The 72,089-nt window shown below is 39.3% G+C and overlaps 2 long non-coding RNA genes across 2 annotated transcripts; one reads left to right on the top strand and one right to left on the bottom strand.

The window, feature by feature from the left end:
* Window positions 1–28,242: 28,242 nt before the first annotated feature.
* LOC137189067 (uncharacterized) lies at window positions 28,243–33,161 on the bottom strand. Its single transcript, XR_010929583.1, has 2 exons — window positions 32,757–33,161; window positions 28,243–29,049 (listed from the first exon to the last, which is right to left on the bottom strand). It is a non-coding gene; the product is annotated as an uncharacterized lncRNA (long non-coding RNA).
* Window positions 33,162–43,256: 10,095 nt separating this feature from the next.
* On the top strand, window positions 43,257–46,508 carry LOC137189073 (uncharacterized). Its single transcript, XR_010929584.1, has 3 exons — window positions 43,257–45,289; window positions 45,432–45,488; window positions 45,933–46,508. It is a non-coding gene; the product is annotated as an uncharacterized lncRNA (long non-coding RNA).
* Window positions 46,509–72,089: the final 25,581 nt, after the last annotated feature.

Genomic DNA, 72,089 nt, shown 5'->3' on the forward strand with positions numbered 1-72,089 from the left:
AGACAAAAACAGAAGAATTATACAACAAGAAAAACAAACTTTTCATCAACTATTTACTGAGAGTTTAAAACTCCTCTCAGTCTGCTGCTGCTTCCTGGAACGTAGAGATTCTTATTATATCATATATATATTATTATATACAAGATCTGTTGTGGTGTTGGATGTGTTGAGTCCTCCCGAACAAATACAATAATAATAATAATAATAATAATAATAATAATAATAAAGTTACCAAGTGATTTTCATGGTTAAAACATTTAAATACTATAATTAGACAGTAAAAATAATTAAAATTAAACAGAATAAAAAACCCGTAGCAGTAGTAAGGTTAGTCGTGCTAGTAGTAGTTATACTACTAATACTACTACTAGTACTACTACTAGTATTACTACTAGTACTTCTACTGGTACTACTATTCAATTCAATTCAATTGAATTTTATTTAAAGTGCAGAATCACCATGCAGCACGGTCCCAACACACTTTACAGTTTAAAGAGAAACATACAGCAATCAATTTACAATAATAAAAAAAATTGAAAGTGAATCAACCACATTAAAAACATCAATGTTAAATACTACTAGTAATACTACTAGTACTACTACTAGTACTACTACTAGTAAGGTTTTCAGTGTCGTGTATCTATATTGTTTATGTCTCAGGGACATAACTGGAACAGTGATGTATTTGATTGTATATTAATAATGAACTGAGAATAAAAATAATCCCAGAAACTGCAGATTCAATAAATAAATCAATAAATATCAGCTCCTGTTAAACATTATGATGATTTTCAGTGAGGTGTCAGACGGCTGTCAGTCATAATTAAGTTTTAAGACGTGTTGCAGTTCTGCAGTTGGATGGAAAATACAGCATCTCACTGAATGATCTGATGAGCATCTCATGTATGTGTATGTACAGACACATACAGTACAGCTACCAGTTCAACTTTATACACTGCAGTAAAATATCTGCATGTGCAAAACAGCAGGAATATCAGTCATTAAGCTGCAGGTTTTTAATGCAGTGTCCTTCTTTGTCTCTGTGAATATTTATATCAATAATAGTTATTATGTGAAAATGGATGATAGACTGTTGTTGAGGAAGAAAATTACATCTATAAAATGTTGTGAAACTTTCAGAAAGAAGCTGCAGATCATCACAACATGAACTAATTCATATAATAAATAAACTAATTCATCAGTTTATGCCTGAATGTTGTTGCTGATTGAATATAATAAAGAGACACTGTTGTTCTTAATCAACACTTTTAAGCCTTAATACAACTTACCTACAAAATGTCATCAAATTAAATATATCAGTTGTTCATTTATTTTCATAACTAAATATGATTTTGTTTTTATGTTTTCAGTATCATGAAATATAGTTCCCATACCTGTGTGTTGCTAGGCAACATCTAGATAAACATTAAGAAGTTAACCAGGCTGAGTGAGGAGCTTTAAAATCCTGACAGATTTTTACTGATATCATCGTCGCATCCTGTGACACATTATTATTATTAAAACTATTCTATTTTTTTAATGTTACCTGCTTGTTATTGTCCTTTACATACAGTTTAATACTGGTGCATTCATGCAAACAAACACTAACAACAAATTTAATCCTCACCCTCCAGCCAATCAGAGCCAAGAATTTTCAGTAAATAAGAATTTTGGACACAACTTGTTGCCGTAGTTGAAGTTGTTAATGATGAGACTGTGATCTGTGAGTTGGAGTTATGAACTTTTTGTCCTCATTTGTGCAGGAGAAGAAAAAACTTACTGTATATAAAATCAGAACAGTTAATCACAAAGAGATCTAAAAAACAAACATGAGATTTGACAATCTGATCTGTGAAACATTACTGTAATAACAGTTTGAGCTTTTCAGGCTGCAGTCAGATTATTTTTTAATCCCGTCTTCAGTCGTGGTCTGGACGTGTGGGAAGATAGATTTGTGCTCTGCGCTCAGTCTGTGTTTGAAGTTTGAAGAGACTTTCTTTTATGTAAAACACTTGCAGAGATTCATTTCTGGTTTCTGCTTTTTGTTAAAATATTTTCCCTCTTTTTTTGTTCAGTTTGACAAGTAAAACAGTCAAAACAGAAGATCCCTGTTGAGAATAATCTTGTTTTTGTGTTAAAGAAGGAATGATTCCTCTATAAAAACTTAAAAAAGTAAACTTAATTAACCTAATAGACAGTTTGCAGGGCCAAGAAGCATGTTTAAGTCATCTTGTGCAGATGTAATCTCTACAAGATACAGATTTTGTTGGCACAATATATGAATGTTGTTCCCAAAACACAATATCTACCAACATGTTCTCACAAGATGGAAAAAAAACCCCCAAACATCCTTGAGAGTGGGCTCTGTAGAAAACTATTAAATGTGGTTGAGGATTTGTCAAAGTCAGGGAAGCACTTGTACCTTTTTTGTTGTTCCAGTTCAAACATGAACTTTAATCCAGTTAACAGACTGGTGGAGTTCATTAACTCCAGTCCTCATTCACTTCTCTGAACTCGTCCCGGCCGGAGGTCAAAGGGATTTATGAGCTGAGAGGTCTGCATTGTTTTGGTCTGTAAACTCTGAGCAGGAAGGAGGAAGTAGAGACGATGGATTACGCTGCTTCATCCATCTGTCTGTCTGTCTCTTGTTCCAACAGTTTGTCCAGAATCAAACATTTTTACAGAAATCGGACGGAAATTCAGCAGAGATTCATTTGGTCAAAGTTCCACTCGTCCAACATCTCAGTTCAGGATTCATCATTAATGACTGAATTCCCATCAGCCTTGGGTGCACTTTCCATTGCATCATATCATGCCAAAGGGCAACACACACTGATGGCGTGTGAAGTATATTTGAGTCAATACGGTGCACTGAAGCAGTTTAATTACAGCTTAGACTGAAGAAAGTTTAGTAAATGTTGAGATGAAGCTGAAAAGCTGAGTGTTAAAACCTAAAACAGCATTTTGTTTCTCATCTCTCTTCATCTGTAGCATCATGAATACACCAACACTCTCACCAACCCCTGTTTTTTTATTTTACACCTCTGGAAAGTTGTCTTGGTGAGAACCGTTTGATCTTTCATCACAATGATCCTGAAGTAAACAGCAGACTTTTTGCTGTTCATGCTGCAATAAAACCAGGAAGTAGCAGGAATCTGTCTGATTGGCTACGCGGCGTGTCACAGTGCAGAGGTTGATCCAGGTTTCTCCTCTGCGTTGGCACCACAGTGGTCTCATTAAAGTAAATGAGGAGGCTGCATTTTTCAATACAGTGCTCATGTTGGTCCAAACATGACTTGTCCTAAAATGACCACTTCATTTAAGGGAACCTGTGGTTTCCAGTTTGGTTGAATGGGGACTCTGTGGTTCGATTCCTTTGTGCAGATCTGAACACAGTAACCACAGAAATCCTTTTTAGAGGAAGTGGTCACAATAAACAAACTCTGGAGCGGGTTCATTTGTGGTGGGAACATGATCCGACCTCCAACTGACCGACTACGAGGCTGCGAGTTTGAGCTGAACGGCTGCTGTGTGGCTCAGGAACGCTTTGCATGCTGGGAGTGAAATCAACAGTTGCTGGCAGCAGCTGGCCGCAGAATGAACGGAGGCCTGGACTAACAACTGAGTGTGTTGTCTTCTTGACATGTTGACAGATGTCTTTAGTAGATTTCTGCTTGTGTTTACGTTCTCGCTCCCGCCTCAGACACATCCGACCAATAAGCAGAGAGAACGTTCTCACCTGGTTTTAGTGATACGGACTGCAGGTTTTAAAACGCCTGAAGATTTACGTCTGTTTGATTTATCATCCGCCCCTCTATTAGTAAGAACATAAACATAGAAAAGTTCTTTTTTTCCATTTTAGAGCCATCTAACACTTCAGCCTCACAGGGCAGCTGGTGTCACTTTAAGATCTTTAATCTTGTCTGAGTGTTTTAAGTGCTTTTAGGTTGTTTTTTTTTCTCTGGAAATGATTTATGGAGTAGAAACAGAAAAGCAGTGTGTGTGTGTGCCTCTCAGCAGAATCAGACCAGCGAACGCCGGTTAGTTAAAAACCTTCAGCAGCGTGAAGGGTTCGGATCAGAGCCACTCGTGATCTGTTCATCCGTCTCTCAGGTCAGACTGCTGCTGCTCTCAGAGCCTCCGAGGCTGAAACAGGCTGAGAGGGGAAAGGATTTGATGAGGGAGAGGAACAGGTGGGCCGTCTCTGAACACACACACACACACACACACACACACACACACACACACACACACACTACACAGTAAACTGTAGTAGGAGGGTTCAAAAAGGCAAACAGTGATAGAGGCTGCTTTTCAAACTTAGAAAACTGTGAATCAAACAGCTGATTTTCTAGTTTCTGTATAAAAGTGCATCTGTTTCTATAGTTTTACAGAAGAGCAGCGACGTGGGAGTCGAGGATTCAGGATTCTGGAGATAAAAGTTGTTTTTTTTTTATGACTTAGAGACGACTGACACTCGGAGAACTCACTCACCTCAAAACAAGCAGCAAAGCTCAACTCTAACATCACTTTTTTTTTTTAAGTTTTCTATTAAAAATGGACTTCAACTACAGTTTTCAGTTCATACAGTGGTGACAAACCACCTGCTAGTTGACAGATGAAATGGTGACTGAGAGGTGGAGGGGCGGGTGGACTCTGGTGACAGGTGGGCTCAGGAGTGGGGTGAGTGGGGGTAGAGGATGTCGAAAAAGGGTCGTTGGTATCAAGATGCTGAGAGGGTTGGTGGAGGCGGTGAGGAGGTCCCACGCCACAGCTTGACCCTCGACGGGACGATGGTCAAGGCCACAACTCCAGAGCTCAGCCACCAGCAGCCTTCAGTCCTTCAGCCTCTGAGTCTCTGAGGACTCTTGAAAGCTTCTTCTCAGAAACCAAGAAAGAGGCCTTTATGACCAGAGTTCTGAAGAGGACATATTCTGCTGGGCTGCTCTGGCTCTGCTGTGATATATTTGCATGATTTCCAGTTAAAAACTCCTTATTTATCTTCTACTGGTCCTTCATGCAGCCCCTCAGTTCAGCCTCTGTCTGAAACAGGCTCCGTAAACAAACTATAGTAGCAGGATTTCACTTCTTTTTTTTTTGAAATATGAGAATAGACAATGTGAACATCAGCTACAAAGATTAACAGAACAAACAGACGTTGATGGACATGCACCACAAGATGATGTCATCTCATCAGGAATGTAAAATAACTTTATGAATGAAGCGTTCAGGCAGCTGAAACCTGGGTTTTGTCTTACAGGAAGCATTTTTACATACATACAACACAAGTTTTGGAACTTTGATCATGTTTAACATCCGAACATCAGAACAAGATATAAATAACAGAAAACCAGTAAAAGCTGAATACACACTGAGCAGCAAAAGTAATTACAGGTTGGTGTGGTTTGGAAAAAGAAGATTCTAGTTTCCAGGATCTGTGAGGAACAGGATTTGTGAATTCTGCAGATGCAACTGCAGAAAAAAAAAAAAAACCTCTTCCTAAACATCCTACACTTCTGCCTTTCTCAGACTTCACTACAGATTACATCACACACCATCCTATATTTTCATTGAAGAGACAAAGCAGTGCTTCCTCTCATCATATTATACCAATATTCCCAGTAGCACCAAATTTCCTGCTGTGCTCCCGTTTTGTGATTTCTCCTGGGAAACTCCCACATGTATATATATGTGTATATATATTTGTATATGTATATATATAATGTTGCTGCTGTGACATTCATTAGTTTAGCTTATTTAAGTATCATTTAAATATATTCAGACTGTCTGTTCGTGACTTGTACGACGGGTCTGAACTAAATTTTGTTTGTAGGTCAGAGAAAATCACTCGTCCGTGTCTCTTAAGATGGAATGTGTTCGTACGAGTGCTTCTTCATGAGGCCCAGTATATGGTACACCTGGGCCAACAAGTCCTCCAAATTAACTGATATGTAGTTTGACCATGTGACTCCAAAACAACACGTAGAAGCATTTTCTTATCTGGCGCCGCCATCGGCAGTAATCGGTAATCAATAAAGATATTTTATGATGTGGTTCAGGTCTGGTTAGGTTTAGGGAAAGATGATGGTTCGGGTTAAAATGATCACTTTGTTAAGATTAGAGAAACATGTGGTGTGTGTTAAAGTTACTACTTCCTTAAAGTTAGGCCACCTTCGTCGTCATGGCTACAATAATAACCATGTGGGTTAAGGTTCAGGTAAGGAGTTCAGGTCCTGACTCACGGTTGGAAACAGGAAATGAACAGCGGTCTTGGGTTAAAAGCCTCCATCCATCCCATATACCCTATATATACGTCATCAGAACTGTAATTACTACACACAATTACTCACAATTACCACGGCTGCTAGATGGCGTCTGTCTCTCAAACGTAACAACAGATCATTTTTGGACGACTGACATCATGACCTGTGTGTTGTTTTTCTAGGGAGGAAGGTCTCCTATCAGCCTGTAGATGATGTAAATTAAAAACAAGAAACTGCTGTGAAAATGGCCAGAAGAAGAAGAAGAAGAAGAAGAAGAAGAAGAAGAAGAAGAAGGGAAGATTGATGGAGAGCAGCCACATCAGAGAGGTTCGAGCCAGCTGATTGGAGCTCATCACTCTCTCTCTATGTGTGTGTGTGTGTGTGTGTGTGTGTGTCTCATTAATTCCCTTTAATTCTCCCTCTCAGATAAAGACTCTCTCCTCAGTGAGCTGAATAAATTGCGTCGTCTCTCTCGACTCACCGTGAGGACGGCTGAGCTCTGAATGAAGCACTGAGCCTCGATAACGCGCTTCCCGCCCTGATTATTGTTTCCTTCCTTTTGGCAGGAAGGTGAGGTTGAAAGGTTTTTTCCCCGAGAAGATTTCATTTTCTCTGTAGATATTCATGGGAAAATAATGAGATATCTTTGTGTGTGTTCGGGTTTTTCGTTAATGAAACGGCAGCCAGATCCTTGGTGGGGGGGGGGGGGGGGGGGGGGCGAGGGGGGGGGACTCGAAGAAAAGAAACACGACTCGATCTTTGTTATTATCGAGGTAGCGCTGTACTCACTCCTTTTCTTTCAGGATTAATGTGGAAATGTAATACAGATGATTTGTTTGACATTAACCTTCATTATTCATGCAACACGCAGCATTTTAACATCGTTTCTTTATTCCCGACACGCTGATCTTCTTGGTTCCACGTATAAAAAAAAAGATCCACCTTATAACACCCTCATGAATTATTAAAGCGGTTGTTTCCTCACATGGCTTTTTGTTTGAACTGTGAACAAGTAATCCCCTCGAACTGGAAATACATTTTAATATGGCAAATTAAGCACTTATGTTCCTCATAATCCCCTTAAATTTCTCTTCAGTAGTTAGATGACACTTCTCCGCCCTCGTTCTTCACATGTGGCACATCCTGTTCTTAGTTATATCACCTTTGATTTGAGTTAAATACTGAACTCCTCAAGAACTTACTTTTATATTTGCCCGATTAAATCAGATGGAAATATTTTATAGTGATCCTGCAACGTGCCTTTTTTGACCAAATAGTCTCAAGTTAAAGGAAAGGTTGTGGAAAACAGGAAATGGGTCTACTCTCCATACTGACCCTGAAGATGTGACGATACGGCAAGAGATGAAGGACAAAATCCAAAGTTCATCTGAAGCTAAAATGAGGCTTCAGCAGTCTTAGAAAAACAAAGCTCATTATAACGAGAGCAAGTATCTAATTTAAATGAAATAAAGTATCTTGTTTTAACCATAGACTGTATAAAAACATGGACGTAGTTACCGTGACGTCACTCGTTGGTTTCTGAAGAGCGGTTTTGTAGCTCAAAGTGAGCCGCTCCAGCCGTCGCCATCTTGGCAGTGCGTGACGCTGTCTAACTCCCAGCCAATCAAAAATGGGCAAAGAGGCGGGCCGAATGGCTGAAACAAGCCACCTAGCGGCTGGCGGACCTGTCACTCAAAGCAGCCATGTCCTTCATTATGCATAACTTTACGGCTTAATAAAATTTAAACGGGTGAGATATAAAAAAATTCACCCCCCATACAGTTGTCATGAAAGAGGAAATTAGCTACAGAGACCAAAACCGTTGTTTGTACCAGACTGTAAACATGTTTATTTCTGCTGTAAAGTTGGGCATTTTAACATGGGGGTCTATGGGGATTGACTCGCTTTTGGAGCCTCAAGTGGCCATTCAAGGAACTGCAGTTTTTGGCACTTCCTCATTGGCTTCATTTTACAGCCCCGGAGGTTGCCGCTTGGTTTTAACATGAAAATGATAAAGTGTTCCTATAATAGCAGGTGCTTTTCATTGTGACAAACATGTCTGGTTCATTGTCTGATACTGAGACGAAGAGCAGACAATATCCTTAAAGGTGCAGTGTGTAGAGATTAGTGTCATCTAGCAGAACGGACTTGGCAGAGATGGAGAGTAATATTCATAAGTATGTTTTAATGAGTGTATAATCCCATGAAAATAAGAATTGTTGTTTTATATCTACAGAGGGAGCGAGTCCTCTTCCACAGAGCCCACCATGTTTCTACAGTAGCCCACAGTGAACAAACCAAACACCGGCTCTAGAGAGGGCCTTTCGTGTTTTTTGCGTGTTTCGCAGCCACCGTAGGTTCTCCTCCATACTCCGAGGGGGAGGATGAGGGGGAGGACCAGGGAGAGGGTGAGGGGGGGGGATGAAGGGTGTTCAGTTAGTACCTGCAGCCTCGCCGCTAGATGCCACTAAATCTTACACACTGGTCCTTTAAGTGTCTGCATGCTGTGAAACAAATGCTTGAAATGTATCTAAGCTACTAGTAAATCCACCTTCTGGACATGAAGCGTCAATACATGTATATATGTAACCATAGTAACACACGTTTGCACCAGCATGTGAGTTACATGGATTTTCCCCAAACAATCAGAAAGTGAAAAGCGGGTAGAAGAGCGTTTTCAGCAGTTTGTCATTAACAGCGAGTGATCACACAGTAATTATCTCACCTGGAATATTATCATGAAGACTTTTTCTCCTGTTTCATAACATGAGGTCCAGTTGCAGATAATATCATAATTTCTTCATGAGCTCTTGAGCACATTTTTTTGTAATGTTGGGAGAAACACGCTGCTGTTCCCTCTTTTTGTTTCTGCAGCATGAAGTTCCTCACAGAGCTGCTGTGGAGGGAGACACTCTGGTAGTCGTGTATAAATATATTATCCAGCTTATCACTGCATGTATTAATTCCTCAAATTAATACATGAAACAAACAGAAATGTTGCTGCTCTATTAATGACATCATCTCGTTGTGTCTTCTTCTTCTGCAACAGTTTAATGACGCTGGTTCACAAGTTTTCAAGTGTGTCATAAAACAAGTCAGGAGCTGAAATAAACACAAACAGGCTTTTTCTTGCTGTAATCATTCCTCCTGTTCATACTGACCACTAGAAGATCTATCCTTCTGTGCAAAAATGTATTTTAAAGTTTATCTGAAGCTGATATGAAGCTTCTGCCACCAAATTAGTGAAATCAATTTAATATGTTTTTAGTGCCGTCGTCTCTCTTTTTGTTACGATCCTTCCTCTGCAGCTGAGCAGGAACACGCTGCCCATCAACACACAAACTGGGAATATTTTCACTAAAAAGACTGTAACTGTGGCGGATGTCCACTTTATTTGACTAAAAAGCGAGCAAAACCTGTTTCAATGTTCATATGTAAGACTTTAGAAACCGTGAACTCATCCTTTAATGTCCCTGATTGGAGAATTGCTGCCACCAGCTAATATTCACAGAACAGCAGCAGATGGAAACAATTCATTTGCTTTTGTTATTTTTTTTTTAATTTGGTTAAAATTTGAGCTACATTTTAATGACCTAACTACTCATGCATTCAGTATCAACATTTCTGAGATTAATAATTAACGTTTTCTCATTATGTTGACAGAAAACATAAGTCAGGCACCATTAATTTATCTCCAAAACATATTTGAGTGAGTGAGTTTACTGAGGAGAGTCAGTCTGTCGTATTACAGCAGAGCAGAGTCAAGTAAACACTGTTTGTTAGTAGGTCAGTTCATTGTTGGTTTGGATCCAAAAAAATATAGAAAATTGCCAGAATGATCCTATAAGGAAAACAGAGCAGTAATACATCTAAACTACCAGTTGTTTTATGGTAAAAATGGCTTTAAAAACATGAAAAATGTGTATTTTTACAGTTTCCTTTGTCAGTGCTTGTATGAAACACCCTCATGAAATTGTAAAAAGTCTTATTTAAACATCTTATTCATTAATTTCATGATCTTCTTTTCATATGATTCCTCTTCTGCATCATCAGAAACTCCTTTAATCTCCCCTCAGAGTGAAGAGCTCTTGTCATCTCCTCAGCTCGCTCATTAATGCCTTCCCTCGGCTCCTCCTGTCCCGTCTTTGACTCGACGCTCCGATAACGCCTGAACGCGCATCTTCATCTCTCTTCTGCTCGTGTTTGTTTACTCTCTCCTCTCTCCAGGCCTCTCCAGCAGACCCCTCCTCGGAGGCCGGCGGTTATCGCTCTCAGAGTGTCTCCTCCAGCTGCCGGAGCTCTCTCTCTCTGTGGACTCGACCGGAGAGCTCTTCATCTGCATCTAAAGAGGCCCTGAGGTTTTAACAGATGAAGGCGGGAAGCTGCAGGCGGCGGCCGCGGTCGAGGACAACCTGAGGGTCGATTCAAGACCAGAACTTATCTGGAGGCACTGGAACATTTACTTACTTCTTGTCTGGGAAATACAACCCAATCTCAACAGAAATCTGTGCTTATTTAAAGTTTTTTATTAGTTTCAGACTGTGCAACATCAACCAGCCTGTTCTTTAAAAACCACCTGAAACCAACTGAGATTAGAAAACGCTCCTGCGTGCACAAGGTCAAACCACTTATGTTGTTGTTTAATTTGAAGGGTTTGTTGAGCTTTTTAGCCTCTAACTTCATATCAAAGCATTTCCTCTTTATTTCTGTCAGTCCAGCGCTGCTCTGATGGATCCTTTTCATTGTTTGGGAAGATTTTTGTGAATGAAACGCAGCGGAACATGTCTCCTGATGAAAGATTTGAAACCAGAGACAAGTTTGTGATGTTAAGAGAGTTTGTTGAATCCAAAGAAAATAGTGAGAGAGAGATTTAGGAGAAGAATGTGAAAATCTTCTCATAAATCCTTAATCAATCTTTTTTTTTTAATTAATGAAACGACATCATTATGAAACAAATGAGGGGAAAAAAGGTTTAATGTACCTTACTGCGAATTAATCAACTAAAATTCAAATGAAATGAAACTGAAACCTCTGATGAGGTCGTGCTGCAACGACAGGCACGTTCACAGAGGAGCAACAACAAAATATTTTAAAATAAAAATGAAACAGAAAATAAACGAGCTTAATGTGACTGAACGTGTATTTATCAGCTAAAAGTAAATCAGAGTGAAATGAAATTAATTAAATTTAGACAGAAGAAGAGTTGTGAATGATATTGAGGTTCAAAGTCTCGAAATCCTAGTTAGCAAAACTGATATAAAACATGTTGTACTCTAAATATATCATATCAAAGTACCGTCATATGTTTAAATAAGGTTTATATCTACTGAGGCTTCAGGGAAAGTCACGATTCTGTTGGAAAAAGCTGACAGATTAGTATCAATGCGTGAACTACTGAAGGTTATTATTTTCCTGCAAGTTTTAAATTTAGACATAAAAAACATTTTATTTTCACTGACAGATCTGAACTGATAACTGAGTTCATAAAGTTTTACCAACAACAAAATTCAAGACAATTAGAAAAAAAAACTTTCATATATGTTTCTCCATTAATATGCTGATATTTACTCTCCTTGTCCTACTTTGTTTTGTTTGTTTGTTTGTTTGTTTTTTGCTGCTGTCAATTGTTCTTCATTTTTGGAGCCTTTCTTGTCTTTTTCTGCTACCAGATTTACTTCCTTTCTGTCTGAACAGACTGTGTCTCTGTCAGTGTCTGAGCTCTGAATGTTAGCAGCAGGTACAGCTAGCATCAGCAGCTAGCATCAGCAGCTAGCATCAGCAGCTAGCATCAACAGCTAGCATCAGCAGTTAGCATCAGCAGTTAGCATCAACAGCTAGCATCAGCAGTTAGCATCAACAGTTAGCATCAGCAGCTAGCATCAGCAGTTAGCATCAGCAGCTAGCATCAACAGCTAGCATCAGCAGTTAGCATCAGCAGTTAGCATCAACAGCTAGCATCAGCAGCTAGCATCAACAGCTAGCATCAGCAGTTAGCATCAGCAGCTAGCAGCATGACTGTATCTCATATTTTTACATATTAACATTTTGGTTTTCATCGCTGTCATCTTTTAATTGGTCAGAGTAACTTAAATCAGTAATAATAACATTCTACAGTATGTCGTTAAACTCAGAAAGCTATCTGACTAGAAATGGTAGATAAAAGTAAAAATCTGCTTCTCACTGACAAAAAAACTGACTTTAACTCAGTTACTGTTTGTATCGCAGTCATACATCATGATTTTGATAAAATAATCAATTTGGAGGTTTCAAAACTTAACATTGAGCAATATTTCCTGATCTTTTCAACTCCTTTTAACCATTGTCACAGAGCAGTGTGGTCACATGATAAAGGGGCAGATCCTGATTGGTCCTCTTGTCTACATTCTGATCAGTGATTGGTGCTTTGCAGTTGGAACCTTATAGGACTAAGTTAGAAAATAATTTCTCAGATAGAACCTTTTCTTTTCTCAAATTTTAGAGCCAATAATGCAGAAAAGAAAAAATAAACTCACACAGAATGTTAAAGGACACATTTTCTGCACATTTCCAGCTCTATATTAATATTCTGGGGCTCTACTGGAATATCTTTGCATGATTTCCAGTTAAAAACTCCTTATTTATCTTCTACTGGTCCTTTATGCAGCCCTTCAGTTCAGCCTCTGTCTGAAACAGGCCGTTTTAGCTCCTGTCTCTTTAAGGCCCGCCTCCTGATGAGCCCACTCTGTTCTGATTGGTCAACTTTCAGGAAGCTTCATCTCAGCCAAACATCAGCAAACTATAGTAGTTGGATTTTATGCCTTTTTCTCGTTTTTTACCTAAAATGTTAACTTCTCAAATACATATGTGCATGTTGGAGCTGAATCAGATCAGAATGAGAGTGGCCAACACATGGAAACAGCTTAGCAACCACCTTAGCAACCAAGGCTACAGAACAGACAGTCATTCTTTAACATGTGCGACGAGCAAAGTAGACAAAACCGTCACAAACGAAGCGTTCAACGCAGGTCGAAGCCCTGGTTTTTGACTTGCAGGGAGCACTTCTAAATACGTTGACCTCAAGTTTTGGACCTTTGACCATGTTTCCCACAGATATCTGACATCATAACAGGATATAAATAATGGAAAACCACAAAAGGCATGATATGTCCCCTTTATTAACTTGTCAAAGAATAGTTTCATCTGAATAACTAATTCAAGGCGACGATGTCCAACATCACATCATGAATCTGTTCTGCTTTACTGTCAGCTGTCCTTCACTCTGCTCCACGTCAGGACTTAAATATTACATACAGTGTCATGTACTGCAACAACCAGCAGGTATATTCTGTATATATTCTAACACCAAACTTGTGTCTCAGTTGCCCTGCTGTCACACCACCTCTCTCATAAATCTGAAGAAAGAGCAAAGCTTGAATTATCCAAACAGTTTCTCTCCGGGGGCGGTGCAGCAGTGCAGCACTAATCCATACTGACAGACAGGAAGTGCATGCAGTAATAAGCGGGACTCGTATCAAAAGACACTGCAGCACATTAAATCCATGCACCAGCCGCAGTCTTTTAATAATAAAAACCCTCCGGGAGTTGATGATTGTTTTATTGTTTCAAAATGTTAAATCTATTCATGATCCTCGGTGACAAGCAAAATGTTTCACAGCGAACAAAGCAGGGGACGGTAAAGTGCATTCTGAGGTTTAACTAGCCAGTCGAGTCTCAAGTGACCCGCTGCAAAAACCAATTCTTTCCCCCTGAATCTGTCGTCAGGCCCTTCGCTGACTGCTCAGCGACGGAGAGCAGCTGAGGAAGATGAGCTGAACTGTTTCTGACCGCCAATTGAACAATTATCAGCTGTGTGATGACAGCCGCCGTGTGAGCGCTATGCAAATATGTGTAAACACACACACACAAGTTTTAGAGCACCTCTGTTTTTCCAGTTTTTATTGAAATTTACACAGTTTCATGCCTCAATGTTCTCTGAAATTAAAACATAGAACAAATACACAGTTGGAGATTTAAAAAATTTTTTTTTTAAAGTTTCCCTCCAGACATGTATTAAGATATAAAAATATGTGTGTCTGATTTGTTTACCACATTAAAATCCTCAATATGACATCTTCTCCCTCATTAAAAATGACAGAATCTGTTAATATGCAAATATATTTCATTTCAGAAGTTTAACTGCTGGATACAAGATGTTTCCTCCTTCACTGTAAAGTTCATTCTCAGTGTTTGTGCTGAAGGCTTCAAGTTTCCACATCACACTTGTTTAAGTTGCATACTGGACCACGATCGGCTCCAAACTGAAGCAGATGAATGTGAAAACATCCTTCTAGTGTCAAACTCTGCAGCCTGGTCGCTAGAATAAAACGTTGGCGCTGTACGTCTCTGCAAACCACAGAAACGTTGGATATCTATGTTTCAACATGTGAAATACGTCGCATATTAACATTTCTAAAGTGATGTAGTTCACATGTGATCTATATGAGTTGATCTTTCCTATATAGGAGGAGGAGGAGCAGGTGGATGGTTGGAAATCAGCAGAGAACACGGCTCGAGACCACCTGGAAACCGAAACCAATGTCTGCTTCCCGTTTCAACAGACAGAAGCGAGTGTTTTTAGCGAGACGTCAGGACATTTGCAGCCGTTTTTCTGGCGAGAAAACCGGCTTTTTTTAGTGAGACATAACCCTAAACAAGTGGTCTTTGTGCCTAAACCTAACCAGACCTTAACCACAGTGTTGTCACACCATAAAACATCATTATTCAAAGGGTAGAAATGTTAATATGCTACGTTTGTAGAAATGTTGATATGATATGTAATTCACGTGTTGAAACCTATATATTCAATGTTTCTGTGGTTTGCAGAAACGTTCAATGCCGATGTTTTCTTCTGTCGACTCTGGTTGAACTCTGCACATACATCATTCTGCACAATGAAGCTCAAACATCCAACTGTAGGAACAAGAAGAGAAACAGGTTTTTGTGTGTGGACGGGGGACTTTAATCTTACTTTAACACATTCTTTCAACAATGGAAATCAAATATTGTTTGGAAAGTTCTTCCCAAAACTGTTTGGAAAGTTCCCACAAATGTGCTTTCACCTCTCTGTCCAGTTCATCCCAAACCAATCATTTACTTCCACTGCTGCGGAAAAGCTGTGAGATGTTAATCCATTACTTGACCCTCTATTTTTCAGTTTTTGGTAACCTAAACTTATTTTTTTTAACCCCTGACAGTTTACCTTTGTACCATTTAAAGTTATTCTCTGGACTTGAACAGTTTAAATTCCAATAAGAACTGGAAACATTGGGATATTCTCAAACATTTAACCAGTAGTGGACATGCGCACATGCATACCCATATATACAATATGTGCAATATCACTGAGTGCAAAAACTAGGTAGTAGGAGGCAGTGGTGCTGCAGAGGCAGTGGTGCAATAACTCCCAACATAACAGACCAGTTCAGTGTCATTTTCACAGATGATGTGTAGAACAGTGTGCAATCACACAGCTTTATAGAAGCCTAAAACTCTGCAGCCTCACATATCACTGCTGTGCAACACCACAGGGAACAACAAACAAACAAATAAACAAAAGCTCAGGTCTTACAGCTTCATTTACAGGTTTACAGTAGTTTATATAATCTCATATCTTTGTGCTTGTGAAGGGGTTCAGTCAAAGCCTGACCTCACTGGCTTTATGTCACTGCTACTCCCACTTCCAGCATTTAGCACCATTTTCTCCTAATTTTCCTCTTTTAAATTAATGGAACAGGCAACATAAAGTCCAATAACCTCTTTTATTTCTTTTTGGGAGCCTAGACTGCCAGCGACTGTGTCCTGAAACCGGCTTTCCTGTGATGGTGGGGAAGATTTTTTGTGCATTTAAAGACAAAGACCTCCTGCCTGAAGGACAGAAGTTCCACACTGCAGCTCTAATTAGCTGCTTAACTTGCCAGAAGATCCAGATGTCCCTGGATGAATCCCTGCCTCGACTACATGTTGTGTGCCTGAAACCAAACTGTAACCTCAGCCGCTCAGAGAGATGAGAGAGTCATCACATAGAAATATAACATCAAGCAGGTGCTACTTTTAATATTCTTTCTGTATGTGTGTTGTTGGTTAACTACATCAGTGATTCTCTGTCGCTCTACATGATTTGTTCAGTGAACTAACGCTGGTAAAAAAAAAAAAAAGAACAAACCTTTTTCTCAGGAGACTTTTTTTGGAGTTCGGTATGTTCATCTTCCAGGAGTTAACAGCCCTCGCCTTCTCCCGCCTACTCAGCTTTTATGTCACCAAACTAGCTGCCAGCTACAAACTGAAAACATTACAACCTTAAACACTGTTTTTCATTCATCTCATTTCATCCCCTAACAGAGGATATTCTTCCTGGGGCTCAATCACGCACCACACCACCAAATGTACAACAACTGAAAGACAAATAATAATAAAATGAACACATAGCTCCAATAATAGATCATTTTACAGGTGAGTAGTATCACCTGCAACGTCCGCAGACAGCAAGTGTCTGCGACATGTTAGCCGCTGTACGTTCACCAGGTCTGAGAGATACACGTCTCTCTTCCCTGTTCCCCTATTTTACATGGTGAGTTTATTTTTGCTGGACGAGCTCGCAACTCTGAAGCATCACAGTCACTTGTAAATGTAAAGAAACTGACTGTCTAAACACACAGGCCGTGTTGAGAAAGAGAAGGAGGGACGGTGTGTTTGAACCAAGCGGCAACCTCTGGGGCTGTAAAATGAAGCCAATGCTGAGGTGCAAAAAACTGCAGTTCCTTGAATGGCCACTTGAGGCTCCAAAAGTGAGTCAATCCCCATAGACCCCCATGTTAAAATGCCCAACTTTACAGCAGAAATAAGCATGTTTACAACTTGGTACAAAAAACGGTTTAGGTCTCTGTAGCTAATTTCCTCTTTCATGACAACTGGACGGGGGGTGAATTTTTTTATAACTCACCCTTTCGCTGCTTTGAGTGACGCTAGGGGGCTTGTTTCAGCCATTCGGCTCGCCTCTTTGCCCATTTTTGATTGGCTGGGAGTTAGGCAGCGTCACACACTGCCAAGATGGCGACGGCCGACTTTGAGCTTCAAAACCGCTCTTCAGAAACCAACGGGTGACGTCATGGTAACTATGGTTTGAACCTCCGTTTAGTCTCTTGCTCTACATGATCACATACTCTGTTTCAATGCAGCTGAATTCAATATACTGTTGTTCTTATTTACATATTTTATCTCTTTCTGTCGTCAGACATCAGAGGATGTGTGAAATTTGATCACAGTTCATAAATACTAAACACTAACCAGCAGTCATTAAACCGAAATGCCGCACTGCAGATAGTCGTTATTTAATGATCACATCATCATCATCTGACAAAACAAATAAAAATCCAGGTTGATGGCAGCAGCAGCAGCAGCTGTGCAGTGAGATCAGCTCGATTGATATTTAAAATGAGACATTAGTAAATGAGGCAGCAAAGGGTTGTCATATTCAAGTACAGCCTCAAGCATCTAAACGAGCTGCAAGATGTGTATTAAATATGCTGTAAAACAAGATAAAGCTACACGAGTGTGATTAATGTGAGTGTTTGTTACAACCTAACATTATATCTACAGCCAGGAGATGCTGTTACAGGAAAGATTTAAATTTATCCTTCCTGGATTACATGTTTCATTAATTCTTGGTACCGTAAATTTCAGACTGCAGTTTAGTAACAGAGATTGTTTTACTACAACTAAGTCATGTGACTGTAAACCTCTCTTACTTTGAGCCATGTATGTCACCAACATGTGTTCTATGAGCTATTCTTAATCTGAGTGTTGGATGTGTTCAACCGAATCACAGAACAGCAGTGGAAACATAATAAGACTAATGACACGACCACCTGTCGCTTTACATTTGATGGTATGAACGTGAAGCACTTCCTGTTACAAACTCTCTCAGTACTGTGTGACAACATTTAGTTTTTAACACTGCAGTTGGTGACTGACGTACAAATTTACATAACTATATTACCAGGACTGTGGTCCCATGTAAGCAGTGAGGAAGTGCATTGAACAAATCAATGATTGGATGTGCCAGAATGTTCTTCAATTAAAGATAAAACTGCAATAATTGTTTTTGGAGCGAAGGAAGAACGATTAAAAGTCAGCGCTCAGCTTCAATCTGAATATTAAAACTACAAACCGGGCCAGAAGTCTTAGTGCAGTCATGGACTCAGACCTGAATTTTAACAGCCACATTAAGACAATTACAAATCAGCCTACTATCACCTGAAGAATATATCAAGAATTAAAGGCCTCATGTCTCAGCGGGATTTGGAAAGTCTTGTCCATGTGTTTATCTTCAGTAGACTGGACCCTCTAAAGTTGATGAGACAGTCCTCACTGAGACCAGGAGAGAGGATCACATCCCTCCAGTTCTCAGGTCTCAGATCAGCAGGTTGGATCTTCTAAACTTTAGGTGCAAATACACTGAAAGCTGTCGCCAGTTATTGATTGTCGATTGGGAGGAAACAGCAGTCCTGTGATCTGAGAAATTATAGTAAATTCATAATAAATGTCATAATTTATCTCTTTTATTTAGTTTTATGTGGCCTACCAGTTAATACTTTGGTGGAAAAATGAAGCATAAATTGCTTCATCTTCACTAACTGCCAACACATACTGGCCTGTCCTGGACTCTTACTGGAAACCAGAAAAACTCCAAAGTTCAGTATGTTCAGAGGTCACAACTTGTTTCTGCTGCCTTCAAGTGGCCAAAAAAATCAGTTCTATGGAAAGATTACAGTCATGATTAAAATAAAAGAATAAATGTCGAGCTACGTTACATCCTCACAATGATCAATGTCATTAAAGGTAGAAAACACAGTTGTTTCCACCTGTAAAGGTTTTAGATATATTTTGTAAAAAGCATATTCAACTGATTGACCTTTGCCTCATCCTTATCCTCATCCTCATCCTCCAGCTCTTGTCTCAGTGTGACAGATTGATGACGGCCGTGTCACCAGACACACAGCTGTGATGTGAAGGCTTACTAGAGCTGCTTTTAAAGCTTGTCAACTGACACCTGAGTGTTTAACAGGCAGAGAGAGCAGCATTCAAACCAATGAGAAAGGTTTCCAGAGAAACATGTGTCTCCATGGTGATCTGAGGGCTCCAGCTAGTAAAGCTGAGAAGTCTGAACCACATGGCTGCATCTCTTCTTCTTGTACTCCCATGAGGGTGATTTTGATCTTTATGTGCAGGACAAAGATGCTGCAACACGTCTCAAGGAAGATGTTTACAGGACCTCCAGGACCTGAGCACGCTTCAGTTCAGCTGTGCAGCGTATAAAAACATACCGATGGACAAAGTCTATGGTTTCACAGAGGCACCCAGGCAGTAGTAAAACTAAAAGGAAGAGGGCAGTAAGGTGGGGTTTAAAATGGGAGCTGAGTGCTCTGTGTCAGCTTATGTAAGTGTACCAGCCTCTGGTGGACTCGGCTTAGTCAACCAGAGGGTGGACAGGAGGACGGGAGGAGGACGAGGTCGACCGGTGCAACCTTCTGCATGAGCGCTCTGCTACACAACGCATTTGGAAACTCTTTCAGGTGGAGAGTTCATATGTGTGTGTATGTATGTATGTGTGTATGTGTATGTGTGTGTGTGTGTGTGTGTGTGTAGGCTTGAAAGAAAAGTCATTTTACAAAAAAGTAGTCGAAATTCACTCTGTTTCTCGCCCAAAGTACTGGTCGCTTTAATAATTCAATGCCATATGGGATTCTGGGAACATGAAGCAGCAGATATGCTAGACAGAGAAGAGTCTATCTGCAGACCACAGACTACACAACACATCATCTTCACTACATGACCCCCTGCATGACTACATAACCTTAACCATCTCACTCCTCATACCTAAACCTAACCATTTTGTGTAATACTGTAGATGTGTCATATTGATGGACCTACTTAGCTGGACCTAGGGAAAGATCACTTGGAAAGTGGTCGTGGTCGTCTCCTGTAGCAGTCCAACCATCTATTTATCTAGACATTCACCAAACCCGTCACCTCTGAATAAGAACATTTGTATATATAGACATCATCAGTCTCTTGGCATCTATTTCAGATGTTGTGGAAGTTCTATAGAAGTCTATCAGACTAACCTTCATGTTGAAAAATGATGCTAACAGGCACGCAGTGCATTGAAAAGTTATGCCGAGGGGCGTTTGACCCCCCTGGGAATGAGAGTGGCCTGGCGGGATGGATGGAGGGTTTTTTTTTCCTTCAAAGCACTGAGCTCCATTTTCAGTGATGGAGAGCAAGATGAAAACAGAACAAAAAAGGCACTTACAAAACTGCTGTAGCTACAAGTCATGGACAGACAGCGTTTAGCTAACAGGGATTTTGAAGAGCAAAGACCAAACCAGCATCTCATGGGTCCAAAGTGACGTTTGCAGGTTTGTTAACATGCTGTTTAATGTGCTGAGCTGTTAATTATCTATCTAGCCTGCTAACTGATGTTAGCGGTGAACTTTTCCCTGGTGAATCTTTGTCTGGTGGCTCGTTCAACAAGCTAAGCTGCAGGACAAGACGTGTGTTCATGTTTGTAAGTTTAGATAAGAAGGAGACTTTAGCAGGAAAGCTAATGTGGGTTGTTGTTGTGTAGCAGGATGCAATCAGGCTCAGTGTGACCGTCTGCTCTGCTGATGGTAGAACAACAAGATCACTTTATGAAGATTTAATTTGATGTATTAAGCTACATAAGTGGAGAACTGATGGTATACTTGGCTTCTGTAACTCAATGCAAACTCTGAAAATACATGAAAGGTTTTGTGCGCTAAGAAAAAACCACAGCCCCCATTAAAAGAACTACAAGTTTAATTTCAGTTACTGGCTCACATATCATTGTCTTATTTTCTTTTAAACTCTTAAACACTAATATGAGCCTAAAAATCCAGTATATACAATGTAAGAAATGTTAAACTTTAGGACTCTTGTTGCGTTTTTCTCTAACGCCACCATCTGGCCAATATTCCACCTTTGCCAGTAAGTTACAGTAACACCGAATCTAACAGGCAGTTTGCAGATTGTAATTTTCTGAAGCTTTCTTTCCCTTTAATTCAACAACTGAACTGTGAGCTTTTCAAATCCAGTCTGTGCAGCACTAATCTCTCTCCACACTCCTTAAACACTCCAGATCAAGAGAAAAATTTATTTGCATGAAAATGTAGTGACTGTTAACCTCCTAAAGTGAGATTACTTTTTCATCACTAGTGGTGCTTTTTTTATATATAAAATAAATGGCAGACGAGATTTAATCCTGACACGTTGATATTTTTCATCACTGCAGATTATTTCTTCCTAATAAAAGCTAGCAGAAGTAGACATAACTCATCATCAAGTATCCTCAAGATACATATTTTTCATTTTAATATATATTAAAATGAGGCTATAATTTGTTTTTTTTTTTTTAGATAAACACATCCATCACATTTAAGTACTGTAAGAGGGCACAAGAAAGAAAACAACAAAAGAAGAGCGTGAACTCACCTCACACTCTGTGCTGCAGTTTTCTGTAGTTTCTCTCCCGTCATTTTTTATTTTATTCTGAAAGTGTTGACCTCTGATATAAGAAAGCAGAACAAGGACTGGCTTGTTGCATGCTTCACCTTGAGAAGAAGAAGAAGAAGAAGAAAAATCTGAGGAAGGTATGAAATATGTGACAGCAGAGAAAACTCGCAGCACAGTAACGAGCTCTGCAATGATTTTTCTTTTTTTTTTTTTTTTTGCCCTGACAACATCGATTCGAAGTTTTAAAGATCAAAAGCTGGAGTCACTCTGTGGGTTCTCTCTTCATTGAGGCCTCAAGTGTTTCCAGGAGAAAGAAAAGTTCTGCAGAAATTTGTAGAAGGTAAAATCATACAGTAAACTACAGAAAAAGAAGAATGGCAATCTGTTTTCTAAAAGCTCCAAATAAACGAGGCTGTTTTGTTGTTTTCAGACTCAGTTGAATTCAGACAAACTGAGAAAACATTCTTTTTCAAATTCCAGCAGATTGAGGCAATTCATCACTGACTTAACACTGTATTTGTGGGGAAATTATGACAAAGCTGGAGGTGCTGCTATCAGCGGTTTAGCTTAAACTGCTTCTAAAGATGAGACAGCAGTGCTGAACGGAGAACGATGTGTTTACTGACACAAGAAATAAAACGAGGATAATAAGCAGATCCTTAATAAGAACGCTTTCAAACCTGCAGATGGTTTGCTGCGGTCTGTATCAGTGGACGATACAGAAAGACAAAGATAAACCAAATTAGTTTTATCATGCTGATGTCATCACATTTCATGGCAGGACTCGATACATGATGAAGATCAAACCATTATCAGTGCTTGAAAGAATCAATCACAGTTCCCACAAAAACACTGTGTCCAAAAATGTCTCTTGTCTTGTCTCTTAGTTGCACAACAGACACTCTTATTTCTTGATTTTCGTCTGTCACGTCTGGACATTTGTGATTACATTCATTTACTTTTTCTGTGGTCTATCAAACTTGTTGCTTAAATGTCAATAAAAAACATATCACATCCCTCTGGTGCAACATCCACAGGCCTGTAAGCACCACATAAAAGAAGCTGTGATGCAGGCACTGAACAGTAGTAAGCAGGGGTGTAACGATACACACACAAAATTCACAGTTCTGTATGTATCTAAATTTTGGGGTCATGGTTTGGTGCGTTATCTGTACAGCAGGAAAAACAGAAAGATTAGAAAATAATATTTTGGTCCTTTTATTTTGAAAAAATGTAACCATCCAACGATGGCTCATTGAACAAAACTATTACTGACACAGTTTAGTTGTGCTGCAGCAGAAAAGGAAAACAACCTTTCTATTTCTTGCAGAGAGTCAGAACACCTGCTGACAGCTGTTTTATGATGATTTATGGTCACTCAGAGGCTTTTACAACGTGCTGTCTGACCACACTGGAAGTCAAATGTGTTTATAGTCGTCCAAACGGCTTCACAGATGACTGTCACAGAGAGGGACGTGGTATTGTTTAAATACAAGTATCACTGCACATATTCTAATAATAGTGTTGCACTCCGACGGAAACAGCTACATGGTAACCAGGCTAGCTTGGCTAAGCTGGCTAGCATACATCCATGGTATGCTATAGCTAAGTGGTAACCTGTCAAAACGTTCCAGGTGGAACTTGCGCTCTAGAATTATTGTTCTGTATGTCGGAGTAAGTGGATTATTAATGTATTTTGACTGTAATTGTTTGGGGCATTGAACTGAGGAAAGTCGCTCACTGAACCAAACATCCTGTACCAAATGGTTCGGGACAAATACATGTACTGTTAAGCTCCAGTAGTAAGTGAGCACAAGGTTGAGTTTGTAGCCGACTGTATGACACACACATGACCTCAGAGTGATTTAATGTGAACTGGCAGATCAGTGAAGCCTCTCTGGCAGGAAGCCCTCACCTGTGCAGCAGCAGCAGAAGCAGAGAAAAACACACCGCACACACACACTTCTCAGTCCAGAATCAGCCGGGTGGTGTGTATGCAGCGGGACAGAGAGGACAGAGTTAGACCGAACACATCTCTACATGTGGATCACCGTCCCTCCCTCTGCTCCACCGCAGGCCGTTATCCTCTGAGAGGAGCTCATTTGAACGAACCAGATGAAGACAAACAGAAGGAGGAGAGGAAGCAGTCATGATTCTCGTTAATCCTGCTGCGATGCCTGGCGCTCGCTCAGGTCTGCAGATCGCTCGCCAGAGCAGCACAACGGACGGTTCTAAAGAAATATTTTAATTTTGTGTAACTTTATAATTCCCTCAACTATTAATATTTGCAAAACAGAAGTGTACACACATTAATTAGCATTTTCTCTTTTTGAATTTTGGAAATCTCGGTTCAAATTTGTGCTACATTTGGATGGAAACCTGACATGACCTGAAGTGTTATCTACCATGAATGTGTTCTTGCATGTACGTGATTGGTCAGTGCAGCCTCGTGCTCTTGTGGAGTGCAATGATACATCGTACTTTAGACTTTCATTACGTCATTACTACACTTTTACTGCCTCTAGCTGTTCAAATAACGTCAGTCTTTGGAAATTTCCTTGCAGGTGGTCCACTTTATTTGTTTTTTTTGTTATTCTCTCTTCCTCTCGCTCAGTTGACAGACGTCATTCACAGCAGAAACTGTTGACTGCTAAATTACATCTATTCAGAAACACTAATTGCTATGGTTGGTTGCCATGGAGCCCCAGTGACCTCATGACTGCAGCGGTCGAGTCAGCGAGAGAGACAGAGAGTGATGCTCATTACGGTTGTGATTTGGACAAGGGCATACGAGTATTTACACTTAGAAAGAAAGAAACACTGAGAAATACAAGAAGCCCTCCAGATCCTCTGCTGCTCTCCTCCTGTTGCATTTGAATTTATTTGATTCTCGATTCTCATCTCGATCTCGTTTCCCTCCCTCCTCGTGTTTTCCGGCTCTTCATTTCCTCTCCTCTCACAGCTGGACGTGCCTCTTCAGTCTTGGTGGTTTTTGATGAATTACCTCCTGACGCCGACGCATGTCTGAGCACCTGTAAATAAATAAGTTCAGGCTCCAGAGCAATGTGAGCAAAAGCCAATTTCTTTTTCTTTTGTTTTGTTTTGTTTGTGTGTGTGTGAGGACAGACAGCTGTTAATGGATATTAATATAATAAAAATCAAAGAACAAGAGTCAGAGGGACAGTAGAGAAACAAAGTGTATGAAAGACACACTGTTCCTCTCTAAAATCTTATATTATTAATATTTTACTGGATTCATTTCCAGGATTTATGTTTCCTAATTATCTTCATGAACATGAGCAGATATGAGCTGCTGTTGTAGAAATGTAGAACTCTTATAATATTTAGATTTTTTTTAATGTTCTCATATCTGATTAATGCCCATGGCTGTTGGTGGGATTCAAACCTGGAAAAACTCACTGCTGCCTTATAGGTTAAAACAGAGTCGTTTTAAACATTTAATACCAGGACACACACACACACACACACACACACACACACACACACATAAAAGTCTTTTTTTTAAGTCGGACTCGTAGACTGCAAAACTTAACTGCCAACATTTTAGGGCAACACTTTGGTCAGTTACCTTGTCAACAGTACATACTGGATCCCACCACATTTACCTTCAATCTCCAACTACATTCACTCTCCCACACATGCCTACAAATGCACACACACACACACACACACACACACACACACACACACACACACACACACACATCCTCCCTTTAGCTCCATCCTGCTGTTTCCCCACATCTGCAGCTCCAACTCCTCGCTGTTTTTTTTTTCTTCTTCTGAACTTTTTCTATTTAATGACATTATTTACTTACTTATTTTTCTGGCCTCTTATTTGACTATTCAGAATATAAACTCTAGTTTTATTTTAAATGCAGTAATGTGTAAGAGCTTGATGAGTGAATGTCATTTTGTGGTGTGTTGTATGCAGTTTCACAGGATACAGGACTCATTCTCTGGGCACCATGAATGTAAAGGGAATCCAGAAACCTGAGCGGTCCTATATGAAGCTTTATAAAGAGTCATCCTCTGGAGAAGATGAAAGCAACCTGCTGATTAGATTTACATATTTTCTGTGTACTAATTGAAATGATGAGCTGCCGGACGAGGGTTGAGAGGGGTCGCCGGAACAATTAGTAGTTATCCTCGTCAATAAGAGCTGTATTTGCATTTTAATAATACACCCCCGCTTATTAAAATATAAATAAATAAATAAAAACCAGTAGACCCGGCTTGTTTCCATGCTCACAGGTCATGATGCTATAAATATCTGCTGCTCTGGCCTCTAAATCAGCCTCCCGACAGACACACAGAGCCGGGATGACATTAGTGAAAGTTTAGACTAAAGTTAGAGAGCAGCTCCGTCTATTTCTGTTCCGAGCTGGATCAGTCTCCCATGTTTTTCCGGGCAGACTCGAGGTGTCCGTAACACCCCCAAAATAAAGAACCATCCAGATATTTAAACATTTCTCCCTTTAAATATAAATATCATATAGCTCCATCCACACTCAGTCATCCCCAAAATAGATTTCAGTGTCTTGAAACATGAAGATCAGAGGTGTAGTGGTGCGTAAACACACAGGTATACATCATGAATCCACCTCTGGGTGAGATGATTTACTGTACACCTGCCTAGAAATAGACACATAAATGTTAAGTTTGGCTGCAGGCAATCATGTTACAGTCTTTCGTGTCATCGGTGGCGTTAACTGCGCTTCAGAGCGCTTTTGTTCTCTGACTTTAAAGAATATTTTAACAGCAGGTTAAGAAGAAGTGTTTTGCTGCCATCTCTGGTTGAAAGTTTCAAGCCTGTTTCACCTCCAATCCATGAATTTTAATCATTAAAATGCTTCTCAAAAAAAAAACATTTTTCACTCTATTAAAAATCTTTCAGCACGTTTAATATGATTTGCCTTGATATTAGCTGCAACAGCTGTTCCTGCACCTGTCAGAATCCCAAAACTTCTGCTTCCTTCTTTCAGCTTTTCATCCTCTTGGTTGTGGTCAGATATTTGCTTTGTGTTGTGTCCCAGTTGTCCACCAGTTAAGACGCATGCAGCTTAAATGTAAGTTTCCTCTCATCTCTCTGCTGTCGCTGTCTAATAAAGTCATAAAATGCCTCCCAAATAAAGAAATGTGCTTAGTTGCACCTGTAACCACACACAACAGTGTCGCCATGGTTACATCACTGCAGCCAGGTGTTGTTTGTCCAGGAAAATCCTTCTCTATTGTTTTTTATTCTTAATGATCTTACTTGACTATTTAAATTTTTTGTTTGTTTGTTTTTTTTTGGTGAAAATACAGAGTTTATAATAGTGAGTTTATTCCAGTTTCTGGATCTTCTTTATTCATGATACTTCAGTTCCACACAATAGTTTTTGGATGTTAAAGGTAGATTTAGATGCCGGTTAATGAAACGACAGCAGCATAAAAATAATAACAGCTAACGTCCTATGACTTCATATTTTTACTATCATTTTTGTCTATGTGCTTATGTTATGATGTCACTGATATGCAAATTAGTGAGTGATGTCATCTAGCAACTTTTCGGGTAGGCTTTATCAACTTTCTACTGAAAACTGTTGGCAACACTGTGACATGAGCGCATCAGAAACAGCACCGAGTCAAAGGGTGAAGCACTGTTTTCAGGACAAAGTTACACATAACACGCCAAGCTACTTTATTAAAAAGAAAGAGGCGATGATGAGACAAACATAACGTTAGATAACGCTACGCTGCAGCCACAGCATATATGTATTCAGATCCTGAAAGCAGCAACACTGCAATATAAATATACTCCATTACAAGTAAAAGTCATACATTGAACATGTCAGCAGAATAAAGTATCAAAAGTAAAAGTAAACTGCTCATAATTCAGCAACAATGCTCCCTGTAAGTGTTATATTATACAGTTGTGGAGGAATCATTTTAATGTGTGCTGGTTGAGGTGGAGCTACTTTTTTGCATCATATTTCATAAAGTAGTCATATTTTATATATGACATCTTAGTCCTTAGTGTGATAAATATATATACTGTGAATTAGAAGTATGAAGCCAAATCAGAAACACAAATACCTCAGTGTGTGAATGTCCTTTCATAAACAGGCTAAAAATACCCCGAGTCATAGTCACAGCTTATTAGCAGTGGCTTTCATTTAATTACAAACACCCACCATTTGATTAACACCTGTTTTTTTTCCTCTATAATGAGAAAACTGAGCAGTTAAAATAAGCAACAACCAACTACTGCAAACTCAATATAGCGAGAACAGAGGAGCTGCATCATTAATCTCCATCGAGTTAAGTTTCCCTCCGTTTGGCTCTCTGTGCTGAACTACAGTGACCGTTAGGAGAGACAAAAAAAACAAGCTGTAGTACTTACTGTGCATATTTCTCCATATGCATCACCTGCTCTTTATTAAAACACCTGCTAGGAAACAAGAGAAGGAGAAATTCTGGTTCTTTCTCTGGAAATAATGACCAGTAATTGGTGATTACACGTTGAAGGGTAAGAGAAGGTCAGGAGATGATGATTCACCTCTGACGTTCATCATCATCATCATGATCCAGAGAGAGAGGAAGGTGGTGTTGGTGGAGGGTCGGAGTCGATCCAACCCCAACTCTGAAAACCCCCCCGGAGCTGCCTTCCCCATTTAGGGAGACTTTGAAGGGGGAAGGCTGTTTGGAAATGGCTTCGGCTTTGATGCAAAGCTCTGTGGATTTGTGTCAAATTGGGCCACGGTGATGCGGCTTCTCACACAGGCGTCCATCTTAAGGGGAGGGAGAGCTCACACACACACACACACACACACACACACACACACACACACACACACACACACACTGGAGGCTCGGCGATTTATCTTATCTGCTGCTCTAATGAGTGAAATGTGGTTTATCCTCCTCTGAAACGCCATTTAGTCTGGCTGCGACGCTGGGAAAAGGGCCTCGGAGGAGAGAAGAAGGAGCCCGGCCTGCCGCCGCAGTCACACAGGGATGAGATATAAAAGCAGGGCTACGTAAGGTCATATGGAGCTTTAACAGAGACACACACACACACACACACACACACACACACACACAGTCGTAGCATTATGATGGCATGTCCTATTTGCTCAGCTGTAGGGTAAGTGTCTCTCTCTCTCTCTCTCTAAAGGGCCGCGGCTCCCAGAGGGGGAAATGCGTCACTCCTTCACTACAGAGAGAAAGAGAGAGAGATAGGGATGAGTTGGTTGCAAAGGGAAAATGGTAAAAAACAGCTAGTTGAGACATGACAGAGGAGGAAGAGGAGGGCATCCTGTTCGGGTTCAAACAGTCGAGTAGCAGCTGAAATGCCAAATGCCTGAAAGCATCTTTCTCTCTATTCAGTTCAATGCGATAAAGCTTTATTTGCATGATGTTTTAATCATAAATAACGTCACCAAAGCATAAACATAAGTCACATCGATTTCATGTATGTAGCCCGGAAGTCCCAGATTAGCTTCAAAACAGCAAATAACGCAAAATTATCATGAATTTCATGAGATTCGCGAGATGGGAAAAGACTGATATTCCAAGAGAGATTATTTATTTTGTGCAAAATGGACAAAAGGTTTAATGTATTTAGTGGAATGAGGAAGGTGAAAGGTGGTTCGCCCCTCTCTCACCTTCACTCCTTAAAATCTCATTTACCTCCTGCAGTTTGCTTTGCCAGTCATGAATAATTATATGCAAATTGCAAATGTAGAGCTGCATTTAGATTTGCTGTTCGTAATATATAATATAGGTGATGTGGATGTCAGTGTATCTGAAAGACAGACATTTTTAAATAAAATCTAAGTGTCAAAATGGTGTGTTTATGGATACTAGAGCTGCAGTATTGATACCTGCAGCACTCTTATCAATACGCTACCTTAATTTATAACTAGGTGCACCAAAGCTTAATGTGCCCTTTATGCATTTATTTGATCCAAACTGCAAATTGCAAAACAGGTGACACAACAGACGTAAAACGTTCAGTATGTCAAACATTTAGGGGTAAAGTAATGTTGTTCACAGCAGGAAGATGAACCACACAGCCAGCTGCGCTCAAGTTAATGTTAGCGGTTAAACTTTAGCCGGTGTGTTAGCATTTAAAGTTTAGCTAGCACCATAACTTTCTAAAGTTAATGTGGGTGTTTGTACAGCCTGCTCTTCAGAGCCGAACGTTAAACAAGTAAATATTGTTCATATACTGATAGCAGTACTGGATGCTGCTGGAGTTTATCTGTAATACCGGGCTGTGAAGTCAATTTAACATAGTGGCCAACTTCTGGTCCATGACGTGACGCACATTGGCCCAAAAAGCATTTTCCCCACACACAATCACTGGAGAAGTGGCGGCTGTAAAACTGTGAATAAATGTTTCTGAGTGAAATGATTCATTTTATTATCAGATTGATCCATTCAGTCTGATAACATTTGGAAAGTCTATAAGAGCTGCACGATCTGCACGGAGAGCCGACTGGAAATTACCCGGCTCGGCCAGCAGAGGTCTCTACTGAGCATGCTCAATGGGCTCAACGACCAAGAAGCAACATCCTGATCATTTCATCACTTTCATAGGAATGAACTGGGCGCCATCTTTGCGTCTGGTATCTAGTCCTGCTTGATACATTCATCTGGTAATATAGTCCTGAAAGTTTAATACCAGTCCTCACTTTCCATCTCTACACATCACATGTTATCGCCGGCTGTAAACTGGGTCTAAAGTGTCAACTGAGAAGAAAACATTTCATTTTTTCAGAAATAATTACTTGCACTATATTTTCATACAGAAATGTAGCATTCAACTGCTTTTTCAGTGTTATGGCTCCTGTTTTATTCTAGTTTAAGCTCTGGATAACTATGCAAGGAAGCAAAACTTTGTGTATCATGGTTTATACAAGTAAAGATGAGATGTCCCGCTGTCTGATGAGCAGCTCTATATTCTTCTACAAACAAAGGGAAGGAAAGACTGGAACACTGGGGTATAAATATGTGAAAAATCCCACCTGATGATTAACTTTATTAACCTTGGCTGTGGTCAAGAGGTCAGTGTGAGTCCTCCACAGGCTCAACAGCAGCCGGTAATTTAATTAGTTTGTGTGAGAGTGTGACGGCGGTGACAGAGAGACGGAGCGAGGTGGAGGAGTCGAGAGATGAAGGACTCCTCATTCATCTAATTTCCTCACTCCCCTTGCTTTATAAGCCTTTTCCACTTATTACTACGTCCATAGAGAACATTATATAAACACATCAGCCCTGCACATCCATAGGCAGCCTGCACACAGTCCAAAGAGACCGCGGTGAGTCACCGTGTCTGAGGCATCTGTCATTCAGAGTCCGATCTGACATCAGCTGTCAGAATAAACGGTGATTGGACGGCCAGGGGAGCCTTGACTTCTGAGTGACTCTGCAGGAAGCAATCTCGATAACATTTCAGAAAATATGACATCATTCTCAGAGTTAGATGAGAAGAGAGATATCAGTTTCCTCTTTGTTTGTCCTGCACAGAAATACTTCCAGAGCAGGTTTATCTTCAGCTCAGCACAAAGACTGGAATAAATAAAACCCAGGATGTAAAAAAAAGCAGATTATTCTCGTTAATATCAGTCAGTATCACTGGGTTAGCTTTACCTAGTAGCAATCTGTTATCTTGACCCAGTGTTACGAACAACAAGCTTCAGCTAAAAACTGGTACAAATGTATTGTTTCTTGTACAAAACTATACACATATAACATTCATCAGATACACAAGTAATTAACAATCAATAACAAACCGTGACATGTAAGTTTTAGAGGTCTGGTAGAACTCTAATATACTTGCATTTAATGATGTGTTTCCATTTACATAACGGCTGCCACACATATCATGTGTCCTTTCCATGGATGTAGAACAGAAACTGGATACCAAACCCAAACATGGTGCCCGTTTACACAAATTTGGCAGATGCTAAATGCTTTCTGCCCTGCAGGGGATTTAGTTCCTTGAAGCTCTCAGGGAAGACATTACTATGAGAAAGAGAAAGTTTCTCTATGCACAATGTGCACTGCAGTGCAAATACTCTGATAACTGCAAGATGAACATATCGATGGCTGAAGAGCAAAACCTCCCATCTGAAAAATGCACTTTTTTGAAAAAACCTTTTAAAGAAAAACTTGTTTTGTTGCAGAATGCTATTTGTTAAGGATACCCAATACATAATACACTGTTTTTGGACTATATTACTGTGTTATGTGGTATTGTTTATGGTTTGTATGGTTATTACGGTATTGTTGTTATAGTCCAAACACAGTGTATTATGTATTGGGTATCCTTAACAAATAGCATTCTGCAAGAAAACAGCAAGTTTTTTTTCAGTTTTCTCAAAAAAGTGCATTTTTCAGAAAGGAGGTTTTGCTCTTCGGCCATCGATATAATCAGAAACAGTCAAACTAGCGGCTCTGTGAGGCCGTGCTTGAGCTAAATGCTAACACCAGCATGCTAACATGCTAACACAGTGATGATTCTAGTAAATTCCTGTTTGGCAGGTATAATGTTCACCATGTTCACCGTGCTGGTTTAGTGTGGTGGTTTTGCTAATTAGCACTAAACTAAAGTACTGATGAGGCTGATTGTTTAGTTAGTTTTGCAGGTAGGTCATAAATAAATTATTAGACAAATTACCGCAAAAGTCAAATACAAAAGTTAAGTAGTTAGCTTAGTCACTTAGCAGCTAACAGCACAGTTTGAGTTGTTGGAAGGTACATTTGATAGAGATGGACAGACTGTTAAGTCAGACTGTTAAGTCTCAGTAAAGTTATTTAACAAGTTATGTAATTAGTGTGTCTGTTGGGTCAATAGTACTGTGATCATCTGTTTGATGATATGTTTCATTAGCATCGGGCAGCAGAGCAGCATACCAGTATGTCCCGACCTCGCCGAACCCTCACAGGATCCAGCAGCTCTTCCAAAAAACAGGGTCTGCCCACTCATGTGGCTCCGTGTGAGCTTTATCCCCCCTCTGCATGAAGACACTGACAGACTCTTTCATCAGCTGACATTAGATCCTGCTCATGATGAAAGGCCAGAACTAGCGCTAGCTGAAAATAGCACAGCTCCAATTAGCCCGCCGTTGCCCCGCTTTAGAACAACTGTGTCAGAGAGAATGAGATTTGCTGCCAAGTTGGGACCCTGTCATGTCCTGCTAATGAAAAACCATGCGCCACAATATTTTAAAAGACAAAGGTCAGACTGCGGAGTCAATTAGAAATGGGACAAATATTTGAGCACAGGCTCTGCAGAGGCCAGTTACAGTCTGAAATACAATCAGAGGGATTTGAATCTTAAAATAAAGTGAAACTGTGCTGAGTGTCTGTCGGGGAATCAAAGGTAGAATGATAGAAGATGATAGAAAAGATGGTGAATCGTAGTGCTATGATGTAAATGAAAGCAGAGACACGTCATCAGCTCGTCATCCACCTGCAGCAAACAAGTGCGCTTTAAACTTTATTCAAAAAACTGCACTTACAAACTGTCACGGCGGCCAGTGTATTCTGTGTCATTTCATGTTTTTTTCTTATTGTTTGGTTTGCAGTCGTGGGTCGTAGCTGTCACACACACTGTGAGAGTTTTGCCTCAGGATGTCTTTGGTCACAAAGCTCAGAGACATCATAGTGAACGAGTCTCATGGTGAGCTCTAGGACACCGTTTTGGATTGGAGACCAGATTTCTCCACATTCTTCTCAGAAGGCCCAAAATCATACAGTATAAAAGGACCTTAAGGTTAGCCTAACCCTATAGACCAGACTCATACACTCATTTTGAAGCCAAACATCCGTTCAGGGTAGAAAAAACACTCAGTGGTTTAGGATAAAGAACCAAAAAAGAGGTAACAGTGAACTGCACATCCAGTTTGGCTCCTGAAGGCTGGAAGGGTCAAACCTCATACAGACCGTTCTATGTTAGATGTTTATTATTGAAACCACAGCCACAGTTAGAATGAAAAACAATCTATTTTTCCTGCTGGAGAGCTTATCCCTGTCTGATTGTCATCATCCATAAAAAGAGTCTGTACTCTTCTGAACATGAAGGCTGCATCGCCGAGTAAGGAGATGAAAATAGCTTGTTCTGATCTGGTCTGAGCAGGTCAAATAACACTGAAATAACACTGTTTCATCATATCTCTGCATGCTATGGCTCAGGCTCAGTTCACACAGTGAGTCATCACAGTAACTAAATACCAAACTGGTGCACACTAGCAAAAAAAAATAATAATCAGTGTGTACCCAATGAGCTTGCTGGAACAAAGCTCTGTCAGCTGTCAAATAGTGAGACAGTTCCAGATTTGGTGTATCATCGCTGTCTAACTGTCACTGTTATCTCATGTTCATAACAGAAAATTATTTATTAAATAAAACCCTCTGTTGCTTTTTGGATGATTACGGGGTTGTTTTCTTTCAAATCAGACAACTGGGTAAAGCAATAAGCCATGTGAGGTTGTAGTTTACACTGATCAGATATCACGGTAAACCTCGGTGGATTATTGCTTCTATAAAAAGGTTACATCTAGCTGGGAAGGTTTCATCAAATAAACACACAGCAACAAAAAAACACAATCATTTATTGAGAACAAAATCATTCTTCCACCAAGTAGTGTACTTCTTCAGCGACATTAAGCAGAATGGTTGCCAAGCAACACACAGAAAAATGTAGAAAGCATGTAGTGGTTAAACGCCGCACGTTGGCCGACTGCTGAAACCAAAAAGGGTTTCCAACTTTCACAGTGGCATAAAACTGACGGAGAGCCTGGTTTATCTCCATTTTGGTGATTGTTTGTGATTAAAATCAATAGCCAGTCAACAGCCAATGGACCACATCGTCTCTTTTAAAGGTCCCGACTTTGTTTCCTAACTTTTTTTTCCAGCTCTTCAGTTTCTCTCTCATTAATTTCAGTGTGTCTCCTTTCTTTTTTTTTTTTTTAATCTTCCTCCTCTATCCTCTCCATCTCTTTCCACCCACTACTCATCCACACATAGACCAGCCGGGAAATTCACACCAAAATCTGACATTTTGAAACTATTTGTTTAGGTGACCAATTGGCGCAGTAATACTGTTGTAATGCAGCCACAGGTGTGTGTTTAGAGAGTATTTTACAGCTTTGAACGCAGATGAGCCAATCGTAATCAAGGACTGGAACTATCTGGTGACATCGATCTAAATAGTGTCATTGAACGGCTCAGTCTCTCATCCAAAACAATGTTTTTATAGCTTGATCATTCATAAATATATTATTATTTCAGTGAAGTTTACATGTGGTTTCTAAGTTGAACTCCAGGTAACTGCACCATCCAGAATTCAGAATTTATTTTGTCTGTCGCCTAAATTCAGGCCATTATGGTAATTAAAATACACACTAAATGGGATAAAGTATGTATCATATTGACAGGAACCAAACAGATATGAGACAACGTTCTGCTAATAATGAAGATGCAGGAATAGTCAAAAACATGATATTTTAATAAAGAAAAAAAAACCTGGAATACTGTGACTGAAAACCCAGAAGCAGCAGAACTCAGAGGATGACTGCCAGTTTGAGATATGTGAGCCAAAAATGACCTTCAAATGAAAGAAAGAAAGAAAAAGGCATCTCAGATAACAAACGTCTGGATCTTTCAGAGACGTTTCAAAACTTTGTTGTGAAGCTGCTCGTCATCTTACAGTTGTTTGCTGTTTGGCTCAGTGTGTTAATGGATCATCAACTGCAGCAGAAAACTGATCTGAGCAGGATATAAGCAGGTAAAAACACCATTCTGCAGAGTTTCAGACTACCAAACCATGCATTATGTGATATTTTTGTATCATAATGTTCTTACCACTGCTACTAGTGTGAACAGTCACTACCACTGTTCACACTATCACTGGGTGTGTAGCAATATAACCTTTTGGAGGGAAAGAAAAATAACATTTTGGAGGGAAAATGTGTGCTACTCTATGGAAGCTATGGAAGAGGATAAGAAACAACTGTTGTGTCTAACTCTGATCTACAACCATGAGAGAAAAAAGGAGAGGGAGGAGAGTATGGGTACATAAACTTCTAAACAATAGAGAGAAACAAGGCGAGTTCCAGCTGTTACAACAATTGAAAGGTCAGACAGGTTCAAGACCTACTCCGGGCTGTCTCCATCACAGCTCGACAGCCTCCTGCAAAGGCTTACCCCTTCCATTACAAAGACAGACAACAACTACCTCAAGGCAATTTCACCTGAGGAGCGCTTTGCTATCTGCTTGAAATGTTTGATATATCCTGCAGGTATATAGATTATATTCAACTTCTAATAATTGAGACAATATAGGAAACAGTCTGATCTTTTATTTAACCAAATTCAAGAACAGTGTTTCTAAATGTATGCCATATGTAATAGGCACATTTTTGGATGAACAAAAAACCCAAGTACCACCAACCCCTAGTTGCACCTTTCTAGTTAATGGACCAAATATGGCGTCACCCATGTCCCTTCTTGGACAACGATTGGCCTGAAGCCACATGACCATATATCCAACCCATCTTTGTAAATGTCCTCTTGGCTGATATGTGTCCGGTATTTAAATGGTGTTTGTAATGTGTTTTATGATGACCCTGATGAAGGCCACAAGCCAAAACGCATCAGTCAACTGATAAAGTTGTTTTTCATACTACAAGTGTTGCTGGAGTTCTCATCTTTCTAGACTGCACCTTGTGCCAGAGACCCTCACTCTGCATTTTAATCAAATTCAGAAATGGAAGGTTAAAAGGGAGAAAACAGCGTAGTGTAAAAAACATTCAACATAAAATCTGTGCAGGAAGGAACGGGCTGTTGCACATTGCCCAACATTCAGTAAACAGTGCTTCAACTTTACACCATGTTCTGAATCATAAAGGACTTCAAGTATTTTCATCCTGGCTGGGGCTGACTTTTGAGAATGAAGTGTTCTTAGAATTGGAAGTATGCTTATTACAAAATAATCGTGCTCATCCTTGGGCGCTGGCCCGGCCTGAATTGCATCCAATACTCTTTCCTCAAAAGACTCTTGGTCGTCCACAGCAGCAGAGAGACCTTCACCAAATATTTCAGCTCTGCAGCTGGAGAGGTTCCCTGGCAATACAATGCACCCTTTTTGAATTGAACAATTTGTGAATAAAACATTTTGTGCATTAAACAAATATCTCTTTTCAAAATGTACATTCTGGTTAACACTTTTATATTACTTAATATTAGTATTATTAGTTGAACTTTAAAAAAAACAGATTAGAATAGGAGTTGTCCTCTAAATAATTCTGTTTGTTGTGTTCACTTGTAGGAAGGATATAGAAAATTGACATCTGCAGTATGTCTATATAGTGTTTTAGTTTTTAGTTAAGTAACATTAACCCACATTACAACACTAGTAGCAACCAAGTATTTTTTTCCATCAGCTTATTTATGCCTTGTGTAAACTACATGTCCTTGCTAATCTTATATGTGCAGAAAAGAAGTTGTTAAATATGACAGGATTTTGAAAGTCCTGTAGTGTACACAAAGTAGCTGTAAACTGCAGCAGGATAATGGAAATTATGGAAATTACTAAAGATTTCTACATAAATGGACAATTTACCAGTCATCTGAAGTCTGGCGGAAATGTTTTCCCAGGCCCAGTTTTCCTTCTGGTTGTCCTTATAAATAGCTAGCGCTGTGTTGTAAAACTCCAGGTATTCAGACACCAGCATTATCAGCTCCTCCGTGATCGCTCTTCTTTCTGACCTGAGATGTCCGCCCCCTTCTATTTGATTGGCCAAAGCCAAGCGGTTACTACCAGAAGTTCAGCATGGTGAATTCTGGGCAGCAGAGCAAAATCTGTGCATTTTTATGTGGGCAGCAACTGCTTCATGACGCTGCCACCCTCCCCTCGTTGAAATGTCTGGAGGCGGTGAGTTACGGTGTGAAAGCACCATACAGTGGTGATTCATTACCTGAAAGCAGTAGGTGAATTTTTAACAGGGGGGATGGCTCAGACCTAACCTTAGGACTGCAAGATTATCATATAAGTGTAGCATAATTCTTTATATTATAATTGTGATTATAATTTTGTTTTAATAGAACTGTTATTAGGCTAAATACACATTTTGTGTAAGCCTATTCTTTAACTGGATGTGGACATTATGCAGTTTAATGCTTATTTTTCAAAAAACACTGCAGTTTTGACAGAATAAACTTTACCTCAAGTTATGTAACTGTAGCAGCTGAGTGTGATGTGGCCAGTGCAGGTTAATTTCCTGTCACATTACTTGCTCCACTCACACAGATTAGACAAAACATCTATATCTGTAGTCATGTCTCCCCTAAAATATTTTGTGACAGAGGTGGCTTGGTCTGGGGGTGTATTTTCAGCAGCACATATGCTACTGAATGATCATAGAAATATTATAGGAATACTACAGGCAGCAGTGTGTCTCTATGATCCTCTCACTCTTCCACGACTATACATTACTATTTGTCACTTTGATCAAGAAGGTGACGCTACTCTATAGAATATATAGACTATAATATAATATAGAATTGAATATCTATATTATATAATTTAGAGAATATTATAGATCCAAGACAAAACAGACAGAAGGGCAGGACTGAGAGAAAAAGGCACAATTACACATACGTCTGCTACTTCAGCACCATGGACAGCGCTATGGATTTATCAATACACAGCACAGTTAGGCTACTGATATTTCAGAGCCATGGTCGGGGTCAAAGATTCTAACTTGCACAAACCTCAGTCAGATAAAGGATCACTCAATCAGGCAGACTATACTAACATATTAATTGAAACAACCCCTCTGCCCCTGAACTCTCTCTGGGGATGGAGAGGAGGGATGGCAGGTTAACAAGGGGGGTGACATCCCCCTTCATCCCCCCTCAAATCGCCTCCTGCCAGTAAGGATGACACAAAGTGAATCTACCATTAGCAGAGCTAAGCTAAGCAGTTTGTGGGGCAAAAAGCAAACTTCAGTGAATTGTTTTACATTGTTTTGTATCCTGGCTGTTGAGGAAATTAAGTGATGTCATTGACACAGAGCTGTTCACAAGTAGAAACATGGTTATCTTTGAGTGTCTTTATGTTTACAGTTGAACAAAATACAAGCTGCGTATTCCTTTCTCATATTTCATTTCATAATGTAAATAAGGTGTTGAGGAAATGTTAACTTTTGATGATGTTGACCCAGAGCTGCATGGTTATCTCACAGAACCCAGGGAAAATAAACAGTCACTTCATGCATTCAAAGGTCTGGTTTATCCATCCAAGTTTGCTACACTAAGCAAACAACAGTATAAAGTATAAAATAAGTAAGGACGAGAAGAAAAGAGCAGTCTATGGTATGTGAAATGATTACTGTATAAACATTTTCCAGAGAAACCTGAAAGCCTGACCTTGGAAAAGGGAGACTGGAAATGTTTGTTATGGAACAATTAATTCACTGTTTTGTGTTCCAGATGTAATTGAGGCACATTAACAGCAAAATGGAAAATTACTTATAAAACGGCTGAATTCTTTGCCCTACTTTCATGCACCTTGCATTATTATAAAATAATGATGAAAATACCAATAATGACAATGATAATGGTAGTATTTCTACTATTATTACCACTATTACCTGCCTTAAAAGGTGGTTTTACTGTTAACACCATCCAGGTTTGAGTCTGGCTTCTGTCTCAGGGAGAGTTGTTCATAATCATCAATATTCAGCGCACTGACATTCAACACTGGAGCAACATTAATTTTTAATTTAAGTGATGTTCCCCTTTAAGAGTATCATCTCTGGAAGGCTGAGGTCTGGAATGATTTCTGAAGCCAACGCTGAAATCCAAACTGAGCGAGGCGTTCCTGGCAGAGACTGGTCGCTCTGCAGCGATGAAAGCCCTCTGGCTGAAAGCTGAATCCCCTCCGGACAACATGCAGGATAAAGTACATCATCTTTTTTACAATGTTTGATGGATCCAGGAGTCACCGTAAGATGAAGGGCTGTGATTTACTGTTTTGGGTGGAAGAACTTTCTTTCAACCAGCCGTGTCTACTTTAAATTATTGATCCACTGCATTTCTTTGAATGCTACTCAACAGACTCTGAGTTAAAGAGGCCTGAACTTGTTGCTTTCTGCTGGCAGGTTTACTGCACCTACTGAGGGTTTAATATTGGTCTCACTGGTTGATGAATGTCAGTCAAAACAGTGGCTCTAGAGATTTTGATTCTAAGGACAAAGGAGTTAGAAATACACAACATGGTCAAAAATATTTTTGTGCACTTTTGGTCTGGAGCTGCTTCATGTTTGAGAAGTGTCTGCTATAAAGCTGGCAGGCACACATGATGACGGCTGTGACAATTATCTAATCTGATTTGTGCGTGATGACTGATGGGAGCGAATTGGAGTGAGCTGGTGTTGATATTTGGCAGATAAAATCATATAGTCTGCGATATGTAAAGATTCTAATCTGAAATCTTCAGAACCAGTTGCAGCCAGTCGTTCTCATAAAGACTTTTAAAGGGCACATATTCTGCACATTTCCAGCTCTATACTGGAATATCTTTGCATGATTTACAGTTAAAAACTCCTTATCTATCCAACACTGGCCCTTTTTAGGGAAGTAGATATAACATTGCAAACCAAGCCATACTTTTGGCCACTTTTGTCTTCATATAAGCTATGTGAGCTTTCCAAGAGAGTTTATGGTCTACAATCACACTCAAACATTTTATTTCAGATGCCATTTCAATATTAACTCCATCTAAAAGTATTGTAACTTCATCCCCCTTTTTCCTGATTCCCAAAATCCATCAACTTGGTTTTACTCACATTTAATAATAAGTCATGTAAATCCAACCACATCTTAAGTTTGATTGATGGTGAAACAAACCTCAGAAGAAACTGTCCTCCCAAAAAAAACTACAGAAACAGTCATTTCAACATCGACATATAATTAAGTTGCAATGACAGCGCTCTCTAATGGACGTAGTAATTATCACGGCAGCAGGTCAAGGTCAGAGTGGACGGACGGGTCAACAAAACATCAGACATGTTTGTTTCCCATTTCCAACGGCAAGGCAACTTTTGATTTTTCACCATGACCACAATCACCAGCAAACCTTAACCACATGGTTGTTTCTGTAACCATGACAACAAAGGTTGTTTTAACCCAGGTTTTTGGGTTTGCGCTTGTGCCACCATCAGACCAAATTTCAATTCGTACACAAGAAATGTCAGTAAAATCACTGAAGAATAACAAACAGAAAACCTCGTCTTGATCAGCCGAGATGTATCTGTGTATATGGATCTGTGCTGAGGATGATATTTTGGTAAACAACCTATATTTGCTCTTTTTAGAGAACAGATCCACAGCCTGCAGTTACCTTCTTGAGCTACATCAGAAGCAGAGAAAGAGAGAAAGTGTGTTGAGAGCTGCAGGGCTGCTGACACTGTGTGACACCACCAAATCTAAATACACCCGAAACAGGAATGAGTCAGGCTGTCCCGCAACGCACACTAACTTGGTTGGACTATAGCTGCAGCTGAACAGTGCAGATATAAAGGAAATAAAGGTTTTTGACAAGTTGGAGAGAGAGAGCGAAGAGCCTGATGAGACAAATGTGTGTTTATATGAGCCAGTGGAGGGAATCTTGGCTTCTCCTCCTCCAGCGCCTGTTTGCCAGTTTGAGCAGCCTGGGGCTTCAGGGTACTGTATCTACTGAACGCCAGGCAGGTTTTAGATGGATTTGTCACGTTTCGAGATGCATTTTTAATCATGGCTCTGTGCAGTGTATCGCCTCGCCCCCCCCCACCCCCCTCCCCAGCACAGAAAAAACACAGGTCAGCACAGAGCGCTGACTGCACGCTCTCCACAGAAATGAGTTTTGACAGTGTTTTCTGCTGATTATAATGAGAACAGATTGAGCTTTAAGTGTGTTGGCTGATGATGGAGCGTGGGGTCGTTAATGCTCAGCCCTGCGGGGTCAGTAAACAGCCTCACACGGATACAGCGGCGCAGGACAAACCTAATTAATGCAGCAACATAAACGGATGAATATGACATTTAAACAAGCACCGACCACACATACGTACAGCTGACACACAGAGAGGATTAACTCCCATCCCTCAACATTATAAATTCATACGACAACATTCAAAATAAAGTTTTAATGACTTATACTGCGATTGAAGGAGGTAGAAGTAGAATGAATTTAACAGTGAGACCTTGTTTGTTCAAAAAACTGCTCTGTCGACCGACATGAAGTATGAATCACTATTTAATTTCTTACACGTTTTCACCAGAAATTGCTCAGAAGATCTGCTACTATAAGAACAATACTGTGCTCACCAGAAAAATAACAGTGCCTGTTGTTTTTTTTCAGAATCCTAAAATTATTTATCATTTTCCTGAGAAGAACATCTTGTGTTCAGGGCAGATGAATCAGTCAGCAAAGACTGAGACGTGGCACAGCATGCACAGATATAACTGAAATGTGAGCCACAAATCATAAACATGGCTGTGCTAGCATTCGGATACAATAAGTTCCTTCCAGTTTGGCTCGAATAGAAGCTTCTCCATAAACAACAATTATACAACAGGTAGTTCCGACCAAGCAATCTGATTGGTCAACTTGACATTTAGAACGTGCTCAGATCAGCATGACAGCACACCTCGCCATGCTAGGTCATTACAAAGGGTCGGTCTACTTGCTGGAGTAGTAAACAAGGTTTCATTACATAGGAGTCTACTGACGTGAGTAATTGTTTTCCAGTTATTAGTCATACCCCATGTACAGTGGTATGAAAAAGTTTAGGCACCCCTCTGACGCTGCATAATAATTTACTCTGTCTTCACATAAAATGATCACATTGGCATTCATTTTCTAATAAAAGCTCAGTACTGGGGTAACAAAGATTTTTAGTGTAGCAATATTAAGTTGTATGAAATTAAATCAAAATAGGCTGTGCAAAAATTTGGGCACCCTTGTCATTGTGTTGATTTGAAAACCTGTAACTACCTAGAACTGATTAATTGTAACACAAAATTGGTCAAAATGAAATTGCTGATCCAAACACCCAATAAGCCTCGTTCCTGACCGCATCACTGTCGTGCCAACAATGACGGTAAAGCACACCCTCGAGTGCATCCATCCATCCAACATCGCTTAAATGTGAAACTTGTCTCTCTGTTGACCTCCGTCGCTGTTGTTGCTCCATGTTTAGTTTCTGCTCCGACAGCAGTCGCATCGCCAGAGATCGGATATGAATTAGATCTGGGGCCATAAATGCAAGTGGCCCAGATATGATATGAAAAAATCAGATCTGGTTTGTTCACACTTCTGTAAAAAATCTCATCTGAGTGACTTGAGGCAATAAAAAAAAGGACACTCATGGTGTTGCACTCTGCTGTTCACATCAAAAGTGAAACCCAGTTTAGTTCCTTTCTCACCTCCACATAACTGGCCAATCAAAATGAAAAAAAAAAAAAAATCAGAAATGTATTTATTTAGCAGAATTCACACAGTGGAAGTAATTCACAGTGTTTCACATAAAAACAGAGAAAAAATAAAACTGAATAAAAACAATACAGAATTCATGAATAATAATAAAAGCTAGCTAAATACTTGATTATTAAATTCTTAAATTAAAAACAGGTTAAAAGAATTTTAAAAGCAGAGCTGGGTATATGCAGACCTGAAGGTGTGTAGGGAAAGTTTTGTTAAATAAGCTTCAACCATTTACAGCTTTGTAAGCCTCCCGACTCTGATGTCAGAAGCATACTGGCGCCTTTCCCATTCACAACTGTCAATTCAAGTGTATCTTGTATCTGGATAAAACCCAAATGAGATTTAACACACTTTCGTTTACAGTTAGCTACATACTGTATATGCATCTCCCAGAGGAATAAAGAGGACTGGAGCACAATGATTAATTCACAGCCTTTAATTGTGCAAACAGACAAATGTTTCCACTCTACTGAGTCTTCATCAGACTCAATGTGGACAAAGACATGAGGCAAACAACATATGTAGTCAACCTAGACATTATTGGATCATTTCAGATCTAATAGATAATGAATCAAAGGGTGGGAGTTGCCATAGTCAGTGTGCCACACCCCCAACACCATGTCAGAGACAAAAGAAGACAGACTCTCTTAAAGTTATGAAGATAAAAGTGCAAACAGTACAGAGGAAATATGACAGATTCACTTCTTCATTGATGCTAAAGGGCTCCGCTGTGTTCAGAGTGTGAATCCAATCCGCCTCTTTACGGAGCAGCGATTTGATGATGTCACTACCTCCAGGAGAAGGTGAAAGTTTTTTCTCTTCCCCAGATCTTTAATGATGCTGCAGAGCTGTTTTTAGCCTTTGCATAATGTCGAGTGTACATATTGCAGTCTTATGTTCAGATATGCGAGTCTTTAAAGCTCTTTTTGTTTGTCTGACATGAAGCACATCACAGTTAATGCTGCAGTTAATGAATGATTTAATGGAGTATTTTTTGCCAGTATGTGGATGTGTTCTGTACTTGGTGTCTTGATGAGTTAGAACATTGAGTTAGAACATTGTGCACAGTGGCTACAGCAGAAAACACCTGAGAGCTGATGAGGCAGCCAGGAGACAGTGTTTGGTGGTTTTCTAGAGTCAGAATGAACCAGTCTGTCTCTCAGATTGCAGTGGAGGAACAGAGCTGATATTATTTAGATATGGGTCACTTTTAAGGACAGTCCAACGTTTAAGGATGATAATTTTGATTATGTGCACATCAAAAGTTACCAGGATATCAGCTCTAATAGTATTTAGTATATCAACAGTGTCCGCAGGGAAGGATGGGAGGCTTCAAACAAAATTTCTCAGTGAAGAAGTTCACAAGTTGTGACGGAGGCTCAGTAAGACCAATACTTGCCACAATCAGGCAGAGGGGGGATTGATAATGGATTTATTTACTTTGGGCAGACCATAATAGACACAACATATAGGACAGTCAACACACAGGATGCTAGAATCATATCGCTCAAAACCCATAATCATAACTGACTCGCCTTCATCAGCTGCTCGACTGATGATCTCTTCCCTAGTGGTGACATCATCAACTCACTGCTCTGCAGAGAGGCGGATTGGATTCACGTTCTGAACACAGCGGAGCCCTTCGGCATAAATGAAGAACTGAATTTGTCATGTTTCCTCTAATGAGTCACATTTGATGGATGTTAGCACCTGTACTTTTTGACTTTTGGATTTTTTGACTGCAAAAAAAAAAAAAAAAATCCCCTGCTGCTTAAAAAGCATGTTCCCCCATAGACCACCATTATAAAGATGGCAGGACGCCTCCAACTGCAAACAAAAGTCTCTGTGTGCAGTTAACGACAAAGAGCGCTACTCTGCAAGACGTGCACTGATGGATATCTGTGGCTGTTTTTAGGTATGCATACGGTAAATCATCCTGCTCAGAGGTGGGTACATGTCGTACAATTTACACCTTTTCAACATCTGGCAGTTTTGGTGATGTTTTACTGTTACCTTTCGTTTTCTCTTTCAAATAAGTTTGTCTGCTTGTGTTTCAGAGTCATCAAACTTGTTTTCAGAGATGTCATCGTGTTCCCTGATCTGATCCGGACTTGGTGAGTTAATTAAATAAAGAAATTCAAATGAACGTTGTAAAAATATTCCATGTTTTTAACCTTTAGCTTGAGTATAAGTGCGCAGTAGGAAAGCGTTTTGACTACTTAACTGCTGAGTGATTTATTTAGAAACAGCAGTGTATGTGTGTTATGCAAGTTTTCATCAAGTTAATGTAATAAATAATGATATGATGATATGATGAGAAACCCTGTGACCTGAGCTCTGTGCAGCAGGTCCATGATAAATTAGTCTCCGGTTCTGCTGACAGCGAACACAAAGATCTGTCAGAGAGTCAGACGCTACTAACAAGCAACCAGAGAAAATGGCCAATTACACACCGCAAATACAATCTTTAAGCAGCTGAAAAAGCCTGAAATAAACAGCGTACAGTGATAACAGGTGTTAATATGTCTGACACAGAATAATATGACTCAGAGCAGCAGCTGTTGTTTATCTGTGCTTCTGAGGACATTCCCACACAGAGACTCCCAAGATGGATCAGGAACAGTGGACACATTCAGAGATGTGGGCTGGAAACCATGGCAACGACTGATCGACAACCACCTTTGACCTGTTCCATCAGGACGACCGTCAACCCCCATACGAGGAGATTCATCCAAACAGGACAAGAACAGAGATTTTAAAACCTAAGAAAACGACGTTCTCTGTAGAAATTAATTATGTATTTATGTATTTGTGTTTTCAAAATGTTCACTGTTTGGGAATCTAAGAAGACGGCCTTGGAATGATTATCCAAAGTGTTTTATAAGCAACAGGAAACATTTTCTCAACCCGCAGAGGAGAGAATTTATTGTAAAACATGTAAATGTTTCAGACTAACATGAAAATATATTTATTTATGTGGTTCTTTGTGTGTTGTTTTCTTGCTGATAATAAAATGTGTAGGAGGGCCAACAGAGTGTGCAGCTCTGTGACTCACATTTACCATTACCATTATTTTTTAAATTTTCTATGTTTTGTTTTGTTTATTTCTTAAAAAAAAACAACCAAAAAACAAACTTCAAATCTATCAGTGTTTATGCTGATTACTAACAATGGTTCCAACACAATTTAAATACAAATCTTAGATGTATTAAGCTGTATAATCAGCAGCTCTCTTGTGTTTTGTTCTCATTTTCTCTTCCCTTTATATGACAGGAAGTATACTGAGCTGCCATATCTCAAGAGAGCCTTGTTTACTGTAACTTGTGATTTAAACTGATTTGCTTGTTAAAGGACACATAATCTGCACATTTCCAGCTCTATATTTATATGCTGGGGCTCTACTGGAATATCTTTGCATGATTTCCAGTTAAAAACACCTTATTTATCTTCTACTGGTCCTTTATGCAGCCCCTCAGTTCAGCCTCTGTCTGAAACAGGCCGTTTTAGCTCCTGTCTCTTTAAGGCCCCGCCCTCCTGATGAGCCCACTCTGTTCTGATTGGTCAGCTTTCAGGAAGCTTCCTCCGGCTCCGGAGGCTACGTAAACAAACTATAGTAGCCAAATGTCAACTTCTTAATTCCATCCATACATGTTGGAGCTGAATCACATCTGAAATATGAGGGTGAACAACACATGGAAACACCTTAGCAACCACCTTAGCAACCACCTTAGCAACAAAGACTACGGAACAGACGGATGTTTGTGGGCATGTGCGAACAATCTGACGTTAGTTCGATGGAGAAGTAGAGGTAACTTTACAAATTAAGCGTTCAGAGCAGGTTGAAGCTCTGACTTTTGACTTACAGGCAGCATTTCTACATACGTTCACTTCAAGTTTTGAAACTTTGACCATGTTTAACATCTGACATCAGAACAGGATATAAATAATAGAAAATCACAAAAAGCAGAATATGTCCCCTTTAGAAATATCAGTATTTTTCCACAAGAGCAAAACAATTAGTCAGTGGAAAGATTAATACTTCCTGACTACAAGTTTAAGAATATTTACAAGATGCATCTTAAATGTTTTCTCCTGATGTTGATCAAAACAAAATCTGGATGGTATTAAGTTATCAATACATATTTGTGGCTCCAAATTAGTAACTTAGAAACTTAATTTCTAGAAGACAGAACTGAATAATATTAATTGTCCTTTTGTCATTCCTCCACATTGTTGTTTATTTTTTTTTAAATTCTTTTTATATATTTCTGCACAGTTTTTATTTTCATTGGTGGATTTTAGTCAAAACAATATGATCAACAATGTTCTTCATCGTAGTATTTGTTGACAGCGTTAACACTAAATGTTTGCTGTTTTTACTTGATCAATTACTTTTTAAATTATTGAGCAGGTTTTATAAATCTAATGTCAAAATTGTGATTAATTTTCTGCTGATGGATCTTGTGATCACTAAAGCACTATAATAATTCAATAATTCCTCAGCGTTTTGGTTAAATTTCTTGTTTATAGTGCAGATGATGACTGAAAGACACATTTCTATACAGCAGGACTGAACAATTAAAACCTCGTCAGATAAGATGAGTAAAGTGAGGAGCTGTTTAAAAAAAGGAAGAAGGCAGACAAAGTTTTCTAAAGCTCAGGTGCTTTTATTAAAATGCTCACACCATCGTCTGAGACGCGACATGACTGAGAGTCACTTCAGCAGCAATCTGGAAACTAATCAGGCCAATTTGTTACCTAAATGACTCGTGTCCCGCCGGAGAAGTATTGGTCTGAAATCAGCTGAGTGATTTGTCATCCTGACAGGAGGAAAGCTGAAGCAGCGGTGTGAGCTGCGGCGCTTGGCAGTGAATAAACAACAAATTACAACAACTTCTGACCTGTGTAACACCACGAATACACATGAAAACACCAGTCATCAGTGTAGCCGCTGCAAGTTACAGAAAGTTTAAAGTGTGAATAAAACAGGAGGAGAGGAACCAGCAGGAATGAAAAGCGTCCAAGAGAAGAAAACAACACGGCGAAATACACCAGACATGGACCACGTAGGTGGAGCAGAGCGAAGGTTTTCTACCTGCTACATAGACTCCATCTTTGTAGCGTGTGGTTGCATTCCAGCCATTGAGTTTCGCCAAGTGATAATGCTGCTGGTTATGAAGGGTTTGGAAGCATAGGCTATATTAACTGGTACTGAATAAACTAACTAGATCGTTTTAACTACAGGATCATAGATACACACTGATTTGATTGGTTTATTTTAATGTGCAATTAAAAAAAAACGCACAAGGTTGCGTCACATCGCCTCTGGTACAGTGAGGTATTTATTTTAATCATTTTTAAACAGATTGTACTCATTTTTTACACAGTTCTATGTAGTTTTTACCTGTCGGCGTAGCCACCCATAGAGGAAAAAAATGAATGAACTCCGCGTGGGTGCCTGCTGCTTCCTTGGTCAGTGTAGCAGCTGCAGTTGATTATAATGGACGCACTCTGCTGTGGCCATGCAGCAGCAGCAGACATGTTGCACTGCATCCATGCTTGGTGTATTTCAGCTGTAAATCACTCATCATCATGATGCTGTTCCCAGAACAGATATGAATAAAAAAAACAACACAGGACGTGATGTTAAACTATCCTTTTTGCCACTAGTTGCACTTACACAAGATTCGTCTTGTGGTTGGGAGTGGCAGACAGTTCACAGGTGGAGCTTCTCAAGTGGTCACCCTCCATCCTCAACATTTCATTGATTAGTACACCTCCTTGATTACTACGTCTCCGGAGGGCTCAACAGTGGACTCTGGTGTCCGATCCACCCCCATCCTGTTTTCCTGATCTCTTGATGTTATGTTGACGTTCTTGGAGCCCAGCATGGAGTCCTTCCACTTGAGCCATAGCCACCGGCTGCTTCTTTCAGCCGCCTCTGAGACTGATCTGATAGACTGCTGAAGAGCCTGTTCATGGATTTCTAGTTCCTTCAGCAGTCTGATGGTAGATGAAGCCACAAATCCTCTGCTTCCCACTTCCCCACCGGAAGCTTCTGCTGCCAGCATAGTTTTTTATGGGCTTCCTCAACCGAGTCCTCCAATGGGACTGTGAGCTCTATGATGCAAACAGTCTTTAATAAAGGGGACCAGAGTACCAAACTGGTCTAAGGTTGGTGGAAGCAATCTAACTGTTGGCCAGTATCCACCAGCATCTTCCAATTGTGGGCCGTGCATAGGTGTCCTGTTTCTGGCTTGGTAGAAGGATGTTTGGGCCTTTTCTGTCCTTCTTCCTCAACAAATGTTGTTGCGTTCAGGAGATCGGTTGCTCTCGTGGGTAAGGGGTTGGTCGCCCCCCGCTTGTTCTAAAGAGCTAAGGCCAGATTCTTGAGGACCTGATTGGAGATCCTCACCAATCCTCCTCCTGTGCACCTCATGGATCACCAATATCCATTGGAGCATTATTATTCGAAGGTTGAGAACATGGGTTGGTATCTCCCAGACTGCCCTCCAGTGTTTCTCCTCATACTGTTCTAACAGAAAACTTGTTGTGTCAGTTGATGGCTTTACCTCCTCTAAAGCATCGTCTATGTATGGGGTACCGCAAGGGCTCCATTCGAGGACAAATTAAATTTTCTCTTTATTTACTCCCTTTGGGCCACATTATCAAACAGCATGATATTTGATTTCATTGCTACAGAGATGATACTCAGCTGTACTTGTCCTGCAAACCATCTGATGCCTAATTGCTTAGCTGCAGGATGGCAGTAAAATTTCTTCAGTTTAAATTCTCCAAAATGGAAATCCTTATTATAGACCATGAGCCTGTAGCCACTGTTTAGCGAGTCCCAAACCTTTATTAGCGAGTCCCATGTTAAAAGGTTAGCTCAGTCGTGTTTTTTCCACTTGAGAAATATCTCTAGAATTGGATTTTTTATTTCTTTTAATGATCTTCCAACAAATTATTCATGCTTTCGTCACTTCTCATCTGGATTATTGTAATTCTGTGTTTACAGAGCTTCTGCTTTTGCTTAATTATTTGACCTGTTACTTGTTTTATCTGTTAATTTTATATGTTACTTTTATCCATTGACTGTGATTTTGTATCTGATTGTTTTCCTGCTTTCTTTTACTTGTTCTTGTTTGTGAAGCACTTTGTAATGGTTGTTTTGGAAAGTTATTATTAAAGAATGAAATATGCAAGAGGAGAAGAGATAAACTAATAGAAGGAGATGTTTAGTTTGTTCACCTGAGTGATCCAAACCTTCCTGAGCATATTTCATCCTGTCACCTTCACTGTGTGTGTGTGTGTGTGTGTGTGTGTGTGTGTGTGTGTGTTGAAAATGTGTACGACAGATTCTGAAGTTTTGTGTGCTGCGGTTTGTCTCAGTCAGAAGAGCATCATCATTTATCTTTCCTGTCAAAACAACTGAAAACCCCCGAGGAAAAAAAGGAAGTCAACATACCTGCCGGAGACGTTGTTTGATGGGCCCCGGCGCAGAGGGACCGACAGGGAGGACTGACGGATAAACAATGAAGGAAATGTTGTCTGTGCTGAGTCCAGGTTCGCTGTTCAGACCTGTGCAAGAGATGAGAGGTCAGTAAGAACATTTACATTCAGATAGATAAGGTATAAAGTTTCCCTGTTATCTGTAACAGCTGAAGAGTTACTTTTACAGATTTGAGGGGGAAAAAATCCACTTTATCTTAAAATTTTTTGTTCATGGCCTCTTTTATATCAGGTATTAACTGTATCTGGATACAGTAAAGAGAAATCTGGTCACTACGTCACCAAGCTTTATACAACCAAGTATCTCATAAAGACCACTAAAGACTGATTTGTTGAAGAATTTTGTTTTGTCTAATTGTGCTCTAATATAATTTTGTGAAAATTCAAGTGGTGGTGTGGTGGAAATTATTTTATTTTATTATAAATGGTGTTTCTGTGGTTTATGATCCTTGTAATCTGTGTTTGGTACATTACCTGAAGTCATGGTTGAAAACATGTATCCTTTGTGGGGTTGAAAGTGTGTCTAACTCAGACTTGACTGAGTTAAATTTGCTCAAACTGCTACAACATGCAGATTGATTTTTCTGTACCACAATCTGGTGTGAACAAGCCTTTATACTGAGCTACATGCACGTCCTGTACATGCATGTTTCCTGTGAATCTCTTGTGTGCGGGTGCACAGTTTGAATCCTACATCGGAAAGGTAATTACAGAAGCTCCATACATTGAACGGCTGGTGCTGAATAACGGCGGAGCACAAATAATATCAAAAAATGTGTTCTGACATAATGAAACTCTTTAGGATTATAACTTTTCTGTGTAGATGAGAATTAAAGTGTGGTAGGATGAAAGCATCAATGGCTTCACATCTTTTTGATGTGCGGTTTATGACACCGTGAGTCCACATGTGGAGGTTTAAAGTGTCAAAACAGGATTACTGACTAAACTCACCTCACAGATCCCTGCTTTTCATCACACATCTGAAAGCAAACTGTGAGTGTGAGTGTGTGTGTGTGTGTGTGTGTGTGTGTACAACGCCTGCAGCCAGTGACACCACCAGGTGTGTTTGTTGACGCTTGTTTATGATGTTTCTCTGCGTGTCCGGGGATTCAGAGAAGTTGGATGTAGTGTGTCAGTGGGTTTAGGGACATCGCCTTCCTCTCCTGCCAGGCTTTTCCCTAATGCTCCTTTTTATGTTAATAATATAACAGCTCATATAAAATGATGTGAAATGAGTCATTAATGTGGTATGAAATGAAAAATTAAAAAAATTCACCACTTCACTGGTGCAGAATTAACAGTAAAGTTCATCGTCAGCGCATTTTTAACGGCAGGATTTCAGACCACTCAGCCGACACAAACACCGTCAGGTCCATCTTCAAATTAAATCAGAAATCAGTGTTTGCTGAAGGACTCCGACTTCTGTAGTTTAATATTTACCAATTGTTTACTGTCACTTTTCAAGGTGGGAAGTGTTTAAAGAGCAGATACGAAGAGCAAGAAACTATCTTGTCATTGAAGAGCTGTTGAAGCGTAAAGCTGCTTCATCAGCTTTAATCTGAACTTTCCCTGAGTGTGATGTCACAACAGTGTGAACTTTTCTAACTTGATATGCTGACTTTATCAATACAGAGAAAACCAGGTATGAACATACAAGGTGATTACATTTCATTACACCTGTTATTCTCCTTGTATATTTAAAAGTAAATCTAATAACATAGAAGACCAAACTGTCTGTGTTTATTTTGATTAATGCCTTTTTTATTTTAGTAAAGTGTGGAAAAATCCATTGTACAACTAACCACATACAACCATAACCTCAACTTTACCATCAGACAAAACAGTCTGACTCAAAACATTTTGACTCTGAGAACAAGGTTCTTTAAAAAACTAAATTAACTAAATTAAAATATTTAAAGCTGGAGTTCGGGACTTTTGTCTCCCGTCTGTCAGTGAGAGTAGACGGGGACACTCGGCTGTGATTGCCTGAGTGCAAAGATGTAACCAGGACGAAGGGAGGACATTTCCCTTTGTTTTATAATGTTAAAAATAAAGTTAGACTTTTCTGTCGGCTTCCCGACTCATTTTAAAAAAGACGGACGAGAGAAAAAAGTGAGAGAGAGCAGCTGTGGTCGAGTGAGCTAGAGAGTGAATGAAGAGAGGGAGCGGTGGTAACGAGGAAGCTGGTGAATCAGATCAATAAAACGTTATTTCTGATTGTTTCAGAGCAGTTACGTTCTAGAGCACAAACACGCCCACAAACCTCAACGCTCAACCCTGCAGCGGTGCACCGCAAAGACTTATTTGGTCTGAAGAACGAAGAATTAGTAATAAATGAAAAAAATCAATCCACCTGTGAGAACTGTATGTCGACAGTCTTCTGTCTTTGGGTACAAACTTTACATTTTGGATTTTTTTCACTTCAACTCGCTACCAGCCTCCGTTGGATAGCTGCACTATTTTAATGTGAGCAGACTGAAGGAATGAGAGACAAATCACTTCAAAAATTAATATTTCTCACTAAAATACGTGCTGGTTGGTGGATCAGAAACACTTCTCCAATACAGACGGCTGAGTAACCAAAGTAAAGTAACGAGTAATTAATAAAGTAACGTGTTACTTTTGCTGCTGAGTAGGCTAATGAGTGATGTAATTACTTTACAATGAGTAATATGTAATCAGTAATTGATTACAGTTTACAAGTAACTTGCCCAACGTTACTTATTATCAGATTGAAGTGAATTTGAAACACTTTGATTTGCACTACGTTGTATGAAAAGTGCTTTACAAATAAAGTTTGATTGATTGATTTGTCTTATGTCTAATTATGTGTTAATGATCACTAATTGTGGGGAAAGCAGCTCATTAGAATGAAATCTGAACAGAAGAGATAATGAATTAAATTTAATATTTAGTGACACACACAGAGACAACAGCAGGAGACGAGGATCCTCAGGAGAAGCACAGTAATGGATCCAGTCCTCCTCCTCTTCCTCCTCCGGCGACGGCGGCGGCGGAGGATTAAACTGTCTGGACGTCCAGGAGGACGAGGACAGAGACGATCTTTGATCTTGAATGACACGACGTCACCGAGTCACATCATCACACAAACACAGAGAACAAAAGAGACAAAGCCGCAAACAACAACGAATATTCATGAGCAGACGTTTTCCTCACAGGTTCAAGTACCTTCATCAAAACACAAAGACGGGATCAAACGCGTGTTTGAAGATGAAGTAAAAAATTTAGAATAGAGACTGTTACAAAACTGAAACATCGTGTTAATTTATTCAGTAATTGTGCCTAAAAAAACCCCCCAACATTTTATTCAGACCTCAAATGTCATGAGTCAAAGTTTTGTTATATGTAAAATGTATTTTATTAAATAGCATTTTAAAAAAAAGACGTGTCTTAAAGGCATAAGAACAGATGAACAACAATGAGAAAATGACTGACGGGTACTGCAGAGCACTATAATAATGTTGATATATGATGTTCTTTACTGAAGTAATAAAAATCACAATAAAACTTCAAATACATTCAATAATCTTGCTGAGTTTAATACTTTAATAATTTGGTAGCACGTTACATTCCAGCTCAGTAATAACAAGGTAATACTGGAGAAATATCCCGATAACAAAGAGGTAATAATAAAGTAATATCACAGTAATTACCAGAGTAATAACCAGGTGGTTTAAAAAAAGGCTACATCTACTGTAGGTAATATTAGAGAAACATGTTTGTAATAAACAGCTAAAAACAAAAACACATCTTACAAATAATGATGAAGTAGAACTATTTAGTAAAATGTTGGTAAGAATACAGTAACCTGCTAACTATAATAAAGATTTATCACATGATAATAATGAGGTAATACAGGTTCATGTTTTCAAAACATTATATAATACTATCAGCCATAAAATCACATGAAAATTCTTGGAAGTCAAAGTTAGTAATTATTAGATTCCCTGATGTTCCAAATATTCCCTTTTGTTTTAAGGTAATACAGTAAAAATTCTACTTTTAATGCTGTGATTTGTTACCTGGAAACACTTGTGGTCGTTTCTGTGTAACAACCATTAAACTGAATAATAATCATTGATTTAAATGAAACGATTAAAGCAATCAAGTATTTTTAGCGTTTAAGGATCATGTTGTGACAGTTTTTGGTCAATTTTAACTGTAATCTTTCTTAATCTTTGATTCATTATTAATAAAACCTGAGTAATTTATGTCGACTTCAGCAGTGTGAGAATTTTATGATATGATTATATGAAAAGACGATAATAATATTAACAGTTATTACAATTACAATTTATTTTTGAACTAAAATCAGATGTGAATGTTTGGAGGACCAGAGAGGTAGTTTCTCTCGATAACTACATAATTTTATTTACCCTGAAATATATATTTATAAATAATATTTTTTTCTCTAAAGATCCCGAAAAAAGTACTTGATTATGTCGAGAAAATGTAGGTTGTTACATCTGGTTCACAAACCTCATCATTTTATTGGTGGTGTGATTCCGAGAAAACAACCTCCACAGTATAATAGAATAATTTTCTCATTTCTCAGTTCTGTCATCTTTGGTCTTCCATACTTGTATCATAAATCAAATTTCAGTTTCTACAGGTTCCATTGAACCAATTTATCTTTTCTTTGCTGCCACCCTGAAGGCTATCTCACCACAAAAAAACAGTTTGTCAAAATGTAACAAGACAATTTAGAGTAACATCTTTCAAACTGAACATTGACATGCAGATCTTTAATAACACCACTTGAGTAAATAGCACGATACAATCACCACTATACAGTTTCAGTTTAACTCCGGCTACAATGATTTACTGAATTTGTTTCCATAATGTGTAATTTTACTCCGCCAACACACACGGAGGGAGGACGAGGACGAGGACTCATTAAGACTTCCAGCTTCCTGTTCTCTCTGCAGTAAAACATCTCACAGATTTTATCAACACGACTCCAGTTTAACTCCTCTGGTCTGAGAGTGTTTTCTCCTCAGTAACCAGTGATGTCATAACTGATTCAGGATCTGCACTTTCTCTAAACTGCTTTTTTTTTTTTTTTTTTTTTTTTTTGTGCAAATACAGTATACTGTATATTGCGCACATATTTCCACAAATTGGCCGTACAAATCGCCATCCGGCTCCTTTTTTTTACGATTACGTTCTGCTATACAGGCTGCAAGTATCTTGAGCGACAGGCAACCAATTACTCATCCAATAATGTATTTAATTAAGAGACTATCAGGGTTAACTAAAGGACGTGTCTCTTTAATTTATAGCACTTTGTTAGAACATACACAGATCTCATTAGCGATAATAACAACGTGGCATAAAGACATAAAGACTGTTCTGAATCATAACAGACTGGATCAGAGTTTTCACATATCATGTGAAGTGTGTCCATCACTTTGAAGTCTCTGGGTACAAAAAACAAAACATCTTGGTTTAGAGATCGACTGCTCTCCAGAACGTTTGCTCAGAATTTTAACCACACTCAGCTGTGGCTATCAGCATGCACTGTTGCTAAAGAGATGCTGGCGATTAGATGGCAACCACCACATACTCTTCTATTCATCAGCGGAATCACTCTTTAATAGAGTTTTTATCTTTGGATGAACGGGGTGGGCCAGGTTATTGTGGTGTAAAACTGCCTTTCCATGAATAGGCCAGCAACAGTGAAAAGATAATATTTACGTCAGTAAGAGACAGTTCCCAAGGGAATTCGGAAGAGGAGGATCAGTAATGTCACATTTTAATCTTCTGTGTGTGATGAGTGAAGGCTGCTAGGCCATGTGTATTGTGAGAAATGTGGAAGAGGCCAACTACAACTGATACATGTTAGAGAAGTCTGAGACACCGTTGTTTTCTGAGATGAGTCATGTCTGGATTATTACCAAAGTGTTAAGATCAAGCGAGGTGGGGTTCAGCAAATAAGCCCCACATTAGGAGGGGTTATGAGAGGTATATAATTTAATGTTTTATGATTTTTCATTAGGTTCTTTATCCCGGGATCGAGGCCTCGGTTTGCTTTGTATTGTTCTTTATGCAGAGTAAACCTATTCACATTGAACTCTACAGCTTCCAGTGTATTTCTTTGAGTCTTTCTCTTATAAGTTTTGAGTTTAATACTAGTTGTCGGTGACCTGAAGATTTATTGACCCATCTAAAGATTTCCCACAACATCATGCTCAAGGCTAGGACTCAACGCAGCTAGAGAAGAACCATGATATATGTTTTTACTCTTATTTTGTTTCCTTATTTACTTTGCAACGTACTGTCAGGAAATATCCTGCATGTATATATTACATTTGCATGCAAGTGGACATTGTGGGGCGTTGGAGGAAAAGTCAGAAGGTCACCAAAAAACATAGTGATGGGGAATGTAAGTATCCACAGATAATTCTGTGGAGATCCAACTGTTTTAACTTGGATATTATGTGTGATTGTGGATACTTGAGGTTGAGATACTTTAAACCTCTGCTCTACATCTGCTCCGATGGCTGAACTATAATAAATGTAGCACCACCCACCGGGACCAGCTGCATTCAGTGTCTGCTGTTAATTAATCAATAAATGAGTTATTCTCTGACAGGAACAGAATCAGAATCACTTCTTTAACTTCGGTTAAACACATTTTACTGCTAATGAGAGCTGCTGCAACTAGCCATCATTAATTGTATTTTATTGACTAATCTATACATTTTTTAATTAATCAATTATAATGGTTTTGTAAATTAAATGTCCTGCTGCCTATAATGTCTAAAACTAAAGGTATTTAATGTAAACAGAGAAGCAAGAAACACTTTGTAATTAAGAAACTGCAAAAAACAAATAATATTCTGTTTTTGGTCTTTTTTATATTTACTATTATGGGATTGTTGCTTTAACGTAAGTGAAAGATTAAAGTCCTTCTTTAACCGTGCTGGCACTAAGTGACCGCCGTTATCATCGCGGAGGGAAAATGAAACAGGAGAGCGAGAGCCGAGTTAAATCACAGAGCGAGGAGAGAGCGGAGAAAGTAGGCAGATCATTAATTCAAAGAGACAGATCAGAGGAAGAAAAAAAAAAAAAAACTTTTTAAAGTCAAGTCATCCATGGAAACTTCTCAGTGCTTCTCTCTGCTGTGAGTGCGGCCCGTCACTTATTCAGGACCACACACACACACACACACACACACACACACACACAGACGGGTGTAAACGCTCACGCTCCACTGCACCGAGTCCTGTGAGTTCTGATATTACTGCAACATTAATTCCATTTGTGATGTTATTACACGGCGCTGGTTTTTGCTTGCCACCAGTCAAACATGCAAAGACTGGAGGGCTGGTGTGAGGAGGAGGAGGAGGAGGAGGAGGAGGAGGAGGGTGGTGCAAAGATGAAGAAGGGAAGTTTGGAAAGAAGGGTGTTACTGCCACCCAACTCCCTCGCTCTCCTCTCAGTCTCTGTCTTGGTTTCTGTTGTTGGCAGTAAACACGGAAGCAGGAAGACGCCAAAAATGAACCTGAATGTGCAAATTATTGTCCATAAGGAGGTTTTATTCCTGGTAGAGATAACTGGCTTGTTAGCAGGTGGGAAGCTCGTGAGGTGTCTCATCCTGAGTGACTCCTGAAGGTCTCAACAGGTCCAAAGATCTGAAACAGACCTGTGAAGACCCACCTCAGCCTGACGTGCATAAATAATCTTTCAAAGAGGGACACCTGATCTGATAAGTTCTCCAAATTTACACAACAAAATATGTCGTTTGACCATGAAAATGTTTTATGACATGACAACACTATGGTTAAGGTCTGGTTAGCATTAGGTACAAAAACCAGTTAGTTAGTTGCTGACTCTTAAAGTGTTTTACTATTAGTTGAATGCCGGGGTCAATACTGAGTCAAAACTCTTCACACAGTCAACACACAGCTGCACACAGCAGCTCATTTTACACATGAATCCTTCCAGCAGACACGAACACAACATCTCATGTATTAATCAAACACATGAGGATCTTTTTATGGTCGTCTGTGAAGTTACATCACTGTTTTATTCTGTATATCATCACCTTCCTAAAATAATGGCCCAAGTCATTTTTTCAGGTCTCTCAGAAAACACAAAATAATCATCATGGTGTGCATGAACCACTAGGAGTGCACAAGCTGCCTGTAGACACACTGCACAGCAGGCTACTATAATACCGGTCAAACGATGTTATGATTACTAATATTATGTTCAACTGAGATTTTCATGAAATAAAAACAAAAAAGTAAAGAGGATCCTTTGTAATTTTTTAGTTGTACACATACTTTCTACCTGTTAGATTACAATATGGTATTCAAATCTTTCTTAATTAGATCATGTAATGTGGAAAAAATTAGACAAAAACTGTAGATGAAATATTGTTTAATAGGCAGAAAAGAGTTAACAGGAAGCCTTGTAATCACTTGTTACAGCTACAGATTCTGGAGCCTTTCCACTCTTTGCTAAATGCTAGCTCCATGGACTTAGCTATTTAGCTGACTAAAAAGACTGAATAAAAAGACTAAATAACTACGCAATATGACGATTTAGTCACACTCTTAACATAGGCCATTATACTACAGGAGTAGAATCGCATGATCTGTTCAACTGAGGATTGTTGGCGATTTTACCAGAGGTGACATCATGAGGAGATGATTTAGGCAAAAAAATAATTTTTGTCAAAAAATGACTTGGGCCATTATTTTAGGAAGGTGACGATATGTAGTTTTAATGGTTGATAGTGTATAAATGTGTTTATTGTGTTTACGTAGTTTTTAATGGTTGATAGTGTATAAATGTGTATATTGTGTTTATATATAGTTTTTAATGGTTGATACTGTATAAATGTGTATATTGTATATATGTAGTTTAATGGTTGATAGTATATAAATGTGTATATTGTGTTTATGTAGTTTAATGGTTGATACTGTATAAATGTGTATATTGTGTATATTTAGTTTTAATGGTTGATAGTGTATAAATGTGTATATTGTGTTTATGTGGTTTTAATGGTTGATACTGTAGAAATGTGTATATTGTGTATATGTAGTTTAATGGTTGATAGTGTATAAATGTGTATATTGTGTATATATAGTTTTAATGGTTGATAGTGTATAAATGTGTATATTGTGTTTATGTAGTTTAATGGTTGATAGTGTATAAATGTGTATATTGTGTTTATGTGGTTTTAATGGTTGATACTGTATAAATGTGTATATTGTGTATATGTAGTGTTTAATGGTTGATACTGTATAAATGTGTATATAGTGTAAATACAGTCAGATGTGTAGCTCTCTATAGAACGTACTACAGTGTATCTACAGGAACGAGTCATAGAAATGCAGCAGGAAAGCTTTCATCTTGTTTTCGGTTGAATATAGATGTATTTCAGTATGAATACATGTTAGTGTTTAAACATAACTTGAAGAGTTTGGAGGATGTAAACATGTCAAATGTTTTGTTGCTTGTTTGTGTTTGGATGAGAGAAAGTATTGAGGACATTTGAAGGCTGTAGTCACCGAACGCTTTCTGTGTGAAAATGATGCAAATGTGTCACAGTTTGCTCCGTAATTGCTGCTGTTGTGTCGACTGTGTGAAGAGTTTTGAAGGTGCTCAGAATTGAACCATGAAAATTGTCAATGAATTGTAAAAAAAACTGTAATTGTAAACTGGAAGTGAATAGCAATCACTTGTTTTAAAGGCTGATGTTTTGTTGAATCATTCATCCACTCTCACCTCCTCTCTACAGGGGCTTTTTTATCTACATTAACATCACCTGATTTCCTCCTTTGCTCCCGTCATAATTACTACAGTTTCCAGACATAACCCTCACTTAAACTATGAACAGAGTTTTGGGACACTTGTAAAATTACAGAATATGTTGTTTTTCTTGGGAGGACAGTATAATACGAGTGTTGTACAAAGCTCTGAATCTCTGCGATGTGACGTTCTCCTTTTTCACTTGAAGCTGGTGATCAAACCTCACAAGCGCACACGTAGTAGTGGAATTCATCAAGCTAAAAATGTGCACCAACAAAAGCAGAAAAGAAGAAGAAGATTGTAAGCTGGATGTGAAGAATGCAAGATTTAAAATACTTTCAAAACTCAGCTTTGTAAATGTTTTAAGAGGAAGGAAATACATTCAACACTTTTGTTTAGACCACAAGGATGCACACAAAGCGTTTGGGTGAGAAACACTGAATGTCAGCATAACTTTCACAGAGCAGCTTTAAGAGAGTGTGTTGAATTCGACTTGGAACACTCATACAAGCAAATCCCACAGAGAAACGCAAGAAAGGACAAAAAAAAATGATGAAAAGCTTAGTTGAGCTGCAGATGTTTGGTGAGGATGAAAATGATGTGAATAATATACAGTCAGCAGATCTCAACCCAACCTTTAGGAGGTTTAGAGTGTTAGATTACAGGTCTGACAGGGTTTGGAGTCACCTGTATAAACACATTATTGCTAAGTTAGAGGCAGAGTCTGTGGATGGCGAAGTTGGTTTCTCTGTCTGTCTGACGGATTGTCACAAAACTAACTGAGATTATTATTTTCTTTTCTCTAATCCAGGTAACAGACTTGTTGAGATTATAATCTCTTTTGTCCCTCTGGTCCCTCTACCTCTCCCCCGCGTATGCTGGCCGGGGGCCTTGCTTGGTAAATTTACAACCACACAAGACTCAAATCGCCTGCACCTTCCATTTTCATCATTATTATCATTACCTTTATTTATTATTTATTATTCTCTCTACCTTGTTTCTTTTTCTCTTTTCTTTGTTGTTACTCATTCGTCTTCCCCTTTGATGATCTCTCATGTTCTTATATCTTTTTATGTTATATTGCACCAATTTAAAAAAAAAATAGCATGATTTTGGATTTGTCCTCATTTGACACCAATTTAAGTTGGATTTAACAACATCAAAGGCAGACTGCAGATGTTCATGTTCCCCAGAGGATGAACCCTGATCAGTTTAGTGACCCTCTGACCTTTTCTATGGCTCCACCATCAGGCTAAAACTTACACTTACACTAAAAGAAACCTCAAAATGTAAATGGCAGGTTTCTATGAGCACACTCCTGCTCCCCAGAGGATAAACTCTTTGGATTTTAGTGCCACTATTTTTAGCTCCACTTTAAAGGAAGGCTCTAAAAGTAGCTGAAGCATCTGGACATTTCTTGGCTTTGTGGAGTGTCGGAGCTTTACACGTAGTTCTGACAAAGTAAACCAAGCTAATCCTGATCAGGTTTCTTTAGGCAACCTCTGATCCCCTCAGTTACTTGGCGTATTAATAAATCTCTCTGTGTGACTCAACAGACAGTCAGGACACTCAGGTCCTGACAGGGAGGAGGGATATGCTCCCCGCCAGGGCCTGACCGCAGCGTGACTCCAGGCGCCCTACTTTCCGTGCGGAAGAAGAGAAAGAGAGAGAGAGAGAGAGAGAGAGAGAGAGCTACTCTGCAGGGGGAAGCGAGAGGCTGATTTTCGAGAGAGACGCTGAAGGAGCAAAACCGAGTGAACTCTAATTAGGACACGATTAAGGCTAACTCTCACAGCTGTAAAAATCCATTAACCTTAATCGTACAGTTCATCACACACTTGTGGTTGGAATCAGTGTGTGTGTGTGAAGAGAGAGAGAGAGAGAGAGCAAGAAAGGAAAGAAAAAGGAAAGAGAGGTGGATCTTTATATGTATGTGAGGTGGGAATCAAGTCTATGGAGTGATAGAAAATGTATCATGACCTTGACAAAACAATCAGGTGGATAAACAAAAGCATAAATAATCTCCTGGTTATAGACAGAAGTAGACTTACTTGTAAACCTGCAAATAATAGTATAATGTATGTAAAGGATTTCACTTTTTGGGCATTTTTGCCAAGAAATGTCTCCAGGAGTTTCAGCGGTTATATGTTGAAAATATATTATTATATGCCATTAAACTAAGGGTTATAATTTAAAACAGTGTTTCCCAACCTAGTGGATCACCAAATTATATATTTTTTTATTGTCAATACATCTCATGTATCACCACCTCTTTGTACCGACTGTGAGAAATGTACAAAGTCCAGAGGTTGTGATATGTAGCACAACAAGCTAACACAGCTGTAAACAGAACCGTGCTCTGCACATGCTCAGTGGAGTCTTCCTTACACAGAACTACTCTCCGGAGACTGAAAACATGATGCTGTTATTAGTCTTTGGAGCCGTTTCTAAACAAACTAACATGACTGAACTCTTCATGATGAAGGAACATGTCACCCAGTGCAGCGGTGTGACTCACTGATGTGTTTTTGGACAACGGAGGTCTACGGAGAAGAAAAATAAGACACTTGTTAGTAGATCAGTTTGTAATTGGTTCAGCTCCAAACATGAGATTTGTTGACAATAAGAAAAATATAGAAAATTGCCAGAATTATCCTTTAATGTTATGTTGGAGCTCAAATCTCTGAAATATGAGAGTGGACAACGTGAACAATCGATGGAACAACGTTAGCAACAAATGCTACATCTATCTGACATCAGATAGATGGGGAAGTCGAGGTAACTCTGCAAACAAAGTGTTCAGAGCAGGTTGAAGCCCTGACTTTTGACTTCAAGGACTTGGTCTATTTTATATATACATATATATGTTCACATCAAGTTTTGGACCTTTGACCACCTTTAACATCCATTATAACTAGGGACGCCCCCCAAAACTGGAACCGCTTCTAAAATGTTAAGAACTGGAGGCATTTTTAAGGTTGTTTTTCTTTTATATTTTTTGGTGTAACTCATGGTCTCCTCTCTGTCCTCCGCTCTGTGGGTTTGACTGAGGGCGGTGATGGAGGGGCTCAGCAGAGCAGGGAAGCTGTGGTGAAGTGAAGATGAAGGTTTTAATCGCGTTAACAACTATGCTTATAACTGTAACTGTAATAAAACCTTTGCGGGTATTAAGCCAGTAAGATTAATTTATCAAAACACATATTCAACAAGCATAAATGTGGAAAAGGCTGTAAAGACTTTTTAGCTGCTTTCTAGTTCTAGTTTTCCACCATACCAGCCCTTTAGTTTCATTCTGAGCGGCCGACAAAGGACCAACACAGGACCGCTAAAGACGGAATGATCTGCCCACACGGGGGCGATGGTGAGCCACAACCCCACTGATCTCTGTTAGCTTTGTGCTAGCATAGCATCATGTGTTTGATATTTGTATGTAAATGATGAATTTCTTCTGATTACAATGACAGAAATCACAATTTTAATGACTGAAACTTCAATGAGCGACTCCTTACAAACAGCACTTTCACATCCAGACTGTGGAGGTCGAATAGAAGCTACGTTCAAGTTTGTTCTCCACAAAGCCTGCGTCACAACTGATTAAAGTTGATTAGAAAGAATGTAATTGTGATCTATACTTTATTGAAAGCTGATTTCTATATGAGGAATCCACTATATTTAAATGTAAACTTAATTATGAAAACAGGGGGACAATAAACTCAAGGAAATAAATGGAAAATGTCACGATAACAATATTTTTTATGTGAATACCAATAATAAAAAGGTCTAAACTCTACAAACATGACAAGTAAACATGTCGGTGCCTGTGAGTGAGTCAGCCAGCCTTCAGGACAATCAGTAACGAGATGCGTCACCCGTCCAACTGTCAGCAGCGATGGCCTTTTTAAAGTTTAAAATGTTGGTTTTTAATTACTGCATCAGCCTCGGGCCGATCGCTGATGTTTTCTTTTAAATACCAGAACAAGGTGAAAAGAAGTAATGGCTGTCAAAACTCAACCCGTAGCTCCGTGTGTTGGAGTTAAGAGAGTTTGACCTTTGATGGAAACACTTCACTGGCCTGATGTTAACTGAGGTGACAGATGGATGCAGCCTTCATCCTCACTGCTCCTGTCATGTTGTATAAATGAATAAACATGTAACAGCTTCAGTGATTTTATTTAAGTACCCGCACTGCTGCACTTGTACTTCTTTTGATGGGGGATGTAGTTTTTTTCTGTGTGCACAAGGGAACATTTCACTTTGTTAAAATAACAAAGGTGTAAAGCCGAGTGGTTTAATATATGGATGATAAACTGCAGGAACACGACAAGATGAGGTGTCTTCATGTATAAAAACAACAGATGATGATGTTAAATGACAAAAATACATTTCGTGGTATCTATCCATGCACTTTAAACTGAAACTATCTGGCTAAATATTAGTAGAGGTAAGTGTGCACAATGTTTTTTATGATTTGAGTGAGCTGAACCTTTAATGTCTGAAGTTTTTTCGGTGAAACTGTGGTAGGAGGTGGTAGGAGGTGATGTGTCTGACAGCAGCTCTTCCATATTTTCAGCAGTTTGACTCTATCTTTTATAAGCTCAGACGCAGCTGCACTTTCTGCTTACAGAGCACATTCGGTGAAAGTTTTTCTTTTTTCTTTTTTAATTTAGTGTTGAGTTCAATCTTCCACAGCAGCAGCAGCAGCAGCAGCAGCAGCAGCAGCGAGGCTGCACTGTGTACCTGAGTGGTCTGAGGCCACAGACGCTAAATGACAAACAGATGCTAAATAATGAGCTGAGGATGACAGAGATGTGACTTCTGACACTGCAGATACACAGATAGACAGACAGACAGACAGACAGGTAGACAGACAGACAAGTAGACAGACAGACAGGTAGACAGACAGACAGGTAGACAGACAGGTCAGACAGACAGACAGACAGACAGACAGGTAGATAGACAGACAGACAGACAGACAGGTAGACAGACAGACAGGTAGACAGACAGGTAGACAGGTAGATAGACAGACAGACAGGTAGATAGACAGACAGACAGGTAGATAGACAGACAGACAGAGAAGTAGACAGACAGGTAGACAGACAGACAGGTAGACAGACAGGTAGACAGGTAGATAGACAGACAGACAGACAGGTAGATAGACAGGTAGACAGGTAGAAAGACAGACGGGTAGATTGACAGGTAGACAGGTAGATAGACAGACAGACAGGTAGACAGACAGGTAGATAGACAGGCAGGTAGACAGACAGGTAGACAGGTAGATAGACAGACAGACAAGTAGACAGACAGACAGACAGGTAGATAGACAGACAGGTAGATAGACGGACAGGTAGACAGACAGGTAGACAGGTAGATAGACAGACAAGTAGACGAACAGACAGGTAGATAGACATGTGGACAGACAGACAGGTAGACAGGTAGACAGACAGACAGGTAGATAGACAGGTAGATAGACATGTAGACAGACAGACATGTAGACAGACAGACAGACAGACAAGTAGACAGAAAGACAGACAGACAGGTAGATAGACAGGTAGACAGACAGACAGGTAGATAGAAAGCTCCATAGTGCTGTAAACTGTATGTAAATGTTGAGGTCCATAGATTGTGATTCTTTACACTTGTGATGAACTAAATGTCAAAATCAAAGTGGTTCGTGAGGTATTTGGTCATAAACCAAAGTATCTGTGACCTGATGATGGTTCTGAAAGGAAAAGTGTATCAACAACGTTATTAGAATATTATTATTATTTAATCTCAACTTTCAAGCCAACATGGACGTGGAGTATTTAAAGTGCTCAGATAAATGAACATTTGAATGTCTACATGACGTCTAGGAAAACTCCATCTGCTGAGGAAGTGTGTGTGATACATGTGAAAGCTCCAGAAAAGCTGCCAAATGGACCTTATGGTGCTACTTTGTCACCAGCAAGAAGCTCCACAGCTATAAACCAGTGATTCAGTCGGTGAGAATAGTGATTGAGGGCAGTCAGTTCACTCTGAAGATCTGTTGATAAAAGATTCATCTGTACATGTACTGAATGTCTCTATTCCAACCACGACCTTTAAGGGGCAGAAAGGTCTCCTCACTAATTCATCTGATCCTGCTGTTTGTGTTTCTCAACAAGACATCAGATATCTGCAGACTGCTGCTAGCTAGCGTTAGCCACACCAGCAGGTAGAGACAGATTGAACAAAGTAGAATCTGGAAGCTGTTCAGTCGACTGGCAGCGCTTCAGCTCTCCCAACCGGAGACAAAACCTTTTAGCAAATGTAAACCAGAGAGAGTGCAGATCAGTGTGCAGAGTCACTTCCCGTCTGGAGCCTGAAGTCACAACAGTCAAAAAGTAAGAAGTGACGACGGCTGCTACATTAGCCGTGTTGAGTCATGATGAACTGTGATGTGAAATAGCTACACTACATGTTGACCTGCTGCAGTTTACGGGACTGTGATGACTCCAGACGGCTAATATAGCAGCTATCATCCACTTCTTACTTTTTGATTAAAAGTAACCATATTGTGCATGTTTTAAAGGAACCATGTGTAAGATTTAGGGGGATTAGAAATGGAATATAAAATTCATAAGTATGTTTTAATTAGTGTATAATAGCATGAAAATAGGAATTGTTGTGTTTTTGTTAGCTTAGAATGAGCTCTTTATATCTACATAGAGAGCGGGTCCCACCATGTTGCACCGCCATGTTTCTACAGTAGCCCAGAGCAGACAAACCAAACACTGGCTCCAGAGAGGGTCTTTCGTGTTTTTTTTTTTTGCGAGTTTTGCAGCCGCCGTAGGTTCCTCTACAGGTTTGGCAGGAGGGGATGGTGTCTATTTGATTGCAATATGCAACGTCACTGCTAGATGCAGTAAAATCCTACACTTTTACACCTCATGCAAAAACAAAAAATATTATTCATCAAATGTATTCAATATATCACCCAGCCCTACTCTAGAAAAAGTGAAAAAAATACATGTTTTTGTGACTTGAAGTGAAGCTCTCCTCTTCTCTCTTTCTCTCAGTTGTTCAAGTTCATTGCTGTTTGTCAAAATCACAATAATTCATCACATTCAGCTTTTTTCCTGGATTTTTCTGAGCAAAATGACTGAGTTACAGTCACCATCTTGCAGTTGAAGAACCTTGTACTGAGTATCATATTTTTGTCTCCCAATCACTCTAAACGCACCGACGCCGCGCTCCACTTTCCTCTGAACATCCGCAGGCTCAGACTGAGGCCATCCTGACCCTTTAATAACAGGCTTCACCTTCTAAAGCTCTCCATTACAGACAGATGAGAGGCTGGATGATGCTGCTGCTGCTGGCAGCCCGACGGAAAATTCCAGCCTTCATCCCTCCGAGATGACAGGCCTGGAAAAGACAAACAGAGAGGACACACGTGCGGTTGATGGCGTGGTGTGTGTGTGTGTGTGTGTGTGAGAGAGAGAGAGAGAGAGAGAGAGAGAGAGAGAGAGAGCTCTGTCTCTCTCTGCTCTCTGTGAGGAGACGAAACACCACCTGTTGGTGAGACTGAGGTAGTGTAGTGACTGGTTGTGGGCCTTTAGAAGACTGAACCCTTCATCTCCAAGTAGTAAACTGAGGTTGAAGATGATGATGATGAGGAGGAGGAGACAGGTCTTACTACTACTTACCACTTGTATTTTGTGGACACTTGACATCAACTTTGTACTGAATAAATTTACACTAAAGTAGAAAGTCAAGAGGTTGTGATATGTAGCACAACAAGCTAATGAAGCTGTAAACAGAACTGCACATGCTCAGTGGCGTCTGCCTTACACAGAACTGCTCTCCAGAGACTGAAAACATGAAGGAATGTTTCACCCAGTGCAGCGATGTGGCTCACTGATGTGTTTTTAATAGTTTTTGGACAACAGCGGAGGTCTACAGCACAGAGGAATAAGATATATCAGGCTTTGATACACACATAATACTTGTTAGTAGATCAGTTCATTGTTGGTTTGGATCCGAACATGATATTTGTTGACAATAAGCAAAATATCGATGGCCGAAGAGCAAAACTTCCTATCTGCAAAATGCACTTTTTTGAGAAAACTTGTTGCAGAATGCGATTTGTTAAGGATACCTGATACATAATACACTGTTTTTGGACTATATTACTATATTATGTGTTAACAATATCGTAATAACCATACAAACATACCATAAACAATACCACATAACATAGTAATATAGTCCAAAAACAGTGTATTATGTATTGGATATCCTTAACAAATTGCATTCTGCAAGAAAACTTTAGTTTTTCTTTAACAAGTTTTCTCAAAAAAAAAAAAAAAATCACCAGCCTTATGCTTTAAGTTGTGCTCTGAGGTACATCCACTGATTTAGAGCCTTGGAGACAACCTGCGTTTAAATTCTTCTGAACAGTGTAAGAAATTTTGGACCAAATTCTCAGTTTGATTGCTGCTGCTCATCTTCACACCAACCAATCATCAGATGTCAGGAAATAATACAGAAAACACTCACAGATGTGACGCTGTAAGCACTCTTTCTGAATCAAGTTAAAATCAGTGCCGATGCCATGGTCACAGGTTGTTTTTTGTTTTTTTGTTTTTAATCCTTTGCACTCAAGGGAAAAGTTAAAATGTGTGCTCCTTAATCTCAAGATCACACAAGACTTCTTGTAATTTTATTTTTTTGTAGGATTCAAGGATCAAACAGACTTCCTTTTCTGCAAGGTCAGCCATTCTCAGTGTTTCCAAATTAATAATTTGGAAAATAATAAATAATTTCCACTAGGAGTCCTTGAATCTGGATTTGAATTTCCAGTAATCTAGTAACTTTATCATCCCAGAGGTTTTATATAAAATATGTTAACCCTCTGGAGGTCAGCTTTATTTTAGTTAGAATCATTTTTGTCTTTATTTTGCATCTTTTAAACTGTATTTCCTCACATTCATGGTATCAGTTTTTTTTTGTCAGTTTAACAAAGTATGAAGCTGCAGGAACCAAAATTACAAGACAAATAACACACTATAAAAATGTAGAATTCTTTAGTGATAATCACTCTTAGAGTAAATCACTATTATTATAGAGCAGTTTAAGGTTGTTAAAAATATTGTTTCATTATTTATACACACAAATACAGCCAAAAGAAATAGAACTATAATACAGTCTTGCCTTTGTGCTTTTTCATAATTAACTGAAAATATGAATAATTCACAGTTTTAAGCGTGTTTCTGGTCTACAGACGTGAATGAGATACTGTGTGAAAGCTCCACATCGGCTCTTTCAACTGGTTCTCTCAGCTCGTCTCTACATGATTTATATAAATAATTATGTTGCTGGACGTAAAACATTTTCAGTGTGTGCACCGATCAACAGACAGACTCCGGAGGGTTAAGAAGTTCCTCATTGTCAACTCTTGACACTTAACTGTGTTGCAGATTCTGGTTTTCACAGATGAATGCATGCAATAAAACGTTATTTTACTCCTGAAAAATTATGTGACGATGGAGCCGCATGATAAACCTGCACATCTTTTGTGATTGCATGAATATTCTCTTGTGTTTTTAACCTGTTATAATTTTAATTTTCTATTTAATATTGTATAAATAAACAAACTGTATGTCAGAGCCAAGGGCTGTAATTTACTGATGTGTCATCAGGGTCAGCAGGAAGATCACCTGAAGGCTTTGACGAAGGATTCCAGCTGATTGTCTGACCTTTATACTCTGCCTCAGACACACACATAGACACACACACACACACACACACACACACACACACACAGACACACAACCACACACAGACACACCAAGTTGAGGTTTCACACCAACGTGACTTTTGAAAATTTGCATTTTGACAAGTGTTGACTCTAATTACACATGATGATGCTGAACCGCAAACACGACAGAGCCAATTACAGGAAACACTGACATATTAGTGCAAATGACAGCTCACTAAAGCACACACACACACACACATACACACTTTCTCTTGGTTCAGTGAGTGCATAAATGTGTGTGTGTGTTTATAAAAGCTCATGCCATGCTTTTAACGCCCACGTTGGTATCTGTAAGTATAACTCACAGACAGAAATGTGATCAGCGCTGTGTGTTAATCCAGAAGAATCTATCAGGTGATGCTTCACATGTCCAGCCGGCTGCAGCTGATAATAAAATCTATCCTCACAAAGGTCACACATTAATAGGGTTTCAGGGGAATAAACACACCGTGAGGCTGCTGTTGTCTCATGCATGTTTTATTTTAATCGATACAGGTGTCTTCAAAGGCAGCAGAAAATCTTGCGTTTCACTCGCACTTTATGCACGTAGCCGCGACTCAAAGCGTTTTTATATCCTTCATGTCTGCTCTCTTCTGTTTTACACACCCAACACACACTGATTGTGTGTTGCGCCGGGCAGAAACTGCATTTTTTTTATTAATTGTGTACGTTGTGTTAACTCACACTACGAATTTTAATCAGCTGTTAATCCTCTGACCTTACTGGTCTGTGTGAAATGCATTCTGGGATACTTGGCTACCCAAAGTCCAAACAAGTTATCTCCCAAAGTATCCTTGATGACACGGACGGAGCGAGAGCACTTCCTGTCAGTAGTTGAGCTGTAACTGATGACTAGTGTTGGGAAAGTTACTGGAAAATTACTGATTACATATTACTCGTTGTTATTTACTGATTATTCAGCAGCAAATGTAACATGTTGCAGGAATCTGCAGTGATCCAGAATAAAAATCTGTGTAATTTAGCATTTTTTGCTTGTAATGTGATAAACAATATTCATTTAAGATAACAAAGATTGTTTTTGAGCAAAAATAAGCAAACACACAATACATTAAAACAAGCTAAAGTTACCTCAAGCAGGCTGAAAGAAATATTTAGTAGATTTTAGTAAAACCATTGAATTTGAGATTTTATTTCATCACTAATAGTTCAAAACAAAATGTGAAGATTTGTTGGAAAAGTGCAAAAGTTCAATGTGGAGCAGAGAGAGAGAGCAAAAATTAATTTGCGAAAACATTAACCATTAATAACTGGTAAGGCCCTTGACCTCAACTTCACCAAATATCTTTTAATAATAATAATGAGTTTATTTAGTATAGCACCTTTCACAGAAATGAAATTCACAAAGTGCTTCACAGGAATAAGAGTTAAAAATAAGACCATAAAAACATACATAGAGGTTCTCAAAACATATTTTGAGAACATGACACTTAAACATAAAACTTACAAGCAGCATCTCTGTTGGTTTAAAATCTGCGGAAAAATCTGTGGAGGTGTGATTGGAAGTCTGTGGGTGCAGATTACTGTGAGGGCCTGCTCATTACTTTACTTTTGTTACTCAGCCGGCAGACGTTTGTGGTTTAACAAGCAGGCAGGAAACAGTTTGGAAGGATTTACTGAC

This window comes from Thunnus thynnus, chromosome 1 (genome assembly GCF_963924715.1).
Source record: "Thunnus thynnus chromosome 1, fThuThy2.1, whole genome shotgun sequence".
NCBI lineage: Eukaryota > Metazoa > Chordata > Actinopteri > Scombriformes > Scombridae > Thunnus > Thunnus thynnus.